This window comes from Coptis chinensis, chromosome 7 (genome assembly GCF_015680905.1).
Source record: "Coptis chinensis isolate HL-2020 chromosome 7, ASM1568090v1, whole genome shotgun sequence".
Taxonomy (NCBI): Eukaryota; Viridiplantae; Streptophyta; class Magnoliopsida; order Ranunculales; family Ranunculaceae; genus Coptis; species Coptis chinensis.
Window position 1 is genome coordinate 29,376,833 of NC_141462.1, and position 72,089 is coordinate 29,448,921.

The 72,089-nt window shown below is 36.0% G+C and overlaps 2 protein-coding genes, 2 long non-coding RNA genes, 1 other non-coding gene and 1 pseudogene across 5 annotated transcripts; 3 read left to right on the forward strand and 3 right to left on the reverse strand.

Annotated features, from left to right (window-relative positions):
* Window positions 1-15,706: 15,706 nt before the first annotated feature.
* Window positions 15,707-18,789, forward strand: LOC147487022 (uncharacterized). Its single transcript, XR_015201485.1, has 2 exons — window positions 15,707-16,617; window positions 18,370-18,789. It is a non-coding gene; the product is annotated as an uncharacterized LOC147487022 (long non-coding RNA).
* A 5,190-nt stretch (window positions 18,790-23,979) lies between these two features.
* Window positions 23,980-24,052, forward strand: TRNAR-UCU (transfer RNA arginine (anticodon UCU)). Its single transcript has one exon. It is a non-coding gene; the product is annotated as a tRNA-Arg (tRNA).
* Window positions 24,053-24,278: 226 nt separating this feature from the next.
* Window positions 24,279-28,371, reverse strand: LOC147487024 (S-adenosyl-L-methionine-dependent methyltransferases superfamily protein). The gene is made up of 10 exons (XM_086572715.1): window positions 28,163-28,371; window positions 27,972-28,069; window positions 27,810-27,881; window positions 27,598-27,707; window positions 25,821-25,943; window positions 25,617-25,709; window positions 25,433-25,501; window positions 25,041-25,129; window positions 24,856-24,953; window positions 24,279-24,767 (listed from the first exon to the last, which is right to left on the reverse strand). Exons 1-10 carry the CDS (start codon window positions 28,341-28,343, stop codon window positions 24,615-24,617), a joined length of 1,086 nt encoding a protein of 361 aa, XP_086428841.1. The 5' UTR covers window positions 28,344-28,371; the 3' UTR covers window positions 24,279-24,614.
* Window positions 28,372-38,543: 10,172 nt separating this feature from the next.
* Window positions 38,544-39,064, reverse strand: LOC147487025 (large ribosomal subunit protein P2B pseudogene; annotated as a pseudogene).
* Window positions 39,065-41,572: 2,508 nt separating this feature from the next.
* LOC147487026 (uncharacterized) lies at window positions 41,573-43,321 on the forward strand. Its single transcript, XR_015203192.1, has 4 exons — window positions 41,573-41,900; window positions 42,346-42,403; window positions 42,882-42,945; window positions 43,232-43,321. It is a non-coding gene; the product is annotated as an uncharacterized LOC147487026 (long non-coding RNA).
* Window positions 43,322-71,346: 28,025 nt separating this feature from the next.
* LOC147487027 (uncharacterized) lies at window positions 71,347-71,775 on the reverse strand. The gene has a single exon (XM_086573918.1). It carries the CDS (start codon window positions 71,773-71,775, stop codon window positions 71,347-71,349), a length of 429 nt encoding a protein of 142 aa, XP_086430044.1.
* Between the last annotated feature and the right edge of the window lie 314 nt (window positions 71,776-72,089).

A 72,089-nucleotide genomic window follows, 5' to 3' on the forward strand; every position in this document is an offset into this window, starting at 1 on the left:
AAATTATTGACGATCATAGCATGTGGAGTGGTGGTTTGGACCCTTGCTTTCTTGAAAGACCCAACTTGTATATAGTTAGAGCTACCTACCAAATACCTGAGTCTATTCAACTTTGACACTATGCTGGAAGTAAAAAAGGGACTCACTACCAAAGTGGCGAACTCAACACCACCATTATCACTGTTGGGCAATTGGCTGCTGGCTTGTGTCTTCCCTTATCAAAGCTTGATCGAGAACTATTGAATTACCTGGCCATCTCTCCTGGGCAAGGCACAGGCAACTTTTGGAGATTGATGTATATTTGTAACTTCTATAACTCTCATCTTGAATCCGATGTTCGACCGTCTAAAAGAATTCATCTCATTGATATCTAGAAACACTACCTTTCTTGAGCGAATCGAGAAAAATAAACATCATGTCAAAGAACCCAGTGGATATTTTTATCCCAAAAGACGAATGCACTGCGCTGGCATTATAAGGGAAAATCGAGACAATGATTTCAGATGGCCACTATTCCCTATCATTGTATCTGGACGGTGGGAGTCATCTGAATCGATAGCAGTTCCATCCTTGGCACATCCTGTATTTAACCTTCATGGTACGTTATCTTTCAACATCCCCTACCTCCTTTATCGCGAGGCTTTTATCTGACTGGTCTATTATTGCGAGTTTATTTCAGTTCCTAAACCAGCCTCGATGAGAAGTCTTAGGGAATCCACTAGAGTAACAGATCTTCTCAAAGGCAATGGCCAAGAAATCGATGTTCGAACTGGAGCTAATATGTATGGCAACCCAAAATTGACTGTCGAGCTTCCCGATACAACCAACTATGTCGCTCCTTTATACTTCCTAAAAACTTTCATTCTCCGAGGTCAAGATTCTTTACCTTCCTCGTCTGATATACCTTATGACACTACTCCATGTCCCTTAATACTCCTCGATGTTATTTTGAATATATTGTTAATGATTTTAAAATAACTTAAGATATCTTTCCTCAAATCAAAAAAGAGATTCCCGATTTCTATAATTATCCTCTTTTGAACGATGTATTTGATCAACACTACTTATTTTTCACAAATATGGCCTCTCGTATTCCTCATGCTCCAGTCAAATCCTCAAAGATGCTCAACAAATTTATGAGCAAGAAAAAACCAACAGATGGAAGTTCATCCCAAGCTCCTACTTCCTCCTGAGATCAGGATGTCAAACCAGTACATCATTTGAAGAAAAGAAAAGAATCTTGGCCAACTACCGTGCCACCAGCCTCGAAACCAAACAAGCCTACCAAGAACACTGACATTGCCCCTACTATTATACCCTCCAAGCTTTTAACTCAACCGTCCACCACAAAGCCTACTTCCTCTGACTCCAATTCATCCCTCAGTGACTTTGAGGTTAAACTTGTTCTTCGAGATCATACCTCTGTCAAAAAAAATGCCTCTCTATTATCTGAACCTGCTGTACCTGGTCTCGGGGAAACTCTTGTGCTTAATACTAACCTTCCTCGAGATAGACGAGCAATGACCGAACTTACCACAAAAGAAAGATTTCAACTCCTATGCACTTCTCTTGAAAAAGTAAGTTTCTAAACCTTCGCTTGCTCTTATCCTTATTTATCTATTATCTTATCTGTATACCATATCGCTCCTTTCCAGGTTAAAATTGCTGATGTGGGGCAGTTTGAGAGTGATATGGCTAGTTACCGCCGCTATATGGAAGAGATTCAACAGCTGAAAAAAGATAAAGACTCCCTTGAACACTCTCTTGCTAACGAAAAAAAAAATGTGTTGCCGATATAAAGAGATACTTTGATGAAGTCACTGAGCTGCATCAGAAACTGAACAACTCTTTCCAAGTTATGGAAGAAGAACTTACTCAGACCAAAACCTCCCTTGCTACTGGAAATTCTGAGCGGGCATCTGAAAAGAAGAACCTGGAAATTGAGCTGGATAAAGCCCACTCCCAAGTGGCTGACTATGCTTCACGCATGGAATATTATGTGGAGACCATGAAAAGCTTCAGGCAATATCTTCCTGCTGAACTCATCAAAGATAAAGGTTTGGATTTTGATACCGAGAGCGAGCTGCCCTCTGATATCGGTGCTGGCGATGCTGGAAATGATGTAGTAGACTCCATCCCTCCTGCAACTGAAGCCACCGAGACGGATATGTCTACTCCACCTTTTAATCCTGAGTCCCTCCTTAGCACTCCCAATCTCTTAGATGATCCAGATATCCATGCCGGGCTCAATCAACTTCTGGAATCAGGCAAATTCAGCACAAAACTCCCTGAGACTTCAACCCAACTCTAATCTTTCTGTCTTTTAAACTTGAATGATTGTAACCTTTGATATAATGATCCATTTGTCTTTTTCCTCCAATCTGGATGAGGAATTTTGAATATCAATACTGGCTTAAGCTACTTTTGTAACTTTTTCACGCTCCTTTTAAACTGTGGAAAATATATCTTTTTACTTTCTATAGACTAAACTTGTATGCCACTTGTGCAACACTTGTGATTTTTATCATCCTTAAACAGGAAACTATATTCCTTTTCTATACGTCTCTTAAATAAGTATGAAACCCAAATATCTATATTAATATAATATTTATATTGATTTCAGAATGAGTTTCGATACCACTCCTACTAAAATTAGTACCGATACTTATCATATAAAAAAAAATTAAAACGAGTTTCGATACCACTCCCACTAAAAGTAGTATCGATACTTATCATATACTTAAATTTTTAAAACGAATTTCGATACCACTCCCACTAAAAGTAGTATCGATACTTATCATATACTTAAATTTTTAAAACGAGTTTTGATACCACTCCTAGTAAAAGTAGTATCGATACTTATCATATACTGAAAATTTTCAAACGAGTTTCGATACCACTCCCACTAAAAGTAGTATCGATACTTATCATATACTTAAATTTTTAAAACGAGTTTCGATATCACTCCCACTAAAAGTAGTATCGATACTTATCATATACTTAAAATTTTAAAATGAGTTTCGATACCACTCCCACTAAAAGTAGTATCGATATTTATCATATACTTAAAATTTTAAAACGAATTTCGATACCACTCCCACTAAAAGTAGTATCGATACTTATCATATACTGAAAATTTTCAAACGAGTTTCGATACCACTCCTACTAAAAGTAGTATCGATACGTATCATATACTTAAATTTTTAAAACGAGTTTCGATACCACTCTTACTAAAAGTAGTATCGATACGTATCATATACTTAAATTTTTAAAACGAGTTTCGATACCACTCCCACTAAAAGTAGTATCGATACGTATCATATACTTAAATTTTTAAAATAAGTTTCGATACCACTCCTACTAAAAGTAGTATCGATACTTATTATATACTTAAATTTTTAAAACGAATTTCGATACCACTCCCACTAAAAGTAGTATCGATATTTATCATATACTGAAATTTTTAAAACGAATTTCGATACTACTCCCACTAAAAGTAGTATCGATACTTATCATATACTTAAAATTTTCAAACGAGTTTCGATGTCACTCCCACTAAAAGTAGTATCGATACTTATCATATACTTAAATTTTTTAAAACGAGTTCCGATACCACTCCCACTAAAAGTAGTATCGATACTTATCATATACTTAAATTTTTAAAATGAATTTCAATACCACTCCTACTAAAAGTAGTATCGATACTTATCATATACTGAAAATTTTAAAACGAGTTTCGATACCACTCCCACTAAAAGTAATATCGATACTTATCGTATACTTAAATTTTTTAAAACGAGTTTCGATACCACTCCCACTAAAAGTAGTATCGATACTTATCATATACTGAAATTTTTAAAACGAGTTTCGATACCACTCTCACTAAAAGTAGTATCGATACTTCGAGTTCTTCGCTCCTCTATCCTAGATATAGCCTGAGAATTGCTTCCCTCATTCACCATCATTGCCTTACTTGCTGTAGCACGCTTTGGAGGCATCTTGATTACTCTTTCTAACAAAACTTCAATCAATGGATTCAAACAAAGAAAAAGAAAACAAAAAATCTCACTCTCGATCTTTGACTTTGAACCCAGACGGCGCCAATGTAGTGATTCTAAGAATCACTTACAATTATCAAGAACGATGAAACTAAAGATGAGATAATGAATACTGAAATGAACTGGAAAATATAGTTTTATTAAGGAATAACAATGGCGATTACAGTTTCTCACTTTCTCTCTCTGCTCTCATTCTTACAAATGATTTTTTGGAATGATTTTAGAATGCCCCTAATTCTTCCACTTCAAGTCTTTATATAGTGTTGTAAGGATAGCTTTGTCCAATCATCAATTGCCGCGTGTCCATCTTCTTCCTATTTCCCGCCTTCTTCCTCTCATGCACAAACTTATTTAACATTTCGTGATTTACCATCATATTTCAGGTTAGAATATTGGTATGACGATATTTGCCCACGACACCTTTCAATTACAGTGAATCAACTGCAGGAATAAATTATTCAAACACCTCCGAAGAAGACTCTGCAGAGTCACAGACTCATCTGTGCAAGTTCAACAATTACAAATGTCCCCTGGAAAGTCAAACTTAGTAAGTTGCACTTTATTCTTTTACCATGAAAAAAATGTCTCAAGTGGTCAACACTGAAGGGAGAATTACGTCTGACTGAACAAAAGCTTCCATTAGAGAAGGATCTAGATAGGCATGAACAGATTCTGGGACTCCATTTCAGACTTGCTTGTATGCAATAAATTACACAGTTTTACACATTCATTGAATGCAACCAGTGTCAACACTATAGGGAGGACTAAGTTGTCCACTGATCAAAGTTTTTTATCAATGAAGGACCACATGAGCATGAACATATCCTTCAACTCCACTTTTAGGCCTGCTTTGACATTATGAATTTCACATTCTCAATGCAGCCAGTATTTTAGGTACTATATGGTTTACACAGGTCTTTTTTTTTTTCATATGAATCCCTAGGTCTCTCAATGGGAGTCTTATTGCTTGAAGTGGTTCTATCTATAAATGTGGAGGAACTTCCGTTGATGGATGGTGAATCTTAGAGTTGGACCATGGAAGAACTTGATGAAGCTGGATAAAAACATGAAGGATCAATTTGCTTGAATTAAGTCTGTGAAGTATCTACATACAGAGGGGCTGGATCTCAACAAACAAAAAAATTACTAGTATTAATAGTATACAATTTACCCTAAAAAAAATTTTGTAGTGAGAATATAGTAGTAGCATACAGTAATTGAGTTGTGATGACTCCAGGACTCCATGAAAAGGTCCGACAATTGTGATCACTGACAAGGTCATACTTGACTTGAAGCAGGACTTGAGACCAATGTTCTTGACTTATTAAATTGGTCGTCCAGGAATTCTAACTTGATAAGTTGATATCGACGATGATCTGCAATCCATGTAAGCCATTTATCTAACATGGTATTATCCTACCAGACTCAACTGACTCTTGAAACTGAAACCATAAAAGGTTTTCCCAAAAGAGGTTATCCTAATAGAAATGCTCAACAAGAATATAATATTTCCCAGATCAAAAGGATGAGTTTTCCTTTTTGAGTTTTAATCAGTCGCTTATTGACAGTGTCTGTTATAACAAGTACTAAAATTCCCTCAGTGAACGATCCAAAATTTTTCTCCCTCATTTCTTCAACACTGCCAATAGTACAGACTACATAGTATTGAGTAGCACTGAGCTTTATTACAAGTGAGTAACTATTCTTACACAACCGTTTCACCCTGTGAAGATGGATCAAAGTACCATCTCTCGCACTCACACATGTTCTTGACGACTTCCCTCATCAGGGAAATGTCGGGAGAGGTTCCTCTGTTACCCAGTCACCAGAACATTAAAACATAAAGAAGCTACTCAGTAGCAGGAAACATGCTACCTTTTTCGCAAAAGGATTTCTATAAAACTAATGCATTTGAATTCTTTGATCTATTTTTCTATCCAGTACTTAAGACATACAACATCCTTAACTTTCTACATCATAAGGATCATGGAACCAACAGTAGTAATAATTAGCTAGCAGTTCAATTTCATGACTAAGTAGTTTTTAGTTAAACAAATAATGAAAGTTCTAAGTTAGTCATACTTATTCAAGAACTTGCAATCAAGAGATGTTTAAAATCATCCTATTTAGCATTCATTTGGACTGTAACCAGTTACAAAAAGTTTCCAAATCCCAAAACAAAATTATAGTAGCTATCAAACCAACACTTACACCCCCACAGATGTAGTAGTGAAGTATGGAGCAATTTCACAAATTAGTTTAGGCGAGACGAAAGACGGAACAAAGAAAATTAGGAGTAACCGAAAGCTCCAGAACCCAAAACTCGCCCTTTCTGGGCAATTAAGAGGAAAGATGATCTCTTGTCTTCGGCCCCCCTCTCACATTGGTGAATCTCACCTAAAACAATTATCTACATTAATCAAATCAAGTGAGCGTATGTGAACGTTCTTGAGTTGGGTTTTTTTTAGAGTGTGTAAAATGACTCTCGGCTGCTGTCTGTCTGTGCCCCCTATAGTTTCTCTCATCTTCCTCCTCTCACTCCGCCCTTCTCTTCATCTTCCTCTTCCTGTCATCTCCTACCCTTGCTACATTCACTTCCCCACTGCTATATGCAGTAATTCTAATAATATACTATGGGGTTAAGATTAGGAATGGGGAAAAAGGGAAAACACACACACTGGAAGTTTCGCTCCCTCTCTTGGTTTCTCTCTCGAAATTGGTGAGGGTTGTTATTTAGAAGTCGGAGAAGATAGAAGCGACCATGTTGTTGTCGCGAGATTTCAAATTACTTTGTAGGAATTGGTTTTGATTCTCAATTTAAGGTGAGTAGTCTATAAATTTTTATGGATTAACAATTGATTAGTTTATTTGGATCTACGAGATGAATATATATTAAGTTGCTCGAAGTCACACTAGTTAGTTATACTGCTCTCAAGGTTTTTTTTTGGGTAAATTCCTGATTCGACCATGATAATATCAATGTGTTCCCAATTCGAACATTGTCAGCAACTCAGTGTAAAACGTTGCTGACATTACCCCACTAGTTGCTGACAAAATGCACCGAGTAGCAATTTGTGGTCTAATTGAGAAGGAATTGACATTATCATGGTCTAATTGAGAAATTACCTTTTTTTTATAAAAGATATGGGTTCGTGGGTAAGCTTAGATTTTCAATGGTAACCCGTCTGAAAGTCAATGCATCTTGAACTGTTTATATGACTGATTTTTATTTGTTTTGAAATATCTATCTATTATAATAAAACACAACGGATAGACAAAGGGTGGTGGAGATCGCGTGGGGATCTGAATTAGATGTGCATGGGGATTTGCATAAACCTTTTCAATGGGTTGTATTAATTTATAACGGTTAATTAATTTATTATTTAATTTTCATACTAAAAGCATGCTTACTAATAAATAGTATGGTTTTAAAGAGTTGTATTAAATTTATAAAACACAACGAATAGACAAGGGTGGTGGAGATCGCGTGGGGATCTGAGTTAGATGTGCATGGGGATTTGCATAAACCTTTTCAATGGACCGTATTAATTTATAATGGTTAATTAATTTATTATTTAATTTTCATATTAAAAGCACGCTTACTAATAAATAGTATGGTTTATAGAGTTGTACTAAATTTTCTACATGCATGGTATTGCTTTATAATAATTCTAACGGTTGGGTTTCATGATCATGGAGAGTCTTAGGGATTAAGCTCACTTTTAAAGCTCAACTATTTAAAACAATAATTAATATGGGGGACACGTGTGCGGTTGGGATCGTTTTGAATGAATTAAATGTTATGGATTAAATGGTCTCTTTATTTTCACACTTAATGACTTGAGAGGTTTCATTTGAAACAATTACATTTTATTATTATTTTTATTATTATTATTATTATTATGAGGCATTTTTTTTCCTTAAATTCACAATTAAAATGAAAGAAACGTCTTTCACTTCCCACAACTCCTCTCTCCCAAATCATTTTTTTATTTTTATTATTATTATTATTATTATATCCCAAATCCCAATTTCACCATTAACAACATGGACCCCCCCCCCCTATTTGCTTAATGAAATTTGTAACAATTATGAATTACTCAATTTTTGAATACTTCATTTTTTTAGAAATTACAAGGAATACTCCATCTTCTTCCTGGTATGTCTTCCGCTTTTCATTTAGGGTTCTAAGAATATTCTATAGGTTACTTATCTCTTAAATACTCCATAACTCCATGAGAATACTCCCTCAATTGCTGCTGGATTTGCATCATTGCCAATTGGTTCAAAAGATTTAGGTTACCTGCACTGTTATAAACTCTCTTTCATTTCCATTACATTGAAAATCTTATACGATTAATAAGAAATTATGTGTGGTCAAACATTGAACTGAATTAGACGGTTGGTATTATAGTTTTCTAATACATTTTTTTTTCAAGAGGTTTTTTTGATGTTATGTTATTTAAATGGATGGTATTCCTGTGAAGAGTTCTTTCTTTGAATGATAAGAAAAAAGGTTTATTCTTTGCATTTGAGAATCCGACAATTTTCAGGAGTGTTATGGTATATATAGTTTTTCAATTTAATTTAATTTAATTAATTATTATTATTTTTTTGGTTATTCATAGTGGAATCTTACTTTTGGATCAAGTAGTTTCATATTCCATCAGATTTTTCTAGCATTATTATGTAAATTTAATATTGTTTCCCCCTTTTAATGGATTTTTGGTGGTCTTTGGTGCTGTCTAAGTTCGTCAGTGTTTGCCGCCTTCCAGTGGCATGGCACTGCCTTTGCTTGATAGCGTCATTTCATTTATATATTTAATAATTTTTGTTTTTGGGTTTTCTATCTTTTCACGGACAAAACCATGTTAGGGATTCTTTTCTATTTTTCTAGCATTATTATGTAGATTTAATATTGTTTCCCCATTTTAATGGATTTTTGGTGGTCTTTGCTGTTGTCCAAGTCCGTCAGTGTTTGCCGCATTCCAGTGGCATGGCACTGCCTTTGCGTGATAGCGTCATTTGATTTATATATTTAATAATTTTTGTTTTTGGGTTTTCTATCTTTTCACATACAAAACCATGTTAGAGATTCTTTTCTATTTTGACTATTGTTAGATAATTTCTTTCGTATGTATTCTATAATAACTATTGTTTCTTGCATCGAGATGATTGGTCGAGTATTGGGGTTCTTATAAATTTCAAGGTACAAAGTTATCAATTTAAGCATCAGGTTTCAAGTACGACTTTGAAACCCCTCATTTATCAATCATGAATATATTTTTTCTATTAATTCTTTATTTGAAATATCATATGAATGAGAACTTAGGCTATTATTGGAATATGGTTGTCCCTTTTGGATATTGGATGGTATATGTAAATCTCAAAATTTTGTTGGTTATTTCATCTTTAATTGTTTGTTATACACATTAAACAAATTTTGGTGTTATTAAGTGCCTTAAGTATGATCAAAATAGGGGATTGTAATATTTTTATTTACTATTTTGGGTTGTAATATAAGCATTGCATATATTATTGGCTTAACATGGCGAGCTGCAATATCTTATTGTCGATTATGGTTAGAGAATGTGTGGCTAAACTTTCAACAGGATATTGAAATTTTCAGTGGAACTTTTTAAAATGGTTGTTGTTGGAAATTCATGGAGAATGGCTATTATTGTCAATGTCAGTTTGAGTTCTAGTAAGGTTATAAACTTTTTGAGTCTAATAGACTGGCATAAAAGTATAAAACCTCTTTGAAAACCATTTCCTGATATGGCAATGACATCATCTAGCTTTTAACTTTAGAATGCCATCTCAGGCCTTGGTTGGGATATCACCAAATTGACGACATCAACTGAGCAATGATTGCGTTGCTAGGCTATGCTAAATCTCCCTCATTTCTCATTTTTTTTCCTTTATATATTCGGTGAAGAGTTTGCCAAGGATAGATTTGTTTACTACAAATGTGTGTCAGTATTAGACGCACCAATTTATATGAAATATAACACGAAGATTTCTTTTCAGGGAATAGTTTCTAATCAAATTGAATTTTGAGGCTTTCAACCTCACGAAGCATGTCTTAATGATTACAACCTTTGAATTCTAGCGGTGATAGATAATTAAACTCTATTAGTAGTAGAGTGTCTTCTTAGTTCAAACTATTTTTTTTCTTTGTGCTTTTGGTGTTTCGAACTTGTGGTATATGCAAGGTGCAATGTATCAAGGAAATTGCCTTTTGCAGTTTCATGTTTTCATTTATTCTTTAGAAGCCTATTAAGTCTTACCTAACTATCAAAATCCTTTTTTTTTTTTTTTTTTTTAATCTCTTATCATTCAGATTGAGATGTGATATTTGCTGACCGATTCAAAGTAGTATTTAATTACGTTCAAACACATGAAATGCATTGATCTTGGCATGAAAAGGTAGCTGATAATAAATATATTCATCTTGAGGTGGCTGCTAGTTGTAGCAAATGGGTTGCAAAGATCTTTGGCTTCAGGACCAACTTTATGAATGAACATGAAAGAAGAGGCACTAATACATTGTGAGGGGGATAACACAAACATGAAACATCTTTAGGTAGCTGCAATTATTTCTAGAATGGTATCACTTTCAAAATAAAGAAATCAGACGGTGCTAGAAGGCAAGAAACTGGAGGCAAGTTTTTTGCATAAATGATTATTTATTTATTTTTTTAAAAGGAGCAGAAAGGAATTCAAAAAAAGCAGGTGAATATATAAATTTTTTCTGGCTCTCAAAGGTTGTATGTTTAACATTGTAGTTGACACTATGACATTAAGAAGTGGGGGTTGCAGGACATGGTGTTGAAGTTAGGGTCAAGGAGATTAAATGGGAACTACCTGACCAATCAATGTAAACAGGGTCATCAAATGACAATCCTGGCGTAGCAGGTTTTGGAGTGATATATAGAGATTGTGACTGCCATACTTCAGGCACTATGTATGAATATTAGTATTAACATAAGCTCTGTTGTTGAGTGTTTGGTGATTTTGAAGTGCATCGAGGAGGGCGTCATCAAAGGGTTGAGGAGACTATGGGTGGAATAAGACTCTATGGTTGCTGTGAGGGCATATGGATCTTTGGAGCTACTGTAGCTAGTGAAGCCTAAATGGTTAAAGTATGAAGATGGTTAAAGTGTTGAAGATGGCTAGAATTCTCTTTTCTGCCAAGTACTTGGCCTAAAACAAACTTTACGGCTGCCACACTTGGCCAGCAAAATCATGAGATTACAGTTGGTAAACCCACTTGGCTTACTAGGTGGGAAGTGCCATATACAACATACTTGAAATTTGTAAAGCAATTAGAGAGTGTATACAACTCTCTAATTAAAACTTTGTAATTAATTTTTTGTACTTATTTAAAAACAATGCATAGTGTTTGTATTTTAAGTACTACTGGTGTAATTGTTTGAATAGTTTTTTTTTTTTTTTTTTTTTTTTTTTTTTTTTTTTTTTTTTTTTTATATATTATATATATATATATATTATAATAAGCTACATCTCTCCTCCTCACTCTTCATTTATGTATTCTTCACCATTTTTTCAGAAATTTTGATTCCTCAAACCAAACATAGCCTAAAGGAATTTGAATAAATTCATCTAGACTTTTTATTGTTTGATAATGACTTGAGATTTGCTACAGTATTTTCACGTTTCTTCCCATTTTATGAGCAGAGTTAATGGAATACAAGACTTGCAAATATATTCTGTGTCGAAGATTGTATAACATTTTGCTTCAGATTTTGTGATAGTGGTGCAACTGGTGGTTATTGGACAGTGCTTTAATTTGGGAATAAAATTAGTATATGAAATTAGAATGACAACGGAATCGTGTGTAAAATTAAACAGTGATACGGTCTGGAGTCTGGACTGATATTTGTCTCCTATATATTATTTAAAAGTTGTTCTTCTTTCTTGAGAGTAAACTTGCATGCTAAAGTATCTGGATAAAAATGTGCCAACCACAAGAGCTTAGAGTAATATAATTAAAAATTATTCAATTACAAAAGAAACTGCATACTAAAATTGATGTGTCTTACGAATATATATTTTTTCCATGAACACTAAACAAATGATATTGAGTGAATTTACTGAATTTACTGAATTATATTAACTTTCTTTTTCTGACCACAATGTGCATCAAGAAATGTAAAGACAACCGTGTAGAAGGCACGGGTTATACCTTGTCTTGAATAATACATATATCACAACTATAAATTTTATGTTATTGACATTAAGATACTTTGGTTTTCATGGGTGTTTATATGGTCGAGCAACTAAGGCATCAGCAAGGCTTTATTTGTTTGAAGTGTTTCATGTTAAAACTTTTGGATTTTGGGAAAAGTTGTTTGTAGTTATGACTTAAAATGCTTGTAGATTACAATTTTAACTAAATGATATTGTTTGGATTGTTAAGCATGGGATATCTGGTGGCGCCAAGGTTCTCTATTGGTATATGTGTCTTTATGGAAATATATTTATGGAAGTGGTCGGGTAAACAGTTAGTTAGTGATTGAATTGAAGTATATGTTAGAGTTTGGATTATTTTCATTAAGGGTTCGGTTATAACTATTGGTGATATGCATGATTTTCGCTTATGTTCATGCCTGACTTTGAGCTAATCTTGTGTGTTGCTCAAAGTTTATTTGGACCTTGTTAAAACATGAAAAATTGCTTGTATCCCCCTATAGTTTCATCTTCCTCCTCTCACTCTCTTTGTTCTCCACCCTTCTCTTCATCTCCCTCCATCTTCCTCTCCTCTCATCTCCTACCCTTGCTACGCTCACTTCCCCACTGCTATGCAGTAATTCTAGTATAATCATAAAGAATACATCTAAAATGGTATTGATCATTTGATAGACAATAAAAGTTCACTTACATGAAACAAGAAATGACTGTCAATCAGCATACCCTACATTTTTATGCTATGAATGTCAAACCGGTAGTCATCACTAAAATTCAAACGATGATTAGTGGATAGAGAGAACTTGTAGTCCTCGGTGTCACTGTTGCGACGTACTATTCTCCATATTGAAAAGCAATCCCATAGCTCATGTTGAATTAAAAACAGATATCCCTTCAAATTCAATAAATGTGCTTCTGAAGGAGACTTGAAGACACAAATGACAGAGGGAGGGATCTTGATAGTTCGAAAGTTCTCATCATGAATGTCAAGGGTGAGGATTCTCTCATAGCCATCGTGACTCTATCTGTCAATAATCCAGTGAAAAGCTACATCACAAAATGCTGGTTTTTCATTGATCCCAGCTACAACTTGGCCAGACAAAGGAAGGTCTCTCCATGACCCTTCACCCAACGTAATAATCTCACTCATTGTACAGTAGTCATCAGCAACACGAAATAGAAACCAAATTACAATTTTATACTTGCTGGTTTTGTCATTAAAACCAAAAGTATCAGAGATAAATGGTTTATGAGTTTATAAAGATAATTTTGGCAGTTGGACGGATTGTCTACTAATTAGGTTGTATAAGAATATTGGATCTACAGAAACTCTACTAGTAGTGACACATAATAAGCCATTACAAGAGCATAAAGTGAAGAAATGGTCACCTGGCATGTTTTCTATTGGAATCATAAATAGATATAGGTGGTGTGTGTGGGAGCGGTCGCACCCCCTGAGATTAGAAAAGCTCCACTACCACATAACTAATTGTCTAGAATAATCTTTAAACTATAAAGACTCGCACCCGCCTAAGTTTTTTAGCAAACTTCTACTACCGCACCCTCAAAATTTTCACAACTATAGTGAGAATATAATGAACAAAAAAAATAATATGAAAAAAAAAAACTAATAAAAAAATATTCCAATAAACCAACGTTTTTTTTTTACTGTTCTTTTTACCCTTACAAAATTATCATTTATCATTTATTTTGAGTCCAAAACCATTAAAGATGGACAAATGTGTTTTTGAATGTTTGATAGGTTAATGAGACTAAAACAAATAGCCAAAGGCCCAAAGCTCAACCGGTTAGTTTGTATAATTCTAATCACCCATAACAAACCCGTAAGCTCCCGTCCTTTCTTTTACTCTCAATTCTTAAACAAGCGTTAGACCTCAACCCAAAAAAAATAAAAAACAAAAAACAAACAAAAAACAAATTCAGAAAAGACTTGTATCGCAGCTTATTGCACACGTATCCTAATTATTTGTAAAATTTGTTATCATTATCAATAAAATTTTCACTTAAAAAAAACAAAAAACAAAACAAGGTAATTTTTCACTTTCAATGTTAATCTTTTATAGTTTTCTCCACATTATAGTATGATTATATAGACTTATAGCATTATAGGAAGTTAACAATTTGTTTAATTGTTGTTGACTTGTGGACTAGATTATGTAGATATATATAGACATAATAGTATCAATTAAATTTAAAAAATTTGCAATATATATATATATATATTTGCTTAGAATTTTGGCTCCGTCCCCGATTGGAATCTATTTACCTCACCATATACCACCATTTACCTCTGACTCCATCAAACAGGAACCTGTTATGGGCCCGTCCTCCGCTTCATCCAAATTAATCTGACTTTTACCTTCCAAAATGATCCGGGGAGGCAAGATTGAAGTTTTCCTCAAATGCATTTCACATAACTGAAGCTGCTTAATCATACTATTCCAATCTTTACACACACTCTTAGACCTAGGAACGTCTTCAACGGGGAGCCTCAATAAATATCCATACTCACATCAAATGGAAGAAAGTCAAATCTTGTCATCATCAACGATTTAGTTGTAATATTTATTTTGAACTGTAGATCTTGTTGGAGTGAGAGAGAGAGAGAGAGAGAGAGAGAGCGAGTTAGGGCTTTGTGGACCAATATCTCAATACCTTAAAAACCAAGATATATCGGTGGATATATATATATTTTTGTTGTTGACCGGTCAAAATTTTGTTTTGTATGTCCATATATTGGAAATATTATCGATTATATTGGGGATTATATTGGAAATATAGTTGATATATTAATAATCGATCAAAATTAGTCAAAGTCAACAATTTATATCGTATATATCGGTCGATATATATATCAATATATAAAAAATTGCGATATATATTGGCAAAAAAAAAGATTCAATATTTGGTGGAGATATATCGAATATTTACCTCTCGTGTGCCCCAAAAAATGAGATATGTCAGCGATATTTCGAAAATCTTAGCAATATTTTGGGCCTTGTTGTGGAGTGAGATATTCTTGACCCTTCATTATTTTCAAATTTTCACCACTGTATTGGGCCTCGGTTAAATTGGGCCTAAAGTACCCATTAAACTAATTGGGCCCTATATTTAGGACCATTAATACTAAGCGGTTGAGAATGCTCCGAGGACTTTTTTTTTTTTTTTTTCTCTGAGATGACCATCAGCTTTTATAATGACTAGCATTGAGCACATGTTACACATGTGGGCCAGAGACAAAACCAATATTAAAACTGAAAAAGACAAAAAAAAAATAAACAAAGCATGAAGAGACAAAAAGTGCGGACACCATGACAGCTTATCCAGCTGGCTCGGCAGTAAAGATTGGGGGCAGAAAAAAAAATAAAAAACAAACTCATGCTCAGTTTCAGTTTTGGGAAATGTTCGCATAAGATCCTTAATAACAAACAAAAAGATAAAAAAAAACTTTCGTCAAAACTCAAAACTCCACCCCGACTTTACCAAAAAAAAAAAAAAATACTACTCTATATATATACCTTGATAAATAAAAAAAATAAAAGGTTAAAATTTTAACAAAACAACCCTTTGTCAATTCATTCTCTCGCCTCTCTCAACAACAAAACAAAAATGGTTACTAGGCTCAAACCATTCTCTATTCGGTTCCTTAATTTCACTACCCTATTGCCAATATGTTATCATTCAGATGGTACCAATACACCATTAAATCACTTTCTTGATTGAAGAGACTGTTTGCAAAGTTATTTTTCCAAGTTTTACAACTTTTGAATTCAATTCTACTTATTTCCAACATGTAGAATTTATTTTTCTACTCTTCTTGATTCGTCAACTCCTTTGCTTTGTATTTAGAATTGTGTGGATTTCCTGTAAGTGGTTTCAATCATTGTTTAAAGCACTGAAGCAACCGTGTCTTTTACTGCGATACAAGACAAGATACCACACAATTGACCAAATCAGACAATATAGTTTGCAATCTCTCATGTTCTTTTTTTTTTAGAAAATAAAAATACTGTGCACAACAATTCGAAACTCTTATGATTTGCCTTTCAAATTAACAATAGGTATTTACCGTTTCTATAGAATAGTTACTACACATCTTCAATTTCATGGGTACTGTCTCTATTGTCTGGGAAGTGTCGTCTATTGCATCTCAAGTGTTTGAGAAAACGTTCAGATGGGTCTTTTCTCTTTCTTATTCCTACCATGATTTTGTTTGACTTAATAGAATGCAAGATGCATGAAGTTCTGCGCCCTTTTGTCAACTGTGATTGCATCCGCTTTAAGATACACAGACAGGATGGGTTTATAGAGTGGGCTTAATTCAGAGGTAATTCACTATCCATACTATGGTCTCTATTTTACTGAATGTTATTACGTTGCCATTTTCAAAGATAATACAAATGAACTCCGGTGTATACTTTCATACCGTGTTTGTGTTGTATCCCGTTTATTATATTTTTCGTTACCATTGCTATGGTTGTTTTTTGTTATTGCAATATATAATATTGTATTTCTTAATATAGAGCACGTAATTGTTGATGAAAAACTTGGCACATGCTCTTGACTGAAGTGAGAAATTAACTAATTGTTTCTTTTGTATGGTCTTTACCTATTTAAATTTATCCTACAGTTGTTGTTTTAAGGTTATGTTGAATGGTCACTTGAACTTTTACACAAACCAGTTTCGTTTGAAATTAGGAGGATATTTCATGACTACCTATGTTGGTCGTGGACAAGTAGACTAAGCGCCATATTTCAGGGATTCATATCCCCAAAAGACAATTTCACTGCCATCTTTGCTTTGGTCCTTAAGTAAGAAAACTGAATATGGCTTCATTGATGGAAGGAGAAGATTATTAGGGTCAAGGCTGGGATCCTAGAGAATGGAGGTGTAGTTTGGGTTGGCTGGAGCAACCTCATGTCAATCGGAATCAGGAACATTAAGCAAAAAAAAGAGTAGTCTAATAGTAATGACTACTAAAGTGTATATTAATATATGTGTCTAAAGTCTAAACCCGTTCATACTACGTTTTATACAGTGGCGGAGCCAGGAGTTTACCACAGGGTGAGCCGATTAGCACTACAATTTTCAGCACAACTCAATTAGAGCGCATTAATTTTTTTGCTTTTTTCTCTTTAGTGTAATATTTGTCAGTCTATTGCTTTCTTTTAAATGCAAACAAACAATTATTATTTTATTTTGTCAATTTTTCAAAATCAAAATCATTTATAGTTCAGGTAACGAATTTTTTTAATATGAAAGAATAGTCATAACTCAAACCTATTGTACTTCATGGGAGTAAACAAGATCATGAATTGCAAAGAATAGTTCATTAAGTTGTTTGTTTTGTTAATTAATAATTTCTATAATTAAGGTGTACTATCTAATTGTCTATACTCTATTTTTTTTTCTCTCATTTATGTTCTTCTTTTGTCAAGCCCCCATATGTTGAACAAACTTACCTAAGCACACCATCAAGTACCATATTCACTTGAAGTGTATGTGTGATAACCCATGTGCCGTGTTTTCAAATGCTAACTAATAAAGGACGAAATTACTTTTAGACCCTTAACATATCTAACTAGAGACACTCATTCTATTTTACATTTGATAGGCAAAATTGACAATATAAAGACTAATGGTATGCTCAAGCCCGCAAGGAAAGGGAAATTCTCTATTTTACCAAGACTAATCACTTTTTATACCAAAACTCAGGGTGAGCCAGGGCGTACCCTGGCCCCCTGGCTCCGCCACTGGTTTTATAAGTATAGTTTGTAGGCATTATCCTTACAAAAGCTTATATAGCATGTATTGTAGTTGATCATGGAGCATCAACAGTACCATGTATGCTCGATTATGTTGTTTAATTGAATAAAAAGGAAAAAGAATCTGTTGCGTCTGTATCTCAGTCATTTACAGTATGTGAAGGATAACTTAACCATGCATGGATACACTTATTTGCACATAATGCTTAGACGGTTTTGTTAGAAAACCTGTGTATGCGGGAAGGGGGTTCTAGTTTTCCATTTCTTGAAGTTATCTTTTCAACCTGGCAACTGAACTTTGAATATATTTCAGGGCACATGCTTCTCTGGAAGCCTTTATATGTTGCTATTGCGCAAAGGAAAGAAGATAGGCAAGCACAACTGCTTGCTCAGCGTGTTGCAGGATTGGCAGGGCCTGCTGTTATACTGGCTGGATATCCTCCTCTTTAGTACACAGCTCCTCCTGGTGTGGTTTCATAAATGACTCCCAGGCAGGGTCTTACTTATCAAACTTTGGGCATGAGCAAAGTTGGATTTTTGTTATATTATATTACTCTCTAGAAGAAATTTTTGTTATATTATATTACTCTATAGAAGAATTTTTTTAAAAATAGTTGAAGGTAGTGAACCGTCCCTCATGAGCATGTAGTAAATATATGGGTCGTAAATATCCATGTTACTCTATTTGGTAACTAGTGGTTGTTATGAGAATGAGCAAGACTGGATTTTTCTCTATTTATTATTTAGTAAACAATAGAATAATAAAATGTATGATTCTATTGTTTACTATCGTTGGTTGGTCTGCTGATAAGAGCATGGGGCTAGTGCTATGTTGCCAAAGGCGTCTGTAAAACGTAGTGAAGGCTGCCCTAGGCGTTTGTTGAGAAACCTTATTGCTGATAACTTCATCAACAATATATTATATATATATATATATATATAGAATATTAAATATTGGTGTGGCGGAAAAACTTTGTCTCTAATATAATGATATATTTCATTATGATCCCCATTTTGATTGGTAATCATTTGAGTGTGTTTGTTTGCCAGGGAATCGGACTTGAGAAGCGGAATTAAATAGAATCATTAGTGGACCACCCATTTTTGGTGTGTTTGGGAGGCCTGGAATCCAATAGAATTGAATTCTAAACAGACTCCAACTCTTTTCATCAAGTCTTAGAAAGACCCCTATTAATCTGACAGAATGGTGGATTATGGAATCAGACTCTTCTTTCTAATCCACTCGCAAATCTTGTACTCAAAATTTGATCTCTCAAACGCCAAAAATATTTCACTCACCCGCCAAAAATCTACCACTCCCCAAATATCCAAATATCTCGGGGGCCGGGTCACACTATATATCTTCTCCAACTCTCGCTTAAACTCTCACATATTTTTGTTCATTCTCAGCAGCCATATATATATTTTTTTATGGTATGTATTCATCTCTCTTCTTTTACTATTTTGTTTATTTCGGTTTCTACTGTCTCATTCTCATTCTTATGTATGTGTGCAATGAGATTTTTATAATTAATTTTTGGCGTCATAGTTATGTATATTTGAGATATTTGATGGTCATTTTTTGGCCAAATGTTACTGTTTCGTTTACAAACGCACGTATTTTTCATCTTGTAAGCACTGTTGGTAAAAAAAGATTTGATTTTCACTTCATACAAATTATGCTTAGTTATGTTTGTATGCCCTTACTGTTGTTTGTGTGGTTTTTTCGACAACACCACTTCTAAACGCATAGTTTCTACGTGCTGGTGTTGTTTTAGACATTGTTACATGTCCATTGTTAATGTTGTTTTCTACTTTGTTTAGGCTTCAAATTTAAATTTTTTGTTTTCAATTCGTTTAAACTAATTGATAGTGTAGGAATATGGATAATGAGTTCGAGGTTGCAGCTTATGCGTGCATAATTGCTGTGTATTTTATTTGTGAGAGGGCACTCACATATTTAGATGTAGATAGAGTACCATCTATAAATTGCGATGTGGACAGAAATCGATATCTTGAGAGGTTATACACAACATGTTGTGAATGAATACAATTGCTTTTCATAGATTGTGTGAACGACTAGTCTTGAAGGGTTGAGTCCTAGTAGGTGGGTTGGAGTTAAAGAACAAGTGGCAATGTTCCTTTTCGTTCTTGGCCATGACACCAAAATAAGGTAGGGCACTTTTGATGTTATAAGATCATCGGAAACGTATCATCGACATTTTCATAATGTCTTGCGAGCTGTTTTTGGGAAAGAAGTAGTGAGGCCTGCTCGTGCAAATTATTCTCCAAATATAGGTAGTAGAACACAACCTTGGGCCATGAGATACTTTCAAGTAGATCTGCAGAAACAAATATAATGTCTTCTTCTCTATGGTCCAGTTTATTTTGGATATTTAATCTAGAGCTCTTCTTTGTAGAATTGTGTTGGTGCTATTGATGGCACACATATACCAGCTTTAGTATCCATAGAAGAGCAAGATGCTTATCAACAGAAAGGGTGACATTAGCCATAATGTTCTTATGGCTTGCTCGTTCGATATGAAGATCACATATGTGTTAGCCGGGTGGGAAGGATCCGCTCATGACAAGAGGGTCATTGAGGCACTGTCCACGCATTCAAGTGACAAGTTAACAGTTCAGAGGGTAAAATGAGTTCAAATCAGTTTTATTTTTAATTATTAGTTTGATTTAAAAAAATAAAAACGCATCTAATGTGTTAATACATTCGTGGTTGTAGGCAAATATTACTTAGGTGATGCCGGTTTTCCACATGTTAAAAGCTTCTTGATTCCTTATCATGGAACAAGATATCATTTGTCCAAACACACATGTGTACCGGCAACATATAAAGAACTATATAACTACCGACACTTATCGTTGCGTAATGTGATTGAAAGGACGTTTGGACTTTTAAAAAAGTGTTTTGCTTACTTGAGGCATGCCCCTTTTTATAGCGTGGATACACAAATCAAATTGATACTAGCTTGTTCTATTTTTCATAATATCATTCGAGATGAAGATCCAGGTGATGTTAGCACTTAAGGACAGGACATTACAACAATGAGATCTTGTGATGAGTGGACTGGGTTTAGAGAAAATCTTGCTCAAACTATGTGGAATGACTATGATTATCGTCATCCTTGAGCAAATGTTTAGTTTTGGACTATTTTTTTTCTTTGTTGCATGTTTCAATTATGTAGAACATTATGATTTGATTTATCTTGGGAGGACATGAAAACTTAGTTGTGACTTTGGAATAACGATTATTTATTTTGTGGTTTCCTATGTTTCTTCTAATCGATATATTTTCATTACATAGATTTCAATTCTCTTGGGAAAATTTTCTTAACAGAATGGAGTCACAAACGGAGACACAATCTAAGGTGCAATGCGATATGTAGGGGTATGGGAAAACATTTTGGTCCAATTCTATGGATGCATGTATGTTAAGTGTTTTACAGGAACATTTGCACCAGGGCCTCAAAGCAGGGAACGGGTGGAAAGATTACACAATCAATGTTTACCCTAAAAAAGATATTGTTTTTTTATTGGAAGAACAGAAAAGACTGCTTTTATGCAGTTGTCGTCCTCTAGTGTCCACTTGTTGTGTATGCTGCTTTTTGTCATGAAATTCTACGTACATAGCTAGTATAATGCCTTGTTCATTATGGTTTTTGACTGTTAGAAATATGAATAGTCTCCAACCTATTATGAACCATAGTATTATGTTTAGGGGAGCTATTTTGTTTTTATATTAGATATGACTTGAAGTTTTCATTACCCACAAAGACATTGTAGGTTGCTAGTTGCTTCGTAAACCCTCGATTCATTAATATTTAATATTTTATTCATTCTATTTCTTTATCAATTAAGTTGGGGAAAATAGCTTAAACATATGTGTTTGCTTCCAAAGGTCCACTCACAATTGAAAGAGCTACATAGGGAAACCTATGCCAAAATTACTAAAGTGGGTTGAGGTGTTTGGAAACAAAACAGCCCGCGTGTAGGAGGATGGCAACCGTGAATCGGTGCTACTTGATGATCTAATGCAAGTAGTGGTGTACCACTTCAGCAAGAGCAACAAGATCCTTTGTTATGAGAAAATAGACAGTTGCATGATTTTCCTTCCCTTGACAAGTCCGCAGTACCAGCTACTTCTGAAACATCTCCAACATCACATTCTAGTGCAAAAAAACTTCCTTAGACTAAGAAACGTAATCACTCAACGGTTGGAGGTTTAACAACTGAAATGACTGGATTGAAAGGAGCAGTTGACAGATTTGCAGTGGCAATGGAATCAAGGAACAAGATTGAAGAAGTGAGGAGCCGAATGGAAGACCCACTATGGGATCAATGTTTTAGTGCAATTGATGTCATAGTTGATATGGATGATGATACTAAATTGGATGCACTAGAGTGGTTCATGGGAGACTCTGAGAAGAAAAAGATGTTCTTAAGAATCAAAGAACGAACATCAACGCCGATCTTGGATTATACGAAAAATTAGGCATGATGACTATTATTAGACATTTTTCTTCTTGTTCAATAAAGTAGGACATATGTTTGTCATTTCTGTTTTAGATATTGAATTTATGTAAATGGCCACTAGGTCAGTTCTTTCATGGTTCCTCTTATAGATTTAATTATTTACTGAAGTTAATTTGGGACTAAAGTTCAGAACCAATTTTAAGATTTTAACACATGCGAGTTTGTTATTTGTGTGAACTAGTAAATATTTAGGGCTTTTTAGACTTTGGTCCTACAGATAGTTAGTTTATTAGACTTTGGTCTAGAAAAGCTTGAATAATAGACTTTAGTTCTAGTTCTGTTTGTTCACCGTTAGTCAACTGAGTTGACTAATAGTCAACGTGGTCAATCTGCTTACATACGACTGAGTTGACTGTTAGTGAGTTGACTAATGGTGAACAAATAAAACTAGGACTAAAGTCTAATATTCAAGCTTTTCTGGACCAAAGTCTAATAAACCAACTATGCATAGGACCAAAGTCTAAAAAACCGAAATATTTACTAGCTAGCCATAAGATGTATGCTATTAAGTTTTTCAGTTGGATCGTACTTGGTATGCTTGTTGTTAGTTCTTGTTGTTCACTGCGAAGCATAGTCTAATTAATTTGCAATGATTGCATTATTATTGCAAGTGCATGGATACTTCTTCGTTATAATTTAGCTACTATTTTCGTCTACACAGTTATTTTGCTTCAATGTAACAGGTGAGTTGTTTCATACTTACTTGAAAAAAAGGGGATAAATTGAATTGAAATAAACCAAAAGTTGGAGTCTGTTAGAGGATTCCATATGACAACCAAACACAAAAATCTAAATAGGAATTGAATTCCGATGATTTCTGAAAGTTTGCCAAACACATATTTTGTAAGTTGGAATCAAATTCTACTCTAATGGATTTTATTCCAATGGTTTCCAACCCCATTCTATTCCTAATTTGTTTCCAGTCTCAGTTGCCAAACGCACTCTTAGTGTTTTCTGCGTGACTACGTGCTGAGTGGTTGCTAAAAATGTTTGTTTAAATGTTAGTAAGGGTTGTTGTCATACTTGCATCGTTGTTCTGCCTATGCCTATGATGGTCTTCTTTGGCTCTTGGTGGTTCCCTACGTGTTGTGCTAAATAATCTTGAGACCTACGACTATTAGGGGCAAACATGCTTTTGAGGAGTCTACGGCGGTAAAGCCTTGCTTTAGCTGTGCAATTCTCAAGATTGTGCAAGTACGGTGGATTGGTATTCCATTCAATTAAACTACTGCACCGATTTTCTCTCTGGTGTGGTGTGTTGAAATATCCGGCTTTCGGTCTCCGTGTTCACCAATATATATAGAAAATTATGAAATCAGCCATCTTGCGTTGTTAAAGGTGAAATACATTGTTTGGTTTACATTTTCAACCAGCGCCCGTGGCCTAATGGATAAGGCGTCTGACTTCTAATCAGGCGATTGTGGGTTCGAGTCCCACCGGGCGTGCCGACGTCTTTTATTAGTTTTTTTCGCTCATTCGACGTTCTTTTATTAATTTTTTACTTCTAAATTCTGCTCATTCGTAGGAAACATTTGTTCATTTTGGTGTCTATTTCGTAACCCAAACACTGAAGAATGATATACTTAAAAAAGAAGTCGTTGAACATGGGTGGCAATACTTCAACATCAATATTATACAGAAAACAAAAGGAAAAAATAAATAAAGTCCAGCTTGTTTTAAAAAACTTTTAAGGCCGTCAATTCTTCATAAAACCTTCAACCTCTTTTTGACAAAAATGATTTACCGAGTATTGGACCCATAATTGAATACATCAAACTTGTTAAGTTAGTTACACATTTTTACAATTGTGTAGCATGCGCTAGCTTCTCCTCATCTCCTGCACTTCCATGATTCCATCAGGCTTTAAAACCAGCAGTGACTTAAATATATATGATTTGTGTAGCATGCACTAGCTTCTCCCCATCTCCTCACACTGTCACACACATCTTCGTAGTTTCTAACTTTATCTTGTGCATAGATAAGTCAGATAGGGAATTGTATAAATAATCAGAGAGGTTCTGGGAATCGTAAATCTGCTGGTCCTGGACCCAGGATCCCTTTGGACAGGTCCGGTATGATCACAATTTCAGGCTCTGGATGGCCATTCCGTTCTTCATCCACTACCGGCATCTGGTGTCTCCAGCTGCTTCCTTCCAGATCCTGTCACAACATTAAAAGAACTTAAAATTAGTGCAAAAGAAATGAGAAAACCCTAATAGAAGTTCCCCGTATCAACAGTAACACTTGCCTCTTCATAAATTTGACTACTCTCCTCCGAAAGTGGCGTCATAATTGGCGGTATGGTATCTGGGTCAGGCTTTTGAAATACAAAGGTAGTATATAGACCTGTGAATTTGCAATGTGACGTTCACGAGAAGATATATAAAAACCTAGTTGGTGTAAAATATAGTAGAAAGGATGAAATTGCATCACCTAACACATCAAGGGATCGAGGGAGAAGTTTTCCTCTAGGATCCACAACGACTGGATTGGCATTGAGAAGCATGCCTGAAAATTGTGCTCTTTAGGAGACAACCAAATCATTTTCAGCTTGACAATCCATTGTTTTAATGAATAAGAGAACAAAAAGATAGACTCAATCAGACAGCTATAAGAACAGAATATTTCAGATAGAATGCACAAATAATCTACTCACAAACTGCCGATGAAAGTCATAGACCATAATGTTGGAGGGAAAATGGTCCATTATCCCTATAAGCATGCTAAAGAAGGCCATCCCTAATCACGTTTAGGATGGACAGTGCCTCATACCACATAATTTTAGCAAGAAAAGTAAATTGTAAGTGGTAATTCAGTTGAAGCACCTGTTGTCATCATAGAACTCTGTCAAATTTTGGATCTCTACAAATTCAAGACCAGCTTCTCTAGCCAACCTGGTTTAATCATTTTGAGATTTTGATGGTCAGATCTCTCATTTGTGGACCTCATAAGAGGAACGAAAGAAAGGAAGGAAACTGAAAGCTACAAAAAGACGGAGAGCTCTTTCACCTGATCAAGCTTGGAAAATGGACCAAGCAGTGGCTTTCAGAAGCAACATCATTCGCGAATTTCAGCTGGTACTTTTTTCCAAATAATGGGAACCTGAAAAGGGGGAAGAAGTTCCAAAGACCAATATATCAGACAGATCAAGGACAGAAGAGCAAAAGAAGGAAGAAAAGGGAAGTAGGGGGAATTTTCTTCTTTCATTTATACTTTTCTTCCTCAACTTCGAAAGTGATCATGTAGCTTTCCGACCGAATGCAGTTGGGAACTAAATTGGACTTCATACCACCTGCTCTGTTGTGTGATGCTTCAACATTCTTCTGATACTTTGCCCTATAATTTTCCCATGATAACATACAATTCACTCAATAACATAGATGTGATATGCGATACTGAAAAGGGTGGTTTTCAAAAGTTAGAGTCTAAATCTAAATTAGGGTAAGGTTACTTTAGTTAACCTTACTAAACCTTCTCCAATTTGTTTTACTGGATACTATAATGGTTCAAAGTCTCTCTTGCAACTATTCACCAAGTTACAGATTTGGGTTTTGGTGTCTGGGGATCACTATGAACACCATGAATCCTCTTTGAGTGCGTCCGCTAGTGCAACTAACATAGGATACGAGAAAAAGTCCAGAATATACAATTCAGTAAGTATCTATTATAAATGGAAGGCCGTTGCGGGATAGGTTTCTACAAAAAGTTCCAGTGAAATGCACAAACTCACCAATGGCAACCCCAACACCCAATTCTTTTAATCATTCGGGTGAGGACATGAGTTAATAGTTACGAAGTACGCTTCATGTGGTAGGAAATTGTACCATTATATTTCACATTATTCAAACTTACCATATACATATTTGTTTCTCTATTATGAAGAAAACACCGGTAACTACTTATCATATTAAGGAATCATTATCAAGTTAATAACTTATTTTCTACCTGTAGATGCGCATGCAAGATGCAGAGTGGAAATAATACCCAATCGAGGAAGCCAACTAATTGGATCTTAGGGTCAATCTGATTTCCGTGAAGTAATAACCAGCTTTAGGGAGAATTCCCAAGAAACAGGGGACTGAGGGATAGTTTGCACTTTGCAGGCATAGTGGGGATAAGCTACTTTCTAGCATAATTTTGTGCTGTTTTAATAAATTAATAGCGGTGGGCTGCAGGAAATTTTGACTGCAGAATACAACCAAATTTGATGAGAAAATGTAATCACATTCCTCATCCATTCCCAAAATATCAACTAAACTAAGCCTTAGAAAAATCCCTACCCCGTTGAGTGATGCTAACAACTTCAAAGACCGAACAAAAGTACGTTAACCTTCACTGTATTTGCCAAAACTTAGGTAAGCTGCATCCAATACTTTCATAAGATACTGCTATTCAACTGTTTCAGCATTCAGCCACTCAATGTGTCAATGTTTCTTAAAATTTGGGCAAGGTTCTAAGAGGTATCAACATGTTGCCCTGAAACAGAATTTTGTACTATGACGACATTTATCTATTTCTTAGACTGTTCAATTGCACAATAGGGGTTTTATTAAGGAATCCTACTTTTAAGTGCAAATGCACATGAGATCGTGAGATACAAAGCCTATATGGGTAGGGAATTTGAAACTTTAGCAGCCTGAAGACCTTTCATGAAGAAATTTTACAAAACTATAAGGCTGGCGACTTCTCGCGTGTATGCTTCTCATTTTACAAAAAATTGTGCACATAAAAGCTCAAAGTATAGGAAGACGGACGACATATTCATGACAGTGGTAATCTCTTGAAGAAAAAACACTTGAAGGAGCCTTGACCTTCGAAGATAGTGAACAATACATTTCACAGAAAACCTTCAGTCAAGTGAACATAGGCCTAGCCGGTGGAAATCAGGGGGGGGGAGGGGATAGCACTTTTTAGAGTATTCAAAAATTAAAAGTACTATCTAAAAACGCAATCATGTGTGTATGGTTCAGCAAGGATTAAAAATTCATACCATATGGTAGATGAGTCAGGAGTAATACCGAAAAAATAACCTCCTGGTCTCAACATAGCCGACACATTATTCAGAAAACTCCTTGCTCTCTCTTCGGTCCCAAAACACAACTGCAAACATACAACAATTCACTTCTATACTGTACAGTGTAAACACACAATATCAACAAAAAATACCAAAAAAAAACCCCACAGAAATATCAATACTTGAACCTGTAAGTGTTGCAAACAACAAACAATATCAGCTGGAACACCTTTATCCTCCAATAAAGATTCTAAATTTTCCTACAAAAACCAAAAAAAAAAAACATCAAATACCACAAAGGGTATCCCTCAAATTTAAAAACTAAACAAATAATGAAAATTTAACCATACCATGCAAGGATCAACTTCGCAAAAATAGGAAGTACATGATTTTCTCTGACTTTCATCCCATTTCTCTCTAGCCTCAACAATCCCAGAAGTAGAAACATCTACATAAACTCAAACAATGAAAGAAAAAGGTCATTAATGAGTTAATATGAAGAGCATTTGAATGAGTGAGTTAGTAATAGTATATAGTGTACCTATACCAATGTAATGACCAATTTGAGCTTCGTCATACTTATCTATGTCAACTCCAGTTCCACAGTACAGGTCACAAACTGTTGCGTATGGCGAAGTGAAGATTTTGATGAGAGCTGTTTTTGCAAAGTCGTATAGCCGTTGGTGTGTTGCTGTTGTTGTTGAAGAAGAAGAAGAAGACATGTCTACTTTCTTTCTTCTTCTTCTTCTTTTTTTTTTTTTTTTTTTTTTTTTTTTAATAATAGCTTTGTTTTAAGGCCTATTGGGCTAAACCTATGGGCCTCCTTCAATGCGTCCCAAGCCTTTTAAATTTTTAAATGGCCTTGTTACGAAATAATTAGCGTAGTGTAATCAAGTAATTGGGCTGAGAGCCCAATTGTCTAAAATTTTCGCCCTAAGTCCATTTCAATTTTAATTTCGTCATCAGTCCTATGTAAATTTAAATTACATATGAAAAAAAATATATGTATAAATTTAAATTTTCATAAGTAAATACAAATTTACATATGATGATGTCAGCCTAGTTTGTCCTTGAGACGAAATTATTAATGAAAATGTGTTCTTGAGCCGAAATTATAAGTAAAAAAAATGATGACACCAGCCCAATTTTGGACTTATGGTGAAATTAAAAATCAAGATGGACTTATGGCGAAATTATTATTGGGCTTTATCCTTGTGCCGTAATCACTGTAGTAGTGTAGTGTAATTCTGATTCACCAAATATTCAACCAATTCAACTACGAGTAGATGAATTTGTTGGTTAAAGTTAGACATATGATACAACTCCAAAGGTTCAATCTAAACTTAAATTGAAGAAAGCTAATATAAATGGTAACCCTAGCTAACTGGATATAAAACTCTTAAACCAACTTTGCACAATGGCATTAAGGATGTTTATAAGGCTAAGCTCCTCTTAGTCATTTTCCACTACATAGACAAATGTTGCTTCTTTTCCCTGAATAATAGTTATAATGATCTAACCTCTCTTCAAAACTTCCTAGCTTGTTCGTGATAGATTCACACATTACTAGGGTACTAAGAGAGTCAAAAGCAACTTTTATCTTCTTGGTTGCTAGCATTTGTGCAATTCTATGCCATGCAGTTCTTGTATTAAGGAATTTTTTTGTGTTAAGCTCCCTGTGTAAGCCTTACATGTCTAACCATCTTGCTACCTAATGATTCCACTATTATATCGATTTCCGAACATTCTATAAGAGCATTGCCCCAATGTGTTGTGTAAATTTACATAGGAGCCATATGTGTTTTTGGCGTATTGGTGCATCAAGCGCCCGTCTGACTTATAACTAGGCAATTGTGGGTTCGGCCCCCACTTTATACTTGATTTCCTTTGTGTTTTTGTCTAACACCAAATTCTGCTCATTTGTAAGAAGCATTGCTCAATTTGGCAGACTACTACTACTCTGGAAATATTATTGCTCTGGTTACGAATGATCCAATCTATCTATGGCAACCACCCCTACTTTTAGTAGATGGAGATGCGCACCTAGGAAAGACGGATGAAAGAGAACCTGCCCTGAGAGATTGGCCAAGACCTTGGCTTATTAGAACTTTTAAAGGAGTATGGATATCAATTTTTGCCTTTTTGGGTTTCTTTGTAGCAAGAAGAAAATTAAACCAAATATGTCGTCTTTTGGTCAAGGATTTAGTACTATTTTGCAGCTATTTCGTCACCAAAACACTAACGATCGATATGTTCAAAAAAGAGTCATTGAATGTTGGGTGGCAATATTTCAACACCTTGGAAAATATATTATACAAAAAACAAAAGGAAAAACTAATAATGTCACAGCTTGTTTTGAAAAACTTTTTAAGGCGTCAATTCTTCATAAAGCCTTATGACTTTAAAAATTATAATTAGCAAATGAGACATATATATGGAACAATCATTACCATAGTAATTTAGTAGGAAGTCGGTTGATGAGAAAAACTAATGTTTGAAAAACATCTACCTAATATTAAATGAGAATGACACTTTGAGCAAAAAGAGTTATAGAAAGATCAAATATATGCATTTACATATATATAATGATGTGTTTTCTTTTAACTACTCCATTTTGTCAATTAAGGAATATGTGCACAAGAAAATTGACGAGTGATTCCGTGATCAGTAAGGGATTTTTGAAATGGTTTACTGGTGTACGAAACGTTGTACTCCCTATTTATACTCCTATTACAGGTGTATGGTATAAAATGTTGTGATAGTATTGCAAAATAAATAAGTTATCATGTATTGTAGCGAGTCTTTAAATCTTGATGCAGAGACGCATTTATGATCAATCAACTTGGTTGACTCAATCCAATCTTGATTATGATGCTCACTTTTTTAAAATATACAAATAACGGAACTCATTTGAATAATTTAGCCATCACGTTTTCTGCTGCTAGCTTGAACGGTTTGAAGGGAAGTGTTTAAGTAAGTTGGAATTGCGAGAACTTTTAGTCAAGTTAAACCATTTATATATGTACATTCAAGTATCCACCTATCTTTTCTTTTTTTTTTTTCGATAAACATCTTAATTATATTAGTGCTTAAAGCAGCAAGGGGACATAGTGGTTTTCAAGCATACAAATTGGAAGATCCGACATAGGTAACTGCCTGATGGTCCAGGCAGCTAGACTGTGTGCATCCCCATTAGACGTTCGACTAATCCACTCAAAAGACACAGACTCTAGGTTACTAAAAAGGTTTGTTACAGAAGTGTACAATGCAATCAAATGCCAGCTGCAATCACCCCCATTGAAAACTTTGATGACTTCCATACAGTCACCCTTAAACACAAAACTGTAGCTTCCTAAGTAGCATGCCAGTAGCACTGCCACCTCTGCAGCCACCATCTCTGCTTCTGTCGGATCCTTAGCTCTGAATCTCCTACAAGCAGCTCCCACCAATTCTCCTACATCATTCCACGCCATACAGCCAGCACTTGCCCATCCAGTTTCCCTGGAGAAGGCAGCATCAAAATAAATGATTATGCAATCATTTGGAATAATATGAAAAATAGATTCTAAGTTGTTTCTTTGATGCTGAAAATACTCAGGAGGTTTAGGGGTATCTTCTCTGAATGCTAAAAAAGCATTTGTCAGCCATGGTAGAGCATTTTCTGAGCAGTTTATCCCTGTGAGGTACTTTGTAATCAAACTTTACTTCATTCCTTACTTCCCACATGGAATGCAGCATGACACAGCAGAAGATGCCCGCCTGAATGGTATGGTCCTCTTTGCTTGAGCACCACATTAGGATCTTGTCCAGCCAAAGTCTGACAATGTCACCAGTTAGGTGCAACATTCTCAGCCCTAGAGTGGATGCAAACCAGGCATTTCTGGACCAATCACACCCAAAGAAGAGGTGTTCAGCTGTTTCAACAGTTCTTAGGCAAAAGGGGCATGCAAAGTCCCCAAGCATGTTCCTTTCCATTAAGATATCCCCTGTAGGCAGGGCTTTCATGTATAATTTCCATATGAACAGCTAAATGTGGGCAGACAATTTTACTTTCCATATTCTAGATATGGTCTTATGGTCAAAGGTGGAGGACTGCCCTTCCCAGCACTTCTTGTTTAGGAAAGTATAGACAAACTTAACAGTGAGTCTCCCTTTATTCTCTTCACTCCACTTCATTTTGTCTTTCTGGGCACCTTGTGGTCTAACCACCACCTCTTGTATTTTCTGGCTGATGAGGGGATGGAAGAGAGAATTCAATTTAGTTGTGTCCCATCCAGAACCATTAGTCAAGAAGAGATCAGCTATATGAAGGGTATTAAGGCTAGGGTTATCAACTCCCAGTTCTTGGAGTGTGATAGGGATACCCTCCTTGCATAGCCAAGGATCATGTAGGACAGATGTTGTATCTCCCTTTCCAATGTCCCATATGAGACCCCCACTAATGATGTTGAAAACCTTGTGAACTCCTTTCCAGAAGTAGGAGGCTTTGTCAGGTGGTACTTTGACATCCCCAATCCAGTTTTTGTTATAAATGCTAATAAAGGTTTTTGTCCACAAGGATTCCAAATCAGTGGCAGCTTTCCATGGGAGTTTAGCTAACATAGCAATGTTCATATCCCTAGCCTTTCGAAACCCTAAGCCTCCCACCTGCTTAGGTTTACATAGGTGATCCCACCCAATGGTGTGAACACTATTTGAGTTATAAGACCCATGCCAAAAGAAATCCCAACAAGCCTTGTCCATTTTGTCACAAGTGGAGACAGGTAATAAATATGTCGACATGGCATATATAGGGCCAGCTTGAGCCACAGATTGAATCAGGGTGGCTCTCCCAGCTTGGGAAAGGACCTTGGCCTTCCATCCCTTAATCTTACTATTGATACCATCAACCAAATAATCAAAGTCTTCAGTTTTTTTCCTAGATAACATGATGGGCACACCCAGGTATTTATCTTTAGGATCAAACAACTTCATTCTCCAGAATCTTTTATGTTTAAACTTAACCCTAAACTTCACATTTCTACTAAAGAAAATACTGGATTTATCAAAGTTTATCAGCTGGCCTGAGGCCTCACAGTATTGTTGCAAGATGGCCTTCAGCTGTCCACTATCCTCAAGGTTAGCTTTGGAGAAGATGATCAAGTTATCGGCATACAACAAGTGAGTTATAGTAGGGGAGTTCCTTTTGATTTTAATACCATGGATGTCTCTCCTACTCTCAGCCTTTGTAAGCATCCTTGACAAAGCCTCAGAAACCAAGATAAAGAGGTAGGGAGATAGGGGATCTCCCTGCCTGAGCCCTCTTTCAGGGACAATCTTATCCAAAGGGGATCCATTCAACAGGACTTTAAAAGTCACAGTAGTAAGACACTGTAAAATCAGGTTCCTCCACTTAGAATTAAAACCAAGTTTCTCAAAGATACCATCAAGAAAAAACCACTCGACCCTATCATAGGCTTTTTCCATATCCATCTTCAAGGCCATCCAACCATCTTTTTTTGTTTTCATATTCTTCATATTATGAAAAGCTTCACACGCCAAACCAATATTATCACCTATACTCATCCCTTTTATAAAAGCACCTTGAAAAGGGGATATGATCTTATTAATATGGCATTTAATTCTATTAGCAAGAATCTTAGAAATGATTTTATAACTAAAATTGCAAAGACTAATAGGCCTAAACTTAGCCATATTATCAGGATTGGAAATTTAATGAGACTTACATTGCTTTGATTCCCAAAAAGTATCCACCTATCTATGGTTATTATTGTAGATTGTTTGTTGTTTGTATCTAAAATGTAATCACATGGCTAAATGTAACATATTTTCTAATGAGTTTGTAGAAAGTTAGGGGAGGCTGTAGCCCCTATTTGTTTGAGTCAATGTGTCACAAATAAAGTGTAGAGAATACATGGGAAGGATTAAACCAAAAAAAAAAAAAAAAAAAAAAAAAAAAAAACCATAAACATGGGAAAGTTAAGGGGGTGGATGGGGCTAGTGGTGTCAAATGGGCTGGCCCGACCCTCAAACAGTTAAACCCTCATGTTTTGAGGGCCGGGCCAGTCCTACTCTCATTTGCCTTGTGGGCCGGGTCAGGTTGGGACAATGCTTAAATCTTGAAACCCCTATCCGCCCATTAACCCTCTCGAGAGGGCTTGAAGGGCCGGACTTGAGGGCCAAACGTGAGGGCCGGGTACTATGTTATACATTTGATTTAGAAACATTAGTTAAAAATGATAAAATTAAATGCACTTCACAATTAAACCTTCAAACTACTAAAAAAAAACTTGTTAAAGTTGTATTAGTTAATTAAGATCAACTAAATTCATTTCATAAAATATAATAAAATTATATGGTTGACAAACTTAAGATATAAACGTTCTTTTAAGGGATTTTTAGCGTATTAATGTTAAAATGAAATATATTGTATGATGATTTATTAAAATGTATGTGATAAATGTTTAGGGCCTAATGAGGGTCGGGCTTAAGGGAGGGCTTAAGTTTCAAAGTCCAGGCCCTTACCCTCTCCTAAAAGACTTGAGGGCCGGGTAGGCCCAGCCCACGATTGTGTGAGGGTTTCATTTTGAGGGTTTTGTCAGCCCATGGGCCGGGTTTATGGCTTAAGGCTTGAGGGCCATTTTAACACCCCTAGATGGGGCTCACAATAGTTTGGGGTTGTATTACTAAATAATAATAAAATAGGATGGAGGCACTTAAAATTATACAGGGAGGTATTACTGAATAATGAAGTAGAAATAATGTGTTTATGAATTACGATTATTTAGGGGAGGCGATACTAAACTAAGGAGAGAAGACAAATAGGGCTAACTATCAAATTGTAAAATTTTAAGACCTTTTTCCGATAATCGAGAAGGTTAGGACGAAATATCTGTTTCTGATAATTAGAATAAATTCAGTTTTGGTTTCGCTTTCTCTTTCTCTTTCTTTTTCCTCAAAAATTCCACAAAAACTTTCAAAATGAACGTTGACGATAATGTTGTTTTAGGAGTCGATAATGTTGTTTTAGCTAAGCATTTTTATGATATTAAGTCTTACGTAATGGCTGAGGTATACTCTTATATATTATTTAGTTATGAATTATCTCTTCGTCTATTGTGCACAACATAGTCTTTAGCTAACACATGATAGAACGGCCACACCGAGAACTCCTTTTTATTGTCCCACAACCAATTCTTTCTACGAATTGAAGCCTCCATCCCCTCAAATTTTCATGAACAAAGCACATTTACTCTGAGTTGTCAATCTGATCGATGTATCATTTCCAAGTATAGATGGATATTGATAAGAGCCCAAAACTGTAGTTTTAACCCCTTAATAATATTACATTTAGATCAATTATGTGGATAATAAATAAGAGTTAATACTGTTTACGTGATTTTGTGTATTTCAGGTCTTGGAATCAAATATGTGAAGAATATGTCACTTTTGCAAGAGAAAGGAGCAAAGGTTGGTTGGTAAGAAGTTCTATGACTAAAGGTCAAGATTCAAGGAGAAAAAACGTTTTTAAAGCCCGGTCAAAGCTGAAAATTCAAAGTCAACGCGGGCAGAAATAGAGCATAAAAGTCAACAGAACTTTTGCAGGCCGTATCTTTCGACTCAGACCTCGGAATTGGGCCTATTATATTACAAAACGACCGGCTCGGAAAAATCTTTCTAATGGTCTAAACCTTGATCCAATTAGAGAAATAAAAGTGGATGAAAATGCTGTTGTAGTAATTTCTAGCAGAGAGACGTTTTTTGAACTTAAGTAATTAGGTTTTGGGCTTGATTTAAGGGCCCAAAACATAGCTCCGAAGCCCATGCACGAAATTGTAAACCTTGCCCTCTCCTATATAAAGAGGACTAAGGCATAACTCTCAAGTACTTAGGTCTTAATTCATATAACCCTTCCATTAGTTTGAAGTTAGTTAATTATTCACTACTTAGTTTTTAATATAGTTTTTTCATTCTTAGACTCTCTTCCATTAGATTAATAAAGCCAAGTTATTATTATTATGATGTCTTCTTTTTATTCTTCTATTAATGATAGTCTAATGAATCTTAGCTAAACCTCCATTAGAGGGGTTTGATGAAGCTTTGATGAAGACTTGATGTGTTAGTGTATGTAGAAGTAGTTGTAATAATCTATTCCACTCTAGAATATAATTAATTCACCATGAGAATGGGTTTAATTTACCTCACATGCTAATTATTAGTTGGCAAAGATTGTCATGAATAATTAGGGATTAAAAAGACCAAACATTCATGTGAAAACATAAAGATTAGGATTACAACAAATCTATACTAGCATATTAAGAATTAATCAAGGTGGAATCAAATCCCCCTAATCTCTCTTTTCATTCACATTTTATAATCAAATTTCCATAGTATAGTTTAGAACATTTTAATTAGTTATTTCACCATGTTAGTATAATTTACTTATTTCTCTCGTTGATATTATAGAATTGTTAAATTAGTGAAACTGTTAAGTCTAAGAAACTGTTAAGTCTAAGGAACTAGGAGTGGAACGAATTCTTTACTCCACCATATCGTAAGATAATCGAGAGTAGAAAATTAACTTTGATCTAATCATAGAAACTAATAGCTTTTACTTATTCTTAGCATAATTAGTTAAGAGTAGGTAAAACAATAGTTTTTAGTTTTATCAAATGGCGTTGTTGCCATCTTCATTTTGTTAGACTAGTTTCCCGTAATGTTTAGAATTCTACAAATATCCCATTTCACCCGCCCGCCCGACTATTGGTTCTAATTGTGTTGGTTTTTTCTTTAGAAAATTTTTTCTCAACTTTGCACATAAAGCGCACCCGCGCGCCCTCTTTACTCTTTCTTTGGAGCGCGCTCGCTCTCTTGTTACTGAATTTTTTTTTTGTGAATAGTACATAGAGCACGCCCGCGCCCTTATTTACTCTACACTAGAGCGTGCCCGCGCCCCATCTGGAGAATTGCCCAATTTCACAAGTTAGTCGCCGGCTCTCATTTTTTTCAAATTATTTTTACTATTTAGTGTTTTCAACCTCTTAAATACACTGGGATTATTATATACAAGACGCTATTCATGCGCGAGGCAAAAAGGCATTCATGTACTCTTTTCTTCCCTCCTCGTCTTTTCTGTTAGAGTATTTTTCATTCTAGCATATCAGGTTTGTTTGACTGTTGTTAGTGGTTTGTATTCATATTGGCCTTAGCCTTGCATGAGATTAAGGTCCAGTACGAGTAAACCATCTTGTGTTATTTATCGTTAACGTCAACGCACACGCCTATCTAGAATATCACACACTACACCTGCATTAATGGCTGACGTAACAGAGACTCCTCTCTCTGACTTTTACAAAGCCATAAACGATAGCCATAAGTCTTGCATCGTTCTTGCAGACCCAGTGGGGGATTTTCGAATTCCTCGAATATATTTAATTTATTACCAGTTTTTCATGGGTTAGACCACAAGAAGCCTTATTAGCATATGCGTAGGATTGAACAAGTTCTTACCACATTTCATCATCCTACCGTAGGTTCATAACAAATTAAACTTAGGGTGTTTCCTTTCACCTTAGCCGATAAGGCAGCATCTTGGTTAACTGCCCAATTGCCTAATTATATGGACTCATGGTCCAACCTCATTCAATTGTTCATGGAACAATTTTACCCATCGATGAAGACAGATGAAATGCTTCAAAAGATTCATTTCTGCCGCTAGAATCCTCATGAATCCTTTTCAGAGGCCTGGAATTGTTTCACTTATCTTCTCATCGAGTGTCCACATCATAACCTTGCGAAAGACACGCTTGTTCGTACATTTTTCAAAGGGCTTTTACATCACCATAAAGCAGTTCTTGATATAATGACTGGGGGGGGGGTAGTTTTCTTAGTAAAGGTGCCTCAGAGGCTTATAAGTTTTTAGAATATCAATCTAAGCGTTAAAATAAATGGGTGGGGGAGGAGGTAATGGCATCCCCCGCTCCAATAATTCTTCTTCCACAGTTAAGGCTGCCAGTATGTTTGAGGTTAAATCTAATCCCGAGCTTAGAACTCTAATCGAATCTCTCACAAAAAAGATAGAAGCCATTTCTATTCAATATAAGCCTACTCCTGTCATGAACATAAACACTATTCCATGTAATTTCTGTTATAACCTTGAGCATACCGACTCCTATTGTCCTCTCCTCTATGAACAACCACCTGCACAGCCGGATAATCACTACAACAAAAGGGGTTTTTTGCAGCGCACTCTTTTGCAACGCCAAAAAATTATTGCTACAAGTCACCAATTGCAACGCCTCTAGGGGATGCTAAAATTTCACCGTGTTATGAGTTTGAATTTATCAATTGCAGCACCTCGTGCATAGCAACTAGTGTAATTAAATTTTTAGAAAAAAATAAATGCAATTTTTTTATTGGGACTTTATCAATTAGGACGCCACTTTCGCTGCTAATGTTACAGCTTATAATTTACCGCGCCTTCTTCGTTGTTACAAGGTTGTACCAATCTAAAAGGGGTATTTGGTATATCCTTTATTGTGACGAGAATGGTGTTGCTCTTGGGCATTCTTAAGAGCGGGGTATTTCCATTTTTTGGCGCTCGAACAAAAAACTAAAAATTGAAAAACCCTAAACACTTTCTTTTATCAAACTTTTGCTCCAACCACCAAAGCAACAAAATTGACCACGCTTTATTTCTCTCTCTCTTTTTGCGGTGAGTAAGTTTTTTTTTCTATCTCTTTTTTCGCTTGAGAAGCTTCAAATTGTGGGTGTATTGCAAAGCCTAATTTTGGTTTTATGTTTCCTTCAAAGCTTCGACTTTTGGGTTGAGCTTCAAAAAATTTCAGGTTGCCTTAATTATCTTTGGCTCTTAATTTGAATAAATCAACATACTTTGAGTACACCAAGGATATTTCAAATTCATCCTATCAAACTCCTTTCTACAAAAAAGTTTAAAACTCAATAACTTCCTAAAAACATGAAAAGCATATCTACCCAGCAGACAGTGAACACCAACACTTCACCAGCATCTCCGACTTCTACAAAGGATGTGTGGTCACAAACCCCTCAATCAAAGAGACCAAAGCCCATGTCATCGTCGGACGCCTCTGCCTCTTCAACCTTCTCTTCTTTCTTTGATTCAGCAGCAGCAGGTGTTGTGGCACCACCACCACCACCACCGGAGGCAGCTACAACAACATCAGCGCCACCACCACCAGAAGGAACTGAAGCCAACTTTTCCCTTCCAGATGCAATCACCTCTGTTATGTCCTTGCCCTTGACTTGCGATAGGAGAAGCTCAATCTTATCATCATCAGCATCAGCCCCAACGGAGGCAAGAATAGTCTTGATGTGATCAGCAGAAGGTTTGTTGTTTCCACCCAACAATGCAAGCAAATATGCGGTGACCACCTTCATTGTCTTTTTTTTTTCTCTCCTCTCAAAACAAGCTTTTCTCATTTTTGGCTCTTAATTAATTTATCAGGTTAGATGCTGAAATTTCTACTAGAGGAAAAAAGTTTGATACTTTAATTTTTCAGGTTCGTATTCTTTTCATTTGTAATTGTTTGATTGTAGATGGTTTTGATTCTTTCCCAAATGGTGTTGTTTTGATGTTCCTTTGTTTTTCCCCTCTGTTACGATGTTCCTTTGTTTCCCCCCTTTAGTAAAACATAGCTTTTGTTAGTGGAAAATTTTCCTTGATTAAGTGTTGTCAATTAAAGTAATTAGATCTTACTTCCAAAGTTCTATGTTCCATAGTTGCTACTAAATCTGCTCCCAACTTATACAGCTCAACCTCTTTTCTTGACCATTTTTGCACAGAAGTAGGATTTGAACTTTTTTTCTTTACCATGTATTGTATACAAACCTTTAAGTTAATAAATACATTAATGGAATGTTTGTGCCATTTGTTTGGTGGAATTTGTTTCACCTTGTTGTAGTTGTAATCAAGTGTTCCCTCACTTCTATGAACTATGAAAAATATCACTAGACTGTGTCCAGACCTTTGAGTGTGTACTTGTTAATCTTTAGAATAGGAAAAATATCACTAGATTGTGTCTAGACCTTTGAGTGTACTTTTTAATCTTTAGAATAGATAAAATTCAGTCTCGTTGTTCCTTAAATTTTTGTGTGGCTGTACTATAAGTTATAGGTTGATAGTTACATTATGAGATATTCTACTAGGTAAATGTTTGGGTTGATAGTTACATTGCCTTATCGGTAGTTCATTTTGTTACATGGATGTAGTGGTTGGATTGGTGTTAAAGTTCTGAATTGTACGTAGGTTAGTTTATACTTGACATGGGGTAGGTTGCTTTTATACTAAAGTTCTATGTACGTACAGTAGTTGTAACCTAGAATGTTTTAAACACACAAATGATGTTTGCTTCATTTTAAATGCTAACACATCCAAAGCCAGCACTACTCTAGATCTTCTTTTGGCTAGTCTTAGAACTTGCCTCAACATTTAATTTAGACTATTCGTGTTTTGGTGGTTCCCATGTTGTGTTGCTGTGGACTTTTGGTTTTCTGATTTCTTTCCCCATGTTTATGTCAGTAAATAGTTTTGGTAAAAGCTAAACTTATAGGTGAGTAGTCCAATCTTCATTTTCTAGTGGTAGAAACTAGTGTTAAACTTATAGCTAGGTGAGTATAAGCCCTAGTCCCAGTTACATTTTCTGATTTGACCTCTCTTTTTTTTGTTGACTTGACTGAGGAAGAACTGCAGAATTTCTCCAAACCTGATGAGGTAGGTTTGTCTTATTAGTTCTAGTGTGTTTTGCTTTAGTGGACGAGCTCCTAATCCTTATAGTAAAATTATAGGTGATGATATTCTTCATTGCACGTACATGGAGTACCGATTCGTTATGTTGTGGATGCTTTCGAGATCCATATAGAGATCAAATGGAGGGCTGCATCAGGCTGATCATGCAGGAACCGAAAGCTAGAGATCCCTATACTGCTTCTTCTTATGTTGTAAAATATATTTCCATCTCTGTAATGCCTACTCTCTTGTATTTCATAATAAATCAGGTCATGTACATGGATAGAAATGACTATTACGACGGAGAGTCAACTTTGCTCAATCTCATTCAGGTTCCCATTTCTTTTTACTCACAATTCTGCCCTCATTACTTTCTTTCTCACTATGTTTTAATTCACAGCTATGGAAAAGATTTAGGGGAGATGACAAGCCTCCAGCACATTTAGGTTGTTTTATAGCTTGCCCTGATATATATTTTATTTAATGCTAGATAGGAGATGAGACATTTATAATTGCGGCACTGATGGCAATGCGCCATCCCAAGTCAAACGTACTATCTGGTGCCCTTTCCGCATTAGTTGTGATGATGGTAAGATTTTTGTGGTCTAGGATTCCTTCCACTGATTTGAGAGAATTTCACATTTAGACTTTTTGTTCTTGTGAAAAAGATACTATCCACTGGACTTGGTATAATTGTGCCAAATTTGATATCAAGGAAACACACAAATAGTGCTGCTACAGGTAACAATTTATCTTTATACTAAAAATAATTTTTCTCTATAGGCTTACTCTTATTAAAATTCCATGTCATTTTAAGCTTCTTGTTGTTGGAGTTTCTTTTACTCATTGGTTCACAAATTTCTCATTCAGTAGACGTGTGTTAGTACTTGTCTTGGGTAATGCTTCGTTGTATATTACTCAAACTAATTGAGATTAGCATCTTGTAAACTTATGTTAGTCGATTAATCCGGGTCAAATCAACCAAGATATGTGTTTACTCTGCACTACCGCATTATCGTGCTCTTACTACATAATTGTGTATGGGATGTAAATGTATGCAATGTGTTTCTATAAAACACGAAAGTGAAACTCGATCTAGTATGTAATGACACCGACAAGTTTAGTTCACCAGTCCCCGTCCATTGTGTAATACCCATCGGTTTTAAGGAAATGGTATGCCCCGATCATCCACACCCCACTCTTGTTTTACGGGAAACCTTCCCAAGTTGAGTACTTTAGATTTACATGTTTCTAACAGTGCAAGTACATCAATGTAACTATAATGCTCAAATAATTGCCTTAGTCCTTTGGTGTAAGTATTTCTTGAGACAGGATGGGTAGCCTATAGCTGTTGGCATGTGTACCCATCTTCACTGAATATATTATCTGTTATTTACTTATTTATCTTACCTTGGTTTACACTACAGTTCTTTATGCATTCTTTGGGTTGAGGCTGCTTTATATTGCATGGAGATCAGATTCAAAGGCGTCACAGAAAAAGGAAATGGAAGAAGTAAGTTTTCTTCTATTTTTCTTTCTTTTGCACTTTCATGTATTCGGATGTACTTGTACTTCTGCTTCTGACAAGCTTAAACAAGTATCTCTCTCTTCTTGTCTGTGTTTTTTACTCATTACTTTAATAGTAAGATGGTAGGAACTTCTTAATATTTAGCTGAGGAAGTTAAGATTCTTGATAGTCTTATCCCCTAAGGTTGCAACTGGTAACTGTTAAGGTTTTGAAGGACAAAATTCACCTCTTAGCCCTTGGATGTCAAATTATAATGGATGGTCTGCTACTCTAATCAAGTAACATATTATACTGATACGCTAGGTTATAATACCTTTTATCTACCTATATTACTCAATAATTCTATTAGCTACATTAATTGAAGCTACATAATACTTAAGGTTCACTGGAGATGATCTAGTGCTTATGAACTTTTTATTATTTATTGCAGGTGGAAGAGAAACTAGAGACATAGCAAGGGAAAACAGCTAGCATCTCGTCCTATATAGGTTAAATATGACAACCACCTTTCTCTTGAGCCACCATTATTATACTAGAACAATTAGATATATTACCAGATAAATTTCTTTATTAAAATGCAAAAGGCTGTTGGTGTTAATTGTACTTGTGAAACATTTCATAGGGATTAGCATGTGTTTATTACTATATCTATATGGAGATTCAGTCGGATGATGTGAACCCTTTTGCAATAAAACTAGTGGAATGAGGATTAGTGGCCCTCAGCCTTTTTGGTTTCTTTTGATTTAGGTCCCATAGTTTTTTTATACTCGCATTTAAGGAAGCTGAATTCTTTGTTTTGGTTTTGTTCATAAGAATTTACAACTTCTATTAAAAAAGCCAACTAAATGACTGTGCTTGCTGTTTATTAAAAAGCTCATAAACTTGATATGTATGGTTTTGTTCTTGCTCATACGTGCTATTCTTACTTGCTCACTCATCTGATTAATTGATCATGTGATTATGAAGGCCTTACCTATCACTTTCGGGGATCGTCAAGTTTACATAGAGGAAAAGAGAACTTCAACTAGAGGTAAGTGGAATTCTTATACATATAAAGGTATGGGCGCCTTTTCTGTAATCCTATAATCTGATATAGTTCATCTATTTGCTGCAACACCAAGTCCATGACAGATGAATGACTGTATGAAGTTATCAAGAAAATTTTGGACAGTCCTAGGTTTGTAAAAGTGGTGTTTTTGTTTCTAAAGTATTTTGAAGTCTTCTAGAATATAGCTTGATTAATTAATCTTTTCACGTTCGGCAAGTTCTTTTTTATCTTGATAGATCATTTTGTTGTCGTTCGGTGTATTGTGTAGGGTATCGATTTTATGAAGGGAAAAACAAGAAGGCCAAAAGAATTGTTTCCCAATTTGATGAGTCATGCTCACCTAAAGCTCCTCGTCAAGGTAAAAACTTAAACCCCACTCTCCATTTTCTCAATTTTCAACTCGTCAAGTTACTATAAGGTTTTCTTTTTATGCACCAATTTTATGTAATCATTGTTTATGTCGTCGAGATATGGGAGTAGATAACAAATGCTCTATCTTTAAGGGGGGGTCAAGTATTTAATTAATTGCATAAATTTAATTAGTATGATTGTTTTTCGGAATGAATTTAATATTTCTATATTGGTAATCAATATCAAGTGGATTGTTTGTACCTCTCCACGTGATTTTATCAACTTCCCCTGCTTGTAACAGTTGAATTTGATGAGGCGTAATGACGAGATGAATTGACATAGTAAATAAGACTTGTAATCTATAAGCAGGAATTGGGTGGTCCAGTTTAGATATAACTTGTATATTATAGGTGCATAGGTTTGAGTTGGTAAAAAGGGATTCACATGCATTGCTAACTTGAGTGTGTATTAGGTTTATTAATTAATGATGTTTCAATTAAATATATTTGTGTGACTTTTTTTCAGTCATTGTATCAGATTGGTCGAAACTCGAAAGTAGTAGATTGATGAAGAAACTTCGAGTGGATGCTGCTCAAATCGTCATATTATAGAGCAATTTGTCTAAATTTAATTGATCGTTGTTAAGATTATGTGAGATGATGTTTTTGCAAAACATAATTAAGTGGAGTTTTTAAGATCTTTTGTAATGAATGATTTTAGTCAATGAAATACATTTTGTTACGATTTCTAGTGATCGAATTTGTTACAGGATTATTGTTTTCTCTATAAATTGTATTGGTTAAGATTGTACAGGTATATTAATGATACAATTTGCCATGCTAAATGTGTCGCCAATGAAGAGGTGCTTTCATTAGGATTTAATATCGTTAGCAATAGTTTTGGTGTGGCTAAAAGCTATAAACACCCTTTTTGCAACGCTCTAGATGTAGCTGGTGACTTAAACCTTTTGCAACGAACAAAGTGTAGCTAAAAAGTTGCTATTTGCGACGCCTCAAAGCATAGGTAAAGGTACACATTTTGCCACGCTTGATGGTGCTGTTACAAGTTATCTTTTGCAACGCCAAGCGTTGATAAAAAGTTAAAATATTTTTAATATCAATTAAATTTGAAAAATAGAAGTAGCAACGAGGATACAATAGTAGCAATGACCAATGGCATCACAAAAGACTGTGAGCTTTTGCAACGCCATACATTGCGTCGCAATTTATCTTTTGTGACCCACTTTTTAGCAGCGCCTTTGTGACACCTTGTTTGGCATTGCAATTGGTCTATTGCAATGTTTTTTAGGACTTTTAGCGAGGGTATATGGCGCTGCAAAAAACCCCTTCTGTTGTAGTGAATATTTGCTCCATAAATCGCGAACCTAACTCACCTTGGAGACAACACCCCAACTTCAATTGGCGAAATAATCAACAAGTTACACCTCTGGGCCAAGTTTAATAATCAAAATGTTAAGCCAGCGAACAATTACAACCAAGCTCCACCGAGACAAGGACAAAGACAAGGGAATTATAATAATTATAATAATAACAATAGAGGTATCGTACCGGTTAATAATAACTATCACAACCCACCTGTTAATAATCAACATAAGATAGTTCCAGTCACACCACCTGTGGCCACTACACCTTCACAACCGGATCGTTTCGAAGCCTACATGCAAGCTAACCAACAGATTTTACAATCCATTAATCATTCCATACAACAGTTAACCCAAGAGAATGCCTAACTGAAAAGTGTGTTTCCAGGTCAAGCTATACCTAATCTTAAAACGCCAAACACAGCCTTTGAAGTAACCAGTAATACTAGTAATGAAAATTTAAATGTAGGTGAGTTAAATGTCATCACCACTCTTCGTTCTGGTAGCTAGAGTGGTTGACAACGCTGTAACTATGCCCATTAATACACCACCAGTGGTCGTTGAAAATAAAAAATTACTAGTTACTGAAGTAGTAACTGAAGATCCTACTCCTGTAGAGGTACCAGTTAAACCTCAACCCAAGAGGAAAGCAGCCAAGGTTAAAACTCCTATTGATCCATATGCTAAATATAAATAGAACCCACCGTTTCCCCAGAGACTAGCCATGTTACACAAGGATACAAATTTTGACGAGATTAGAGAAATTTTTAAAAATCTAACGATAAACCTACCTTTTCTTGATGCTATTAAAAAGTTACCACAACATGCTAAGTTTCTAAAAGAGTTGTGCACTACTAGGCGGAAAACAAATATACCAAAAGATGCCTTTTTAACCAAACAGTTTCTAACTCTATTTGAATATAATGGAATCATTAAGTACAAGGACCCTGGTCGTCTTACTGTACAATGCACCTTGGGGGATACCCACACTACGACTACGCTATTAGACCTGGGGGCGAGTGTTAACTTACTCCTTTATTATCTATATAAACAAATAGGTCTACAAGAGATGCAACCAACTAAAATGATGTTGCAATTAGTTGACCGTTCTATTAAGTATCCTAAGGGTGTTGTTGAAAATGTGCTTGTTAACGTTCAAGATTTTTACTACCCAGCAGACTTCGTTATCCTTGACACAGAAGTCGCTAACGACTCTATTCCTATCATTTTAGGGCGTCATTTCTTGGCAACTGCCAACACGCTCATTAACTGCCGCGATGGTTCGATGTCCATGTCTTTTGGCCATCTTTCTGTTGAGGTTAATGTTTTCAAAATGATGAAACAGTTAACCGATACGACTATCGATAGAGAAGTTAGTATGATCGAGAGCTTAGCTCAAGATTATTTCAACAACACATTTCCTAAGAATCAAATGCAGTAATTCCTTTCCTTCGAAAGTTCCGACTTCGACGATGACTCCCTGGACGTAGATGAAATCGAGGAAGATTTCCTTCGACTCTTTTGTGAATCTTCCTTGCCACCTCGTGAGTCCCCCCCTATCAACATCCATTTACCCACCTCACATCCTAATGTCACTCATTCACCTTCCATCACCAATATTCCCTATCTTCCACCTTTTCAACGAAACCTTGACTTTGCACTTGACCCTCTTGCTTCTCTTGTGCTTCATGATTATTTCAACCCTCTTGATTCAGAAATAATACCCAAGGACAAGCCACCCGACCCTTTCATTTTCAGATGTGTGATTATACCAACCCACGCCACCGATGAGTTTTGTGCTAAACCCACATTCTCATTTTTTTTCCATTCCTTTATTCTAAAACTTATCCATATCCCACATAGCTTCCATAACCATCCATTTTTTCACGATCATTCACTTGGCCACCCTTTCGTTGGAGAAAAAAGAAGAAATTGCATGCTAGGTTAAGTTCTAGATCCATCAGTATTCACTCTCATTCCGATACGCCACGTCATAGGAAATCTTGGTGCATAATTCTGTTTGGGTTTGCAGTCCGTGTTAATTATTTATGGACAGACCCGCAACTCTTTAGATTGTTGATATATGGAAAATACATGCTAATACATGTTTTAGTCTAGTAAGTCTCGGGAATCTGACTTTAAAAAACCCATGTTTTAAAACAAATTTTCTAAATCATGTTTAAAAAAAATTGTTTGGGGGTGGGTGGGGTGGTTGGTCTTTCCATTCTTAATCACTCAACTTCCTATTCTTATTCCATCCTCATCTCGTGGCTAGCTATTTATTAGATTATTGTTGTTAGGAAATTTCTCTATTTTTAGTAGAATAATTTTTATTCCAAGTTGTTAGTTAAGTAGTTAATATTGAATTCTGTATTTGATTGTTTTGAATTTCGAGTTAATTTAATTTTTATCCGAGAATGCTTTCTATTTTTCATGAATCCCACCTTCCCGACTTGTTTTGGGGTGGTATTATTTGTTTAGCATTGTATTTTTCCATATCCACTTGTTTTTGGAAGTTAAAATTGCAAGGTTGTGAGAATATGGGTTATGTGAGCATGTTGCTAATATAGTGTAGCTATAATGAGCTACTCTTAGGTTGTGCAACCTCAAGAGTTAGAAATTGGATGATTGCTGTTTTTATTTATAGCCTAAAGCTATTGGTTTGATTTTGGAGTCTGCACCTTATCTTTTTCTATTTTTAGATTTAGAAATTTTCTTTTTCCATCATCCTGCCTTAACAATTTGGGTAACTTGTGGAACTTAGATTAAGAAATTAGTCCTCTATAAATACATGGTTAGCTCTAATCTTCTCACTTTCACCTCTAGACTTCTCACTTTTACCTCTAAATTTCATAACACATCCAACACTCGGAGCGTGCCCATGCCCTCTTTGGTCTATACACAGAGCGCGCACGCGCCCAACAACATGGAACACAAAGTCAGAGTAGAGCGCGCATGTGCCCTTACCTTAACAAGACCTCCAGTTTTTTATTTTTTTCTAGGGTGTTCCGAGGATGCTTCTGGGTGTTCAAGAGTGTGTTTGGTTGCTATGACATCACCTCGAATCATACCGGAGCAGTCCTTCAAAGATTTATTTGAGAGTGACACCTATGGGTCTTGGTTCCGCGACTTGATTATACAGGCAGGATGGCAACCTCTAATGGTACATTCTGATAAACTATATTCTCCTGCACTTACAGCTTATTTCTATGATCATTATAAGTTCTTTTATCGACTGGATGGGGAACAAGTGTTCTCTGTCCCTATTGGTGATGAAATAATGGACTTAACCAAGTTCTTATTGGCCTTTGCTATTGGACTTTCTATGCCTGTTAAAATCCAAAACTCATGGGATTATTTGGTTAATAATATGTATACAACAGAAGGGGTTTTCTGCAACGCCATACCCCGTTGCTAAAAGTCATAAAAAGCGTCACAACTGATCAATTGCAACACCAAACAAGGCGTCGCGAAGGTGCTGCTAAAAAGTGGGTCACAAAAGCTCAAATGTGACGCATTAATGGGCGTTGCAAAAGCTTCTATTTTTTAGTCACGCCAAGTTGCACTGCTAATACTTTATATGTGTCGCTACTTCATTTTATTGAACTAAATTAATTTTAAAAGAAATTCAAACTATTTGCAACGCTTGGCGTCACAAAAAACTACTTGTAACAACACCTTTGGCGTTGCAAAAAGTTTTCTTTTAGCTGCACCACTAACTTGTGGTAAAAAGTTTTGCACCTTTAGCAACACCCAAGAGCATCACAATAAAGGGTGCTCGTTTTTCATCGGCTAACCCATTTGCCACACCTTTAGGGTTGCAATAGCATAATTAGATACTATACACCTTTTACTCATCATTACAATCTTTCTCATTTTTAAAATTCTACGTACTTAATGAAATTTATGTAGATACAATAAAAACACCATATTCAATTAACAATGAATCATAACAAACTATACTTCATTAACTATTATATCATCCAGTACAAAAGTATTTGAAGCATCCAGACAATTAGTCTTTGACAATACATCATACCAAATAATCTTTACATAAATCAACTAATATGAATATAGACATTCTGCAAAAGTAGATTTTACAATCTGCCAATTTGAACATCTACTGAAGATTTCTTCATTCATCTACCACAACCGAACAGCCAATCTGGTACAACAAATAAGCAATACATAAGTAAACTTTTTAAAAAAATGCACTCAAATAAGCGATACATGTAAACCAAGTCAAACTTATGGACCTAGTATATGCACAAACACCACTGCCACAATTAAGTTCAATTCCCAACCTTTTACAATATGGAAAACAAACTATATTAGAACAAGTGAGTCGATTAAATTCAGTTTAGTTTACAAGAGAAAATTTGTTCCATTAAAATAGATATGTTAGGTGTATATATATTCAGCACATAACAAAACACAATCAACTGATGTATCTCTTCACTTCGTAGTCAATGTGTCCAACAAATACTGTTTCCAACATTTTAAATAGGTCCTCATTACAAGAAATTCTAAATTATTTGTTTCACCATTAAAATTTAAAGGTGAGGGTCAACTAGTTGATTGTTAATCTCAATGCGATTCTAAAAAAAAATAGAATATCAATGCACATCAACAACATCAATGAGTAGGTAGCAACAAACTATAGTGGCACATTGTCAGTAAATATACTTAGAAGTTATATGCTCCTGGACCCTTAGACCATCTCACTGTTTGGTGCCTCCTAAGCAATTTCATAAAAGAGGGAAGGAAGGCTTAGAAATCAGATTTATATAGGACTTACCAAAGAGGAGCTACATATAGTTTGCTACCGCTCTGGCAAACTTCGTGCAGTTCAAAAATGAAATTGAGCAGCAGCATCCAAGCTTCCATCCTAGCTTGTTGGATAGTTTACAACCACCCCAATTGTTCGTTGGGAGCTTTTTTCTTATTGCAGGAACTCTAATTTTCACAATTTAATATTAGAAAGAATAAAAACTGGCAAACACTTATGTATTTCAAGGTGAAATGAAAATATGCTTACCTGGAGTAGCAAACCTCCCCATTGCCGCCACAAAAAGACTATCAAATCGATGGTGTGCACATCAATATATATTTCCGTCATTCATAGATTTCTAAATGCCCAAATCTTACCAAAGATGTCTATCATATATCCATGTAAGCCCACAACTGCACTAAGAGACAAAGATGGTATAGTCTCGGGAAACAGTAACTCCTCTAACCAAATTTCCTCGCAAAATAATCCTAACACCATATCCTATTCTATTATATATGATTAAAAAAAAATCAGCAACTAACTTTCCCAAATTGAATCAAAACCAATAAATGAAATTGAAAGAAACAAGCAAAATTCACCCTAACCACTTATTCATAAATAAAAACAAACCCAGGAATAGATTGAACCACCAAGGAAAACCATGATTATACCACAATACCAACTATTAAAGAACATCCGCATTACCACCATAAAAATGCCAACGACTTCTATTCACCACTGAAAATTTGATACACTATAATGTACATCAAAAACAAATTGTTTCAAACAATTAATTTCACAAAATTCACAATATAAACATGAATTTACCGATCCTTTGAATTCACAAATAAGTTCAAAGAGTCTAAAACTGCAGTTCAAATCCCACCAGCACACTCATTGACATAAAAATCCACCATTTTCAATAGAATTTGCTTTTCTAAACATAATCTATTTCTATTTCACTACAATCAAAAGTACCAGTATGATAAGAAAAAAAAAAGACCTTCTATTTTAGCATTAATGGTTCCACTACCTGTTGAAGTCGTCGATCAATGTGAACACAAAAAAATCAGTTAACCATTGAACAGAGAGAGAAAATCAAGTAGCTTTCAACTGAGAAGCTAGATCAACTAACCTTTGAACTGAGAGCAGCAAGTTTAACAGTGGTGGTGGTGGATTATACAAAAGTCGAAGTTTACCATAGATTTGACAGTGGTGGAGGATACCCAAAACTCTAATCTGAAAATTTCGTTAGGTAAATGTGGAATTAACCCTAAACACAAATTAAACCAACCAAAAGTCGATGCTTTGATGGTGTGGAGGATTAACCAAAATTAAAGCTTTCAAATTTAATCAAAAGAAAGAAAAGAGAGAACAATACCTAAGCTTTGACCACACTGGAGGAAACAAGGAAGAACATTTTTCTTTTTCTTTTTATGTTTTTTTTCAGTAGGAAGAAGATTTGATGGCTGTAAAGAAAAGAAAAGGGTGGGTGGAGTTTTCCAATTTTTAGGGTTAGAAGCCAAGAATAAAAAAGGCCCGCGAGAAATATTTGTTAAATTAGAATATCCCGGTATAAACGAAAACAATTTGCAACAGTCGAGGCATCACATTTGTTAAGTTGGATAGCAGCTGCGCTAATGGCGTCGATAGTAGATAGCTTTATAAAAAAAAGTTATTTATTATTTTAACAAAATTATTAATTACGCCCTATTGGTCACGCAAAAGGCGTGGCAATAAGTAATTTTAAGTTAGGCTGAGCCGGATAGAACAACAAACTATTAGGGACACCTACAGCGTCACAACTGATATCTTTTACCAACGAATTGTGAGCGCTGCAAAAGAACCCTTTTGTTGTAGTATATATCTACAACTATGAGTTTTTGCATGAGACCTATGGGGCAGGGATTTTTCATGTAGAGGACCAATGGCAATATAATATAGCCCTTGGTAGCTTGTCCCTTAACGTGGGCACTGTTATGTTCTTTATAATGCTAAATATCTTAGGAGAATAGCATTTTTCTTCTGTGAATGACGCCACTTGTGACATTTTCCTTGCTCTAGTTGAGGGACGTATGCTCTATGACCTTCCCCAGACCTTAATGTCCAGTTTAGCACGAGCCCATAATATGAGGCATAAGTACCTTCTTATGCCTGTCTTGGTTTGTTGCATAATGCTATGTTTCTTTCCTGAGTTCTGTACCCATTTCACGGATTGGGTTGGGGTTGACATTATGTGACCTACCAATTGCATTATACGCTCATTTCGTGCAATGACTTGGCCGGAGTGGCGCTTAACAGGTTAGCAAAGGTAGATGATAAATGGCGTAAGGCCTAGCAAATTGTCATGGAGTGGCAGGATGTAAAAGAGCCTCACTTCTCCATAGAAGAGGAGGACGTCACTTAAATGAGGGATTTGACTTAAGTTTTACTTTTTGTTAGTGCCTGCTTATGTCCCAAGCAATTTAATTTTTGTTATTCCCATAACGGGTGAAACTCATATAGAGTTGCGTCTTTTTTATTTATTTATATTAGTATGTTATGAATTTGTTTTGCAGGTGTTCTTAAATTTCACGGGTTTCCATGGTATTTCCTATTCTTCTTATTTCAATACTTTTAGGACAAAGCATATTCTTGTTTGGGGGTGGCATAAAAACACGCATAAATTAAGACACCTATTAGGATATATATATGTATAATATGCACTTGTTTTATAGTAAAAAAATAAAAATATATAAATAATAAGTATTTATACTATGCACTTAGGAATATTGGTATTGTTTTTTTCTCCATGACGATATTAGTCTAAAAGTTTCACTTTAGCTCTTAAATTAGAATAGTTTTTAGAAATTTAGGTTAATATGTAGGTAATAATCATTACATCTTTCCATAAATATATTGCATGAGCATCTATGTTTGTATTGGCAGTAAGTTTCTGAAATCTAGGCTAGAGTACTTATTCTACAAATCCTATGAGAATATAGCCTTAAAGCCTTATATGAGGGAAATGTTTGAGAAATGACACAAGGGAGAAATAAATTTTGAATAGAGAAATCACACGTCCACTTGCTTGATTACTATACCATATCCTAAGCGAGAATTTAGGCCCTTTTTGGATCGATATAGCCAGAAATTCAAACATATATGAAATTTTTTCCGCTAGTCGCCCCTCTGAGCCTTTTCATAAACCACAAATCATTTACCCTTTTATAAAAACAAAATAAAAAGAAAATCAGCCTACCCATTTTTGAATGAGTCTGAGAGGTAGGATGAAATGGAATAAAGAAAAGAGAAAGACCTGTGGAAAACCAAGAATTTGTTAGTTGTTTCAAATAAGAAAAGAAAATAAAGTTTCCATCCAAAGAAAAGAAAAGAAAAAATTAAAAAAAAAGTTAGAACTCCAAAAACATAATCAAAGGAGTCAAAAGCCAAAGAAAAAGAAAAAAAAAATGGCTAAGGATGGAAACAAAGTGTAGAAGCAAGTTAAAAACAAGGTTTTCTCTAGTTACATAATATGAATACCCTATTTTCTCAGACTTGTCCTTTTTGAATATCCATTTCCTTCATTCTTAAACCATCATCTAATCCCCGCAACACCTAATAAAAACCTCTAGCTCAATTAGGAATAGGTTAGTATGATAGTAAGTGGCAGATGTGTTTGATCGACTTCGGCTTCTTTGTATGTCATTGAGATTGTAAGATAAAGTGTGCCCACTGCGCACTGGAGTGAGCAAATTAAAACTTGAGTGGAAAAATTAGAGTGTTTTTGTCTTGACATATATGTGAGGACCTACTTAAGGACGATATTCCAAAGTTTCAGAAACAGACCTGTTATTGCATTCCATAACATAGTTCATTATATATATGTTTATCCGTAGATGATTGATTATTATGCACATATTAGCTTAGATTTCGAATTGATTATTCTGTATTCATTGCTAGTGAGATGTATAGATATCTGAGAATAAAAAAGGAAACAATAATTTTATTTCTTAGTCATTGTAGTATAGATGAAGTTTATGAGTACCTTCTCTGGAAAACTCTCACGAGGCTATAACTCGTCCACTAGGGAATTTCTAGTGTTTTAAGGCCTTATTGCATATGGTAAATACAATTGCACTCAGCAAAACAAGATTAGTTAGAACTCCATTTTTTGTCACATATTTTAATTTCTCATATTTGCTTGAGGACAATCAAAATGCTGTTTGGGGGTGGTTTGATAAGAGCCCAAAACTGTAGTTTTAACCCCTTAATAATATTATATTTAGACCAATTATATGTATAATAAATAAGAGTTAGTACTGTTTACGTGTTTTTGTGTATTTCAGGTCTTGGAGTCAAATATGTGAAGAAATATGTCACTTTTGTAAGAGAAAGGAGCAAAGGTTGGTTGCTAAGAAGTTCTATGACTAAAGGCCAAGATTCAAGGAGAAAAAGCTTTTTTAAAGACCGGTCAAAGCTAAAAAGTCAAAATCAACGCGGGCAGAAATATAACATAAAAGTCAACAGAACTTCCGCAACCTATATCTTTGGACTCAGACCTCGGAATTGGGCCTATTATATGTCAAAACGACCAGCTCGGAAAGAGCTTTCTAACGGTCTAGGCCTTGATCGAATCAGAGGAATAAAAGTAGACGTTGTAGTAATTTTCAGCAGAAAAACTCTTTTTGGACTTAAGTAATTAGGTTTTGGGCTTGATTTAAGGGCCCAAAACATAGCTCCAAAGCCCATGCACGAAATTATAAACCTAGCCCTCTCCTATATAAAGAGGACTAAGGAATAACTCTCAAGTACTTAGGTTTTAATTCATATAACCCTTCCATTAGTTTGAAGTTAGTTAACTATTCACTACTTAGTTTTTAATATAGTTTTTTCATTCTTAGACTCTCTTCCATTAGATTAATAAAGCCAAGTTATTGTTATTATGATGTCTTCTTCTTATACTTCTATTAATGATAGTCTAATGAATCTTAGATAAACTTCCATTAGAGGGGTTTGATGAAGACTTGATGTGTTAGTGTAGAAATAGTTGTAGTAATATATTCCACTCTATAAGGTAATTAATTCACCATGAGAATGGGTTTAATTTGCCTCACATGCTAATTATTAGTTGGCAGAGATTGCCATGAATAATTAGGGATTAAAAAGACCAAACATTTATGTGAAAACATAAAGATTAAGATTGCAACAAATCTATACTAGCATATTAATAATTAATCAAGGTGGAATCAAATCCCCCTAATCTCTCTTCTCATTCACATTTTATAATCAAATTGTCATAGTATAGTTTAGAACATTTTAATTAGTTATTTCACCATATTAGTATAATTTACTTATTGTTGCTCTCGTTGATATTATAGAATTGTTAAATTAGTGAAACTGTTAAGTCTAAGAAACTAGGAGTGGAACGAATTCTTTACTCCATCATATCGCAAGATAATCGAGAGTAGAAAACTTTGATCTAATCGTAGAAACTAATAACTTTTACTTATTCTTAACATAATTAGTTAAGAGCAGGTAAAACAATAGTTTTTAGTTTTATCAGATATAGGGGGTGTATGTGGGGGTGGTCGCACCCCCTGAGATTAAAAAAGCTCCACTACCACATAACTAATTACCTAAAAAAATCTTCAAACTATAAACCAACATTTTTTTTTAGCAAAATTTTCACAACTATAGTGAGAATATAATGAACAAAAAAAAATATGAAAAAAAAACTAATAAAAAACATTCCAATAAATTAAACCAACATTTTTTTACTTCTCTTTTTGTCCTTACAAAATTATCGTTTATCATTTATTTTGAGTCCAAAACCATTAAAGAGGGACAAATGTGTCTTTGAATATTTAATTAGTTAGCAAGACTAAAACAAATAGCCAAAGGCCCAAAGTCTAATTGGTCAATTTGTATAATTCTAATCACCTCTCATTTCTTTCACTCTCAATTCTTAATTAAACAAGCATAAGACATCAACCTAAAAAAACCACAAAAAACAAATTTAGAAAGGATCTCAATTCTTAAACAAATATAAGACCTTAACCTAAAAAAAACACAAAAAACAAAAAACAAATTCAGAAAGGACTTGAAGCGCAGCTTGTTGCACGTTTGTCTTAATTATTTGTAAAACTCGTTATCATTATCAATAAAATTTCCACTTAAAAAAAACAAAACAAGGTAATTTTTTTTTATTTTCAATATTAATCTTTTATAGTTTTCTCCACATGATAGTAGGATTATATAGACTTATAGCATTATAAGAAGTTAACAATTTGTTAAATTGTTGTAGACTTGTGGACTAGATTATGTAGATATATATAGACATAGTAGTATCAATTAATGACTCAAGTGCTTAAGTAGTTAACTTCGTCAATCCATATTCAATTCTTAGTAGTCAACGCACTCTAGTTTTGGGAATTGAAATAAATGCATAATTTTGTTGATCTTTATTGTTTAGACCTTTAGACATAAAAAATAAACAAAATTCCATATATTTTTTTTAGTAGGGTGGGGTGTCCACATAATCTCGCACCCCTAGCTTAGAATCCTGACTCCGTCCTGTTTCAATGACAATGGTGTTTACAAACAACTTGTGGATATTATAAAATATTTTAACATAGTGTAATTGGGATTTGTGTGGAACAAAATACTTATTTGGTTTTTGTTGTAGTATAGATTATAAAGTAGTATGTTCTTGTTGCAGATTGATCATGTAGCAAGGCGATTTGAGCAAGCATTCACGGAATTTGAGAGAAGATATGATGTTGAGAAAACTTCCAACGTTTTAAAGGAAGCAATACCAAAAGCTATTAACATGGATGCTTTGGGTGAGACTCTATCTACCAAATCTTCTGTGCAATTGGGCAGGAAGATTACTCCCCTAATTGCGGCTCAAATCAAAGATAGCTTTAAGGAATTGGTGGGCGATGATTTTGAGAAAATATTTCAAACCAAAATACATAAAGTAGTTAATAGTGTTGTGAAAGGTGAGGCATTGGCTAAGACAATGCAGAGCTTGGAGTGTACTCTAAATGAGGTTCATGAAAAGCTAGATGTTAATCAGAATGATAAGTTGCTTAAAGATTCAGAAGCAGATAAGAAAATTTCTGAATTGGAACACAAAATTGTGAAGTTAGAAAAAAAAAAAAAAAAAAAAAAAGCAATCATTGATTTAAGTGAGGAGAACAAAGTGCTAAAAACATATGTGAAGAGTTTGACTAATTTTATAACTGAGAAAAGTGTGCAGGATATGGACAATGTTCTCAAATCCCAAAAGCTTCTTGGGTACTATGCGAATGCTTTCTTGTGCTTCTCATTGATAATGTTGGTGTTTCTTTCTTTTGTATTACGAAGACGTAGCATGAGATATTTCTCATTATATTATTTTAGAGGTCGTGAACATGCTAGGGATTCATTTCTCTAGAGGACCTTCCACTTGTGCAGAAATGTGAAACTCCCCTTAGAGAAAAAAGGAAAAAAATAGACGACTTAGCAAATTAGGCTAACTGGTTCCTCCAGCCATCAGACACAACATGCAATGATTGGGGTTGACTTAGGTTGTCTACGGTGATGATTTTTCTTTGTACTATTGATTCTATCATGTAGCACAACATCAATGGAACACTTTCCCTATAACTTCAATGAAACTCTTACTCATCCCAGCTCAAATTTTCTTACCATGAGCCTTTTGAATATTCTTATGTATTCATTAGATAACCATCTGTCAATGATAGACCTCGAGCCTTAGCTGAAGAACCCGATGCTGAAAAAAAGGATTTAACAGCTCTACTTTGGTAAATTCACCAGATATAAACCATTTTCAAGATGATCACCTCTTCCAAAGCAAAGTGCCCAGCTAACTGAATTGATGTCTTTTTTCCTGGGAAAATTGCAGTACCCATGCGTGTCTAACAAATTCTTCTTTTTTCTCGTCATGGTACATTTTTGCTAAAAACAGGGCTCTACCTTATCAAATAGTTAACCAAGCAGAGCCTTTAAGACAATTTATAGTATAACTTCCTCGCAGCCTTGGCTGACAAAAATGATTGCTCCTTTCGTGCTAAAAGTTACAGGGTACCGACTAGGGACATGTAGTGTATTGATTTATTTTTGGTTGTTCACGTGTAGCAGCCGACCACATTAGTAATGAGAAGTATACTTGATTACTATGAAAACTGTAAATACTCAAAATTTCAAATGATTCACCATGTAGTGGCGGAGCCAGAAATTTGTTCCAAGGTGAGCCATTGTATTATTAGCACTACAAATTTGCGAGGCAGTTTAAATAGTTTGTCCACGCGCTGATTTGCTTTTTTCTTTTATGTTTTTTTTTCCATGATGACAACAAATGTTCTTTCTATTGACTATTAAATAATCATTATTTATGTAAACAAACAATTGTTAATTTATTCACTCATCAATAAAGTTAATTTACATAATAATGAAATGTCTTGTATGTACCAGTATATTTGTACCCCTACGAACGACCATCATTGGGTACTACTATAAGAGCCACTCACTAATGAGGCGTGTTTGATTGCCTACTATTATGGCATTCTCGCTTGCCTACTAGTGAGGCGTGCTTGCTTGCCCGCTACTATGATATCACTTGGCTACTAGTGAGGCGTGCTTGCTTGCCTGCTACTGCGGCATTCCTGCTTGGCTACTAGTGTGGCATTCGGGCATGCCCTCTATTGGAGCAATGATACTGCCCACTAATATAGCACCCAAGTTATATATAGCAGGTCCAGAGATATCTCAAGGGATTTTTTCTATATAAAGTTTTTGGAAATATTTCATCAAATAAGGAAAGGGTAATTTAAGCAATAAGAAGCTTAACATATTCATTTTCCTATAAATACCCAACAATCATTTCAAACAAAGAACTACGTGCATTTTTTAGACTTGATTCTAAAGAACGATTTGGATTTGCTGTGGAGGCAAAGCCATTGGTGGTACTTACTCTCACTTCATATCAACCTCTCCAACAACTTCATTGGTGTGTTTGCGTGAGTTCTCATCCAAACATAATTGGCGCTGTCCGTGGTCCTTTTTGACGGGCCCTCTTCCACGTTACTTCTTCCAAGCACCATTAATGACAAAAACTACAAGGTCCCAGGCGAACAAGAATCCAAGAGCACAACAACAACAACAACAACAACAAGAAAATCTGGAAGTTCTAGTCAATCAGGAAGTGATAGATCAACCCGCTGCAACAGATCTGCAAGATCAGCCTTCACAACTCCAAGTGCCACGACAACCCAGATCTAGACGTCTACCACCTCAGGCTCTAGTAATTCACTCTCAAGATCTATATGCTACAAATGCAAACGAAGTAGATCCTGAAAATATGGCGGCAAATGATGATTACCTTACGTTAGAAATGATGCGTCAAAAGTCTATAAGAGAGAAGGAATGCAACAAAAACTTGCAAAAACAACTAGACCAAGGGAAGCAAGTACAGAGGGATGATGTCGATGTTGCATCTTCCACATCGGCAAGAGCCCCCAGATCTAGCGAAAACCAGAGTGTATTCAATTGAATACAAGATAATAATGGCAGATCTCATCCATTGGAACCCATCCCCGAACATTGTCAAGATCACTCGAGGTCAAGCAGACATTCATCCCATTCAAGAGGGTGATCTAGATCTCAAAATACCAACAACACTAGGCATAGCAGTGGTTATAACACAGGGCACAGAGAACAACAATACACATTGTTAGGTAATCATCATACCTCCCTTAACAGGACAAGGTCATTGAACGTTGATCGTATCGCATCAGAAAGGTAGACAACAACCACAATAAGAGGTAGTGCTGGACGCCAAGATCATGACCTCATAACCGAATTGCATCACGACCTTAGACATGGTTTGAATGCGGCAAACCGATACAGAAGATTTAACGCAGATCAGCCTAGAATGCAACCACACCAAACGAAGAACAACAACCTAGCTTGTCTTACCAACACAGATACTGTAGTCCAAGGCACCAGCAAAATCTAGAAGTAAGCAACAACTAGGGGCAACCACACCGTAAGATGCAATATAGTGAAGTCACTCCTCAAGTCGAAAGTCAAGAGGCCGTAGGAGCAGCATTTACGGAACAACAAATCATAGACATTATCAAGAAAACAATGACCAATGCGGGTGTGGTTGAAACTCGATGGAAAGACCTTACAGTGAACGAAGATGTCGTTGGGAGATTTTCTCTGATCATACAAAATGCAAAACATCAAGACGGCTTCAAACAACCAGATTTTCCTAAGTTTGATGAAGCAGGAGGTGACCCGAACGATCATGTCATGGAATTTAAAAACAGACTAATTCTCTGGGGTGGAGATGACTCCCTCTTATGCAAACTTTTTCTATCAACATTAAAAGGAGAAGCTCTCCGTTGGCTCTCCAGCCTGCCAGCTCGTTCTATCACATCATTCCAAGAATTAGCAAGTCAGTTCACAGACCGGTTCAAGCATAGTTAGACACGTCCAAAGGATATCAACATCTTGCTAAATACCAAGCAGCAAAAGGACAAAACTCTGTCAAAGTTTGTAATTCGTTTCTGCCAAGTGCAAGCAGAGGTTACTGATGTCCCTGACGTAATGATCGTTCATGCATTCGAGGAAGGAATATATTTCGATAAAAATGGAATTTACCATTCCCTTGTATGAGACCCCCCGCAATCTAAGTCCAATTTGTTTACACAAGCACAACAGTTCATTAACGTCGAAGAAGATGTTATATCAAAAGCCTCAAGAGACAAAGATTATTTTCAAAGTAAAGATTCAAGCGATGGTAAAGCCAAACAGAAGCAAAACACTGCGGAAAGACAACAAAAATCAGACACGGTTCGCGAAGAAATGAAGCTCACTCCATTAAAGGCCAAATATGCAGCAATATATGAGAAGATTAAAATATGTAACTTACTTTTTTCTCCAATGCCCTTACCTGAAAACACAAAGTCTAGGAGTGACAAAAATCTTTGGTGTCACTTATATAATGATTTCGGTCATGAAACTGAAGATTGCAGATCCCTCAGGGGAAAGATACAAAGGTTAGTTGAAAAAGGATAGTTATGCAAGTTTTTACTTCCAAAGACTATGAAGCAAAATTTAGCAATGACGGGCTACAATGTCATCCTAGCTGGTCATGCCAAAATTAATGATATTTCACGAACAAGGTAGAAGTATGACCAACGAGCCAAGTTCGGTTTCTTGCGTGAATTTTATCACATAAATAACATTGATTTTGCAGAAGGAATTCGTTCAGAAACTACCGAACCCGGTCCCTTATGTTTTAGTGATAAAGACCTAATGGGCGTCCATCATCCTCATTATGATGCGGTCGTCATCTCTGCTTTCATTGGATTATGGCGAGTTCAGCACATAATGATAGACACGGGAAGTTCTATCAGCATCATTTTTGTAGGTTGCTACAAGAACATGCAGCTATCAGAGAATTTGGTGGTTGCAGAAAATAATCCAATAGTCAGTTTCGATGGAACAGCAACAATCTTAATGGGAAGAGTTTCTTTACTAGTCACACTCATAGACAAGATGGCAGACATTGAATTCCTTCTGATGAATTGCAAATCCCCTTACAATGCAATTTTAAAAAGGGATTGGCTCCACAGTATGGGGGCAGTAGTCTCTACTTTTCATCAGGCAGTCAAATTCCCATCCCTCAATAAAATTTGTAAGATACGGGGCGACTAAATGGCTTCCCACAGCTACCATGAAAAAGTCTTGGAGGAGTATTGTCAGTCCGATATGCGAGGAAATACAGTTCTTAGCAATTCGCAGGAGGTGTCTAAGTCAGAATCAATACCACACAATATTTGTACTGCTAGTTTACGAAATGAAGGGCCACCAACTATAGACCGCCTCTTAGAAGTGCAAATTGGGAATTCTAGCGGCGAAACAACTTTCATATCGGTGAAATTGTCATAAAGCAAACAAGCGGAGATGATTGTCCTCCTCAGAAAAAACAAGACGATATTTGCTTGGTCAATAGAACAAATGCCTAGACTTAGCCCAAATATTGCATGCCATAAGCTTGACATTGATCCTACAATCAAGCCAGTGCAACAGAAACCTAGGCGTATGACACCAGATAGAAAACTCAAGGTCAAAGAGGAGATCGATCGTCTACTCTCGGTCAAGCCTAAGAAAGATGCCTAAGAAAGATGGTAAAATGAGAGTGTGCATCAATTTCATGATCCGTAACAAAGCTTGCCCGATTTATCCCTACCCTCTTCTGCGGATATCAGAATGGGTAGATGCCACATCTGGCTACCAGCGGTTATCATTTATGGATGTTTCTTTAGGATACCACCAGATTCTACTATCTATTAAAGACCAAGAAGCAACTACATTCATAGCTGATCAGGGAATTTTTTGTTACTAGGTCATGCCTTTTGGTTTAAAAAACACGGGTGGCACTTATCAGAGGATGATTAACACCATATTTGGAGATATGTTAGGCAAGATAATGGAGGCATACATTGATGACATGATTGTAAAATCCAAGCATAAGGGAAATCACATCTCTGACTTACAATCAGTTTTTGACAGAATTGAAGAATTTCAACATGTGGCTCAATCCTTCGAAAGGCGCTTCCGGGCTAATCTCCAAAAAATTTCTTGGGTATTTGATGACTCGTCGAGGCATCAAAGCTAACCCAGCGCCAAAAACAAAAAAGGATTGAGCCATGCCAGCGCCAAAAACAAAAAAGGAGATTCAACAGCTCACAGAACGCTTAGCAGCTTTCAACCGTTTCATCTCTAAGTACTCGGACAGATGTCGTCCTTTCTTTCAGACTTTAAAGGACTCAGCAGGGTGGAATGATGACTGTGAAAATACCTTCCAATCCATCAAGAAATACTTAGTCTCGCCACCAATGTTGGCCAGCCCATCCACAGGGCAACCTGTCGGAGTTTACTTGGCCGCTACAAACACTACAGTTAGTGCAGTACTGTTCATCGATGGAGAAGACGGTCGTCCAATCTTCTTCATTAGTAAGACCCTAATGGGGGTGGAAACTAGATATATGAGAGTTGAAAAAATTGCTCTAGCATTGGTTCATGCTGCCAGACACCTCAAGCTATACTTCCAAGGAAGATTGGTCAAGGTATACACTAAATACCCACTTCGCAAAGTTTTCCGCAATGCTCAAGAATCAAGCAAACTGGCTAAATGGGACATCTATTTAAGCACTTACAGTATTGTCTTTGAACCTCGCATTTCAGAAAAGGGTTACACCCTTGCATCCCTAATGACAGATTTCCAATTTACTATTTTGTCCCTGAAATCAACCAAGACGAGGGCATCTCTAGTGAAGCGCTAGCAGTTGGAGGGCGAGGAAAGCCAACAAATCTTACGGCCCCATCACCCGATTCATAGATGGTTTACACGAATGTCTCACACAACAAAGCTGGCTCTAGATTAGGATGTGCTTTTATCAAGCTAGACAATTAGTAGTTTGGGCCGACAGTTCCTTAGAACTGGTCCTTGAAGTAATTTTCTTTTATTTTTCAGATTATCACTCATCAATAAAATGCATTATTCCACATTTCTTTATTTTCATTCAGCTAGTTAGTCAAAAATAATATATATTAATTACTCAATTACCATTCTTAAAGAAAAGCAGTTGATAGGAAAGCTAAACTATAAAAAACATATACAAACCCAAAAGTCGTGGAGTTTGCGTTTTCAACACCACTCTCCACGCACCAAAACTGTCATGGAGTTTACGTTTTCAACACCTCTCTCTATGCACCAAAAAGTCGTTGAGTTTGCGTTTTCAACACCTCTCTCCACGCACCAAAAAGTCATGGGGTTTGTATTTTCAACACCTCTCTCCATGCACCAAAAGTCGTGGAGTTTGCATTTTCAACACCTCTCTCCACGCACCAAAAAGTCATGGGGTTTGTGTTTTCAACACTTCTCTCCATGCACCAAAAAGTCATGGAGTTTGTGTTTTCAACATCTATTTCCATGCACCAAAAAGTCATGGAGTTTGTATTTTCAACACCTCTCTCCATGCACCCAAAAAAAAAAAAAAATCAAATAAGCAAATAAGCGGATAACACCAACAAACACTATACTTAAAGCACAAATATTATTCATGCAAGAAGTGCATGAACCAGCATACCCCAGGTTGCAAAGGCAAAAATGTCTTACGGTTCACTAAGCTGGAATCGAGTTATAGCCTCAACCCCTAATCAAATAACACACTTTGCAACATAGTGTATCATAAGCAACGTTTAATAGTCTTAGCCTACACAAGTGCATCCTATCACAAGTCCTTTTTCATCGACTCATATCCCCATAAACAAACATATAGTTCTTCTTCAACTTGAACTCAATTGTCTTTAAAGTGGGTATAGTAGTACCGCAACCACCTATGAATTAAGTCTTGTGGTTTCAATGCAATCATAGTTAAATATATACATAAAAGCTCTGTACTAACTTCATTATACAAGTTATACAAATGGCTTCTTTATCATAAATTATATCAAACAACAAAACAAGGAGTATATATTTGTATATGCAGTTGTTTTACTTCTTGCAATATGTGTATCCAAGTAATACACATGTCTAAAATATCCTCCACACCTTTCGCATTATTCGAACTCATCTCCGTTACCAATGGATTATTCATATACTCTTCGACCATCTCGGTAGAGAAAACTATATCATCTATCGGCTTCAGTGCCTCTATCACATCATCATCAAGAAATACAGTGGGAATGTGATTCGTGTTGTGGATTGGAATACCATTTGTGGCATACAAGGAGACACTAGGCACACCATTTTTAGTCCCATCTTCAATAACACGATTGGAGGCGACTTGGACCCATTCGATTTCCGTAAACGGTGGCTGCTTCTCCATAGTTTTAACGTCCTTTTCGAAAACAAGAATATCAGTAATCATAGCCTCATGGTTTAAAGCAACATGATGTGGCTAATGCTCAACACCCTGGGTAAATTGCCCCTAACCAGCTCTTTTGGCATCAATACCAATACTAGCATTAACAGATGCCATATCAAACGGGTGGTTACTACTATCAGCTTTGTCATGCACGCACTTGCATCGTAGATATTTCAATCACACTATTTCATTCTTTTGCAGTAATATAATGTTTATTCTTTGCCGCAAGAAACGAATTTCATCCGACGAAGAGGGGGCGGTGTATGTACGAGTATACTCGTACCCCTATGAAACGACCATCATTGGGTACTACTATAAGAGCCGCCCACTAATGAGGAGTGTTTGCTTGCCCACTACTATGGCATTCCCGCTTGCCTACTAGTAAGGTGTGCTTGCTTGCCCGCTACTGTAATATCACTTGCCTACTAGTGAGGCGTGCTTGCTTGCCTGCTACTATGGCATTCCTGCTTGCCTACTAGTGTGGCATTCGGGCATGCCCTCTATTGGAGCAATGATACTGCCCACTAATATAGCACCCAAGTTATATATAGCAGGTCCGGAGATATGTCAAGGGATTTTTTCCATATAAAGTTTTTGAAAAGATTTCATACAAAGAGTGAAATATCTCATCAAATAAGGAAAGACTATTTTAAGCAATAAGAAGCTTAACATATTCATTTTCCTATAAATATCCAACAATCATTTCAAACAAAGAACTACGTGCATTTTTTAAACTTGATTCCCGATAACGATTTGGATACGTAGGCAGCCATTGGTGGTACAGTCTCTCTCACTTCATATCAACTTCTCCAACAACTTCATTGGTGTGTTTGCGTGAGTTCTCACCCAAACATGTCTAATTTTAAAGTGTATGATCACAACTACTAGTTAGGTTAATTGCTTTATTGGGCTAAATAATATAAGTAATTGGATAGGATAGTTAGTATTTGTTTTATTAATTTATATAGTAATTTTTTAAGAAGGTTATCTATATGTATTTCTCGTTTCACCCTTTTTCCTCTTGGAAAAAAAAAAAAAAAAAAAAAAAAAAAAAGAAGAGAAAGAAGTCGCATGTTTTTTTAATTCTAATACATTTCATATGGTTTTTAATAATTGGAGGAGCATGCAAAGAATAATGGAATAGATTTATCGTAACACTTTCTTTCTTTGCATAAATGAAATTTAGTGCCTGTGGACCCATGTGTTAAGGTACGAAACCCAGATTGAAGTCAAAGTAGAATGAAATTACCATATCCCACACGAAAACTTGGTTTTTATGAAGTCGAGTCCCGTATGTACGAACTTTTTGCTTTCTGCTTTATGACAAATGAAATGCTTTAATTATTCCAAGACCAAAAGAGACAATAATACATGGTACAGGGAGTTGTTAGTCAAAGTTTTACAAGAGCTAGCAACTAGTAGTACTTTTTTTTCTTGGAATCCAGGGTACGCTAGGTCGGCTAGGATGTACTCTCGGACCCCCTAGCTCCGCCACTGACACCATGTATTCTTAAAAATCACAAACTTCCCCTGTTGGGTATAATCTCTGAATCTGAAGTGAATACAACAGGTTTTAGTAATAAAACCAGTCCTCTGTTAAGTTCAACAGTTTCAGTGTTGTGTAATTTGTATAAACCAAATTTTAGTGATGATTCTATAAAGATGAGATGGAGAGATGGAGAGATGCAATAAACATGATAGTCATTTGTATTGCCACTATTTGTACAGGAGCAGTGGTTATAAATGGTACAAGATTAATTTCTCTCATTTTTTTATTTTTTATTTTTTATCTATTTATTTTTATTTTTATTTCTTTTTATTTTTATTTCTTTTATAGTAGGTTACTTTGATAGTTTGTACACGGGTCCGTTTTGAGGTGGAACCGACAACCAAAAGGACTTACTCGGTTTCCTAACATAGAACCATAGCCGAACTGATCAGAAGCAGAAACCGAACCAAACTTTTGGGATCGGTTGTGTCAGTTTTTCAGTTTCAAAAAGGGCAGAAAAAAACTTTTCTGTAAGAAAAATTAATCAAAACAAAAAACAAGTTTTACAACTGATCTTTGATATTCGTAAGTAGTTTTTCTAATTTAAAGTCAAATATCCAAATGCTCTTGAAACCTTCTCCAAATTTAACCATGGTGAATACCAAAATGATGATAATAACTCATGGAAAGGGGTGGGGTTGTAAATTTGTTAGGGGAAGAAAACGGTTGGGTGAATGGTGAAAGAGGAGTAATGAAAATATGTGGGTTTTCTTGGCATTATACCAATATCAACGAGAAAAAATTTGTGGGTTAACTAGTATTACCCCCTACTAGATGAGCCAATTAGGATTTCTTTTTACTAGATAAAAAATTAGGGTCTCTCCCCTAAACACACGACAACTTGGTTTGACCATTAACTTACAAGTCAAACAATTGAAAATTACACAAATGTCCTCATTGTTTTCAAAAAGAAAATATTCTATTTTAATTAGGTGGGGGCATTTATGTCATTTTCAATTATTTGACTTAAAAGTTAACGGTCAAACCAAGTTGACCGTGTGTTTAGGGGGGAGACCCTAATTTCCCATCTAGTGGGGGGAAATCCTAATTGGCTCATCTAGTGTGTGTGTGGGGGGGGGTAACACTAGTTCACTCAAAATTTGCTCCTAAGCGCTTAGGAGCAAAAAATTCATAAGCAGACGAAAATATCGACCGATATATCGATATATCAGCGATATATATCGGTATTTGGGGTACCCGATATAGATATATTCTGATATATCGGTTAGATATATTGATACTCTTTTGAATCGATATATATCAATCGATATATATCATTATCCGATATATATCATTGACTTTGTTGACTTTGACCAATCTTTGACCGATTTTTTGTTGATATTTCTTATATATATCGGTTTATATCATCGATATTTATGATATTTTACGTTATATCGACATATAAAAAAAAATTGACAAATCAACTAAAAGATATATATCAACCAATATATCCGATATATATCGTTTTTTGAGGGTCCGATATATCGACCGATATCGAAATATTGGGCCTTGCTCCTAAGCACCCATCCACCATCTTTTTATCTATTGATTAACTTTAGTTAATTAAAATCTAACAAAATATTTATTTTATTTATTCTCCAAATTATCATTCCATTTTTTCTCCACAAATCTTTCAATTTTTTTGTGTTTCCATAAAAAAAATTATTAATTTTAATTAAAAATTAAAAATTTGCATGTATGTGTTGCACATTCTTAATGGGGTTCTCCTTAATTCAATTACAGCGTGAATTTCTCAAATTTATTTTGTATTGGCTATTATCATAAGTATTTTGGGTTGTAATAAAATTGCAGTTTGTAATTGCATTTACGTTTCTTTAAGAATTATGATAAAATTTAAGAGTTTTTTTCATAAATGTTAATGTTCATAAATATTAGTGTAGTTTTTTTTTTTTAATGTAAGGTTATTCTTTATTTATGGAAACACAAAAAAAAAAATGAAAGATTTGTGGAGAAAAAATTGGAATACGGGTAGAGAGAATAAATAAAATAAATATTTAGTTTGATTTTAATTAACTGTTGTTAATCAATATATAACAAAATGGTGGATGTGTGGTGGATGGCTGCTTAAGAGACTTTTCGCTCCTAAGAGTATTTTTAGGAGAGAAACCAAGAAAACACCAAATATATAAATATATATATATATATATATATATATATATATATATATATATATATATATATATATATATATATAAATATATATGTTAAAGATTAAGCTTGGGTTAAGGCAGACCCCCACCTGTTATTATTGCAAAAGGTTAAACCTTACAAGCCTCCCTAAGAGTTAGATCATTAAAAGGAGGAACACAAAAACTCTACCGACAGGCTTCAAGCCTAACATAGATAATAACAAACTAGTCGTTCTACAATCGAACCTAAGAAAGTAGAGATAGTAGTCCTACTTCCTAGTCATATGATTTCTTTAACAATCTTAGGATGATCCTTTCTAAGATGAGTATGCGCTTTCTCATAGTTGCAAAATAAACCTTCGCATGCATAACACACATAAGTGAGTCCGCAAGTATCATCCAAATTTTTTTTGGTGTAGTCCTCAAGATTTCTCATCTTTTTGTTTTTCAGTAGATTTGTGCTTACCCAATTCTCTACCTCCGATCTTATAGGTCTTTCTCCAGGAATAGTGCTCATCCTCACTGACCGGCTGAACCCGAGTGGGTTGCCTACGTACCCCTTCTTTGGGGGATCAAGCCGAACCGTAGTTCTCCCTCCTTTCTCTCCCCTTTTCTCCTCTTTTATATATCTCCTAACCACCTCTCTCTCTCTAACCGCTAACCGCTCCCTTATCCCACGATCTTCTTTCTAGTTCCTTGACCACTAATTGTCTAACTATCTCTTGATATATCGCGGCTTTGTTATCGTATTCCCGTATGCCCCTTCACTATTCTGCCTCCCTTTGGGTCACTGAAACCATACTGGTCCCTATGCCCCTCCAGATTCCGCGCCCCTTACATGATTCGCGGACTAGATCACGTGCTCCCTCTTTCTTCTACCTTACGATGTCTCGGTCCCGAAGACATGTCATCTTGATGGTCATGAATTAGGCTGATACAAATACCCCCTCTCGGGTCCGTCGACGAAGACGGTGGACCCGAGAAGACCTTGACGTCCCCTGTATACGTACTTGAATTCCAAACCTTCGCAGTATCATGACGTGATCTCATAATTTTGTGTAATCCTCTAACACTAGCTCTGTGCCATCTCGAATTATCTAATAGTTTGAATATGTCTCCATTTATATCATTCTGGCTCATATTGATATTTTCTCAGCTCATCTCTTGAAGTTTTTCACCCCTACAAGTTTAAGGGTGTGTCCAAACAACGCTTGTTTTGGACAAGAGGGTCCACGGATGGCTCCTCCCACCTGCTCCACTCAGATAGCACGGAATATATTCGGATAGCTTGCCCCCAGTTTGTTTTTCCACGGCCTTGAACTAGGCGGTGTCATCGACAATGACTCGGTTTGCTCTCGCGTTACCGTTACTTGCCCCTGCTCTCCTTTATTGAACTCACTAGCATGTCTGCGATGTGTCTCAACCTAGCCATCAACTCTCCTTCAAAGAACTCACTACATAAGTTGATTCGCACATACAACACAGAAGGGCTCATCCCCCGCTTTTTTGATGGCCAGTTGTGAAGTTTGTTGGGGTTGCCCCAAGATTGATTCAACATCTAGTCCGCTGGGCCCCCCCCGCTCGTGATTCGGATATTCAACCGCCCCAAGATGATTCGGCTCATCCCCCGGCTTTCCCCCCGCTTTCTTTGATCAGCTGTGAAGCTTGTTAGGGTTGTCCCCAAGTTTGATTCGGACATCTAGTCCGCGAAGGGCTCATCCCCCTCGCTCTCTAGCTTATAGGCAGCTCATTTTGCCCCAAGCTTGATTCGGATCTCAAGGGTCCACGGCGGGCTCATCCCTCCGCTCTCTGGCTTATAGGCAGCTCATTTTGCCCCAAGCTTGATTCGACATCTGCGGGTCCACGGCGGCTCATCCCCCGCTCTCGGCTTAGAGGCAGCCCTCAATTTGCCCCCAAGTTTTATTCGACATCTAGTTCGCGAGGGCTCATCCCCTTGAGCTCGGGCTTATAGGCGCCTCATTTTGCCCCAAGCTTGATTCGATATCATGGGTCCACGAAGGGCTCATCCCTCCGCTCTCGGGCTTATAGGCAGCTCATTTTGCCCCAAGCTTGATTCGACATCTGCGGTCCACGGCGGCTCATCCCCCGCTCTCTGGCTTAGAGGTAGCTCAATTTGCCCCCAAGTTTTATTCAGACATCTAGTCCGCGAAGGGCTCATCCCCCCACTGCCTTTGGTCACCAGAAGCTGATGGGGCATTCGGTTTGCCCCCAAGTTATTTTCATTCATAGCCCAATACTCATTAAACAATTTGAAGAAGTATGCTCTCTATTTCATTGATACAACATTTAACACAAACTATCATTCCTCACTTTAGCAATATTTAAAAACATGCTTCCTCTCTTTTAATTGAAAAACTAAACAAAAACTCCGAGGTTCCCCGTATAGCTAGTACGGGGCTCGACTCTGGTCTTACTCAATGTTATAACATGCAATATACATTTAATGCAGACAGTAAACTCTTTGATGATAATATAGTGTATGCAAATAAGGTAATAGATGGGGTGAGATGGATCCATCTCTCAACACCAACTCAAACTCCGCTTCCACCTGCGCGGTCAGCAGCTTCTTTTTCCTTTCTCTCAGAACTGAAACTTTCATGTTCGAGTATTGTCCAAATAACATGTGAGATATAATGTAGAACATTCAGCGAAAATGCATATATACAAGAAATAACAACGATCATATGCTAGATACTATGTATAATCCATCTTACCCTGAGGTGTATGGCCATGTTACCCATCCGGGTCCGCGGACACCTAGATAGTTTGGCGTTAACAGGTCTGCGGAATATCACGAGGTTTGGGGATAACCCAACTCTATTCCCACATATATCTTTACCAAGGATGGGGACAAGACTTGTGCGCCCCATGCAACAACACCGGTTGACAACCGAGTCACCACTCGCCTGCCTATTATGTACATGGCGGTAAAATAAACGAAGTTACCGCCCGCGGTGTATGTCTCCCACCTTTTTGTAATCGCCTTTACCATCTCAGATTCGACGCCCAATCTGTATATCTCAATCTCAAACTCTGGATCTTCTTGTTCCTTTGCCTCGAAACTATATAGTCGTTGATATCAGATAGCGCGAAGCATATCCGAAGACAGCTCGGCCATATCCCCAAGTATACACTTCTCCGCGAGTACCAACAGCCACACTATGGAACTTTGCAGCAGAAACCATCTTAATAGATAAGCCTTGAAGTGCATCAACTCTGCAAGGCAATTTCTATATATGCGCATTCCCAGTTCCAAGTTGATAGTTAACACCACTTCCCCAACTGAAGACCTCCGCATTACGTTCACTTCCAGTAACCTGTAACACAGGCCCAGATAGGAGATCAATAGGGATTCGCCTCTTAGAATCCTCCAGCATAAGAGAACCACCAGATTGAAGGAGGATGCTTGCTACTGCACGACGACCAAAATAGAGAGCCCTATGTAGGCTATTCCATCCAGATTCTCCATCCCTGGCATCAGGATCAACACCTGCTGCAATTAGTCTCCTCACAATAGGTATGTTATTTCTCCATGTTGCAATGTGAAGAGGAGTAAGCCCAAACACATTCCTTGCATCAATGTTCCCTCCATTCTTCTTCAAAAATGCTAAAGCAGAATCAACTTCAGACAAGGACCCTTCTCTTGCAACACACCACATATCCTTAGGCCCTCCTCAAGCGCGTTTTATGGCGGGCATTTGTTTGTGTCTTGTGCTCTAAGGGAGACACTAGACCATCCATGTGTACAAATTAAATTAACACTTTACTAAATTTCCTTCCTTATCACACTATTGACCTACGCGTCCAAACCGTCTTCTTATAACTTAAAATTGGATTCCTCTTCACCTACGGATCAATAAGCAATATGCTCTAAAACAATAAAAGCTCAAAGCCAATCAATAGAACACCGCCCGTCTCGACCACCTTCCTCGATGATGACTAGATGCTATTTTGACCGTGATATGTAGACCTT

What these genes read in the sequence shown, in the direction of transcription:
- LOC147487024 (XM_086572715.1), bottom strand. Translation starts at nt 28,343, where the DNA reads ATGTCTTCTTCTTCTTCTTCAACAACAACAGCAACACACCAACGGCTA. An exon ending in GCGAAGTTGATCCTTGCATG is followed by an intron (nt 27,882 to 27,971) that starts GTATGGTTAAAT and finishes TGGTTTTTGTAG; the next exon opens with GAAAATTTAGAATCTTTATT. An exon ending in CATTTTCCAAGCTTGATCAG is followed by an intron (nt 25,502 to 25,616) that starts GTGAAAGAGCTC and finishes TGATTAAACCAG; the next exon opens with GTTGGCTAGAGAAGCTGGTC.
- LOC147487027 (XM_086573918.1), bottom strand. Translation starts at nt 71,775, where the DNA reads ATGTGGTGTGTTGCAAGAGAAGGGTCCTTGTCTGAAGTTGATTCTGCT.